The sequence below is a fragment of the Symphalangus syndactylus genome, chromosome 5 (assembly GCF_028878055.3).
Source record: "Symphalangus syndactylus isolate Jambi chromosome 5, NHGRI_mSymSyn1-v2.1_pri, whole genome shotgun sequence".
Taxonomy (NCBI): Eukaryota; Metazoa; Chordata; class Mammalia; order Primates; family Hylobatidae; genus Symphalangus; species Symphalangus syndactylus.
This window is the reverse complement of record NC_072427.2, coordinates 113913712-113978727: the sequence shown is the minus strand read 5'-3', so window position 1 is coordinate 113978727 and position 65016 is coordinate 113913712. Positions and strand designations below refer to the sequence as shown.

The 65016-nt window shown below is 38.0% G+C and overlaps 1 long non-coding RNA gene across 2 annotated transcripts; it reads right to left on the bottom strand.

Annotated features, from left to right (window-relative positions):
* Positions 1–33654: 33654 nt before the first annotated feature.
* On the bottom strand, positions 33655–56245 carry LOC129481807 (uncharacterized). 2 transcript variants are annotated; one of them, XR_008657514.2, is made up of 5 exons: positions 55441–56245; positions 50292–50413; positions 47291–47556; positions 36904–37102; positions 33655–33782 (listed from the first exon to the last, which is right to left on the bottom strand). It is a non-coding gene; the product is annotated as an uncharacterized lncRNA (long non-coding RNA). The 2 variants fall into 2 exon arrangements; XR_010121224.1 differs by lacking the exons at positions 33655–33782; positions 36904–37102 and adding an exon at positions 37467–37558.
* Between the last annotated feature and the right edge of the window lie 8771 nt (positions 56246–65016).

The window sequence follows — 65016 nt, the reverse complement described above, 5'->3', positions numbered from 1 at the left end:
CAAACAACAGCAAAAAGGTTTGCTGTAGATTTACCTATTTTGTCTTTTTTTTAGTTCAAATTGCAATATATAATTATATTTATATAACATATATTTTAAAATATTAATTTGATGTTACTCCAATGTAACCCCAGAATTTCCCAAATAAGGCAATGGGTTACCTTTGTAACATTTTTGAACTGCATTTTTTTTGTTTAAAATAATTGTTTCTGCTATGTTTCAATCCATGCTTATACATATCTTTTATTTAACACTTATAGGACATTTTATTTAATTTAGTCATTCTATCTTTCATTGACGATGAACTTACATGAAACCTTTGTAGTATTGGCCAAACTTTATTTTTAGGTGATATCAGGTTATAGCACTTTTTCTTCACCAAGAATGGAGGAAAGTAAGTAGTACCTACTTTTCAGAGGAAAGATAAATGTATGCAAAATATCAGTGCCATGGATGCAAGACCTCTGTTTATTAGCTCTCAGGTAACTTAAGAGGTTAGAGACTGAAGAGAAAACCATCCTTTACATATGACTTTGGGAATTTGGCAAGAGGTGAAAGGAACGTTGTAAGATTAAGGTCTGCAGAGTAACTTAACATGCTTTATGATATGTAGAAGAAAATGAAGAAAGGTAGGAACATGTGAATGATGTAGTCCAGCATTTGCCACAAGAAGCAGGAATCAACTGCTCACATGTCTGTCTCTTTAGTTGCCAGATATCTTAGTGTCTAACAGCAATTACATCCCAAAAGAACTACAGTGACATGTATTGGGTAACCACTATGCCAGGCCAGATATTTTTGCATATGTTACCTCATTTAAGGCTCATAAATCCTCAGGCATCACTATCCTTTTGTTCAGACACTGAAACTGTAGCTCAGAGCATTTAAGGGATTTCTGTACAGTCTGAAAAGTAAGGATCAGAGGTCAAATTCTAATCCAGGACAAACTGTTAACTATGCCTTCTTTGACTTTAAGATAAGAGAATAACTCAGAATTTTATACATTTAATAGGCAAAAAACCTCTAAATTCTCCAATTCTATACAGGTATTTTCTAAAAAGCAGCATAATCATTGTCATCATGGGGAAGAAATGTAGATCAATCATCTCAATGCACTTGGCTTAGTGCTAGAAGTAGCTTTAAAGGAATTAATAGATAAATTCCCTTGACTATGGTTTTAGAATCATTAAAAAAGCATTGAGAAAAGTTATTTTCTAGGTAACTTTCCCCATGATTTTGAAACTTAACCTTTATTGGAACCTTCCAAAACTTTCTGTTCAAATCCTTATGATTTAGATTATGAACTTAAGTTGGAAATAACTTTTTCTTATAAAATCATAATGGTTCTATCTATACACACATATGTATTTGACCTCAATTTAATTGTCTTTGAATGAGATTCTGCATTTATGTTAAGATATTTCATTTCTTTAAACTAGATTATTCCATTACCAAACATGCCTTCTGTTTAAACTGTTTGAATCACAGCCAAGTAGGAAGTGAATTCTATTCAACTGAACTGAGCCTCTCTGGCCAGCCTTGTGAGTAAGGAGAAAAGAAGTAAAGGTGGGAGGAGAAGAGTTTGATTATGGTGATTTGGTACCTGGAAAAGATGGGGTAAAATTGTCAGATTTAGTAAATAAAAATACAGAACACTTGAATAAATTTGAATTTCAGATAAAACAAAGCACAGTTTTTTAGTACAAAGATGTCTCAAATACTGCATGAGACATACTTATATTTTAAAATCACCCATTGTTTATTTAAATTCATATTTAACTGGGTGTCCTATATTTTATCTGGCAACCCTAGATGAAGGATCACACAGGACAAATATAACTAGCATTGGGTTCCAATTGCCACGTGTCTTTTATGCGCAGATTGGCAGGCTTCTCCTGGGGGAAAGTAGAGGCTTAAAATTGAGGCCGCTTTTGCTCACTGCTTAGTAGTGACAAGCTATTGATAGCCGGGCATTGCCAAATTCTCATTAGTTTCTAAAAGTCAGGAACTACATTTAGAAAAAAGCAGCTCGCTTATGGAGAGGTCATCTCTCCAATAACCTCAAGTACCAGGAACACAGCTGAAACCCAGGAAGCAAGGGAAAAAAAGGCCTCTGAGGATTCAAAATAGAAACCATGTGCTAAAGCTCATGCTCTTTTCTCTGAGAAGAGGCCCTCAGACTTGCACTCAGTGTAATTTGCTCTTCTTTTAGACACCATCCAAACAAGTTTGGTTGTCTGATTTCCCACCCAATAGAGATAGAAAGCAGGAAATTGCAAAGTGGGCAGGATGGCTATGGAGACTAGGGGTCAGCCTTGTGGCAGATGATCTGGTAAAAACACGTACACACACACACACACACACACACACACACACACACATGCACTCCACTATGTGCAACAATCCCCATAAAAATTCAGAAGAAATGTACCAAAATGGAATTTGTAGTTATTTTTTAGTAATGAGCTTACAAGTGGACTTATTTTCTTCTTACACTATTTAAATATTAGCTAAACTTTTTACATGCATGTTTATGATCTGAAGAGGTAATACAGATATTTTCAATAAAAGAAAATTTAAAAATTATTTCTTGATTCTCTCAGGAGAGCTCTGTTCACACCTCTATTAGAAGCATTTCCCAAATGGTAATTATATGCCAGACATTTATTTGTCTTTGTCCTCTGCTGACTTGTAAACTTTTTGAAAGCAGAGTTAGTGCCTTTGTAGCCTTGTAGCCTTAGTTATCAGCATAATCTCTAGCACACCAATGCCCAATAAATATTTGTTGAGTATGGAATGACATGGAATTCTCCACACCTCAGTCTCCCAGGAACAGTGCACCACTGTGGTCTGCTTTGCCCTTTGACTAGGATAAAAGTCTACTCTAAGTCCACAATACAAATTAGAATTAAGATTGCATTCTCTGTTTTTAAAAGCACAGAGGAATATGATTTATTCTGGAAAAGTTTCTTTTGAAATGATTAGCATCTTTTAAAGTTTGGGCTTAAAGGAATGAGTATAAGAAATTTTGAGAATTCTCTTACTTTTAATCATTTATTTGAAAATCTGGCTGTATCTGTTAATTGAGGATCATGGGCTAAAGATACGGGACACGGCTCTCAGAGTTGCACTATAGAGGTAAAATGCAATCTGTAAAATATTGGCTGCAGAATGAGACCATGTACAAGTTCTAGAAGAAGAAATGAGAGACCCCTATGTGTAATACTTTATATGGCATCTTTACAAAGCTATAAAGCATGTGTGTCTTTGCAAATAAATAAAAATGTGAAAAACACCAAAGCTCTACTTTCCTTGTAACCAATTTCCTTAAAGACCGCCCTTCTCAGTGCTACACAGAAGGATTGAGTATGGTCTTAAGTTCTACTCTTTTTCAACACAAACGAAAATTAAACCAATTCATTCAGAAGGATGAGAAATGACTGGATTCCATTTACAAGTAGAAAAAGAGTAGAATTTTAGGTCAGGTGCAGTGGCTCACGCCTGTAATCCCAGCACTTTAAGAGGCTGAGGCAGGTGGATCACGAGGTCAGGAGTTCGAGACCAGCCTGGCCAATATGGTGAAACCCCATCTCTACTAAAAGTATAAAAATTAGCTGGGCATGTTGGTGTGCACCTGTAATCACATCTACTCGGGAGGCTGAGGCAGGAGAATTGCTTGAACCCAGGAGGCAGAGGTTGCAGTGAGCTGAGATCATGCCACTGCACTCTAGCCTGAACAATAGAGCAAGACATTGTTAAAAAAAAAAAAAAAAAAAAAAAAGAAAGAAAGAAAAAGAAAAAACTATGACTATTTAATCAGAAAGAAATATATGAGTTGCTGAACAGTGGGTATCATGGCAGAGATATGTGACAATACTGAATAGGATGATTCACCATCTATTATTTATGTTTTATAAATGATTTCAAAGAACATTTTAGTAACTTGGAAGGGATTCTCAAAGTGGGAAAGCAGTGTTGACTTCCCACTGTCATTATTAGGAAAAGATTTCCCAGCTTGTCCACAAATGCCCCAGGGCCTGCCTGCAGAGCCCCTTAACCCTAAAAAGCAGCTACACAAAATTAAGATGCACATGAGGACATTTTTCACTACAGTCAACCTGGGTTTCAGTATTGACGAACAGGGCTAAGCATTGGTAACTTAATGCAGAGATAAATTTGTACTTTACCTATTGAATTTGGTTCCTTTTCCACATCTGTAAAAAGTTAAATAGAATGGTAACGTTACCTGATTTGTCTTTCATCTCTTTTATTTCTCTACTCCTTGAAGGTAATGCCGAGGAAACACACACACACACACACACACACACAGAGAGAGAGAGAGAGAGAGTGAGAAAAGTAAGTCCAAAGCAGGCAGCAGGAAAAAAAAAAGAAACAGTGACAAATAAATGATTAATCCCTGGAAAATTTAAATTTAATAGTGAATACGGACAACTTTCAACTTACAAAAGAAAAACATCCCTTGGGCAGCAAGCCTAAGATACTCAACTGTAAGAGGTGGTAAATCTGTAAGCCTAATAAATAACTTTAGGAAAAGTTTTAAAACTTTGTTTTGATTTTTTAAATATCTAGACCAATGTGTTTTTAAAAACTGGAAATAATGGAATAAATTCCTAATATTTGAAAGAAGACGTCAAGAAAGATAGTGAAGCATTCCTAAATCACAAACCTCTATGTCACTCCTCAGACATAATCATCTTTTTGTGTCCCACATGAAAATCTTTGGCTGTGAAGTGACTATACGGTGCTGTTCCTGCCCAAGTCACCACTAAACTGAGAAGGCTGATATGCCACTGCTCAGGAGACAGTTAATGAAGTTACACAGGAAACATGGCACACAAGTTTCTAACCAACAGTGAATCTGCTTGTTAATTACATTCTGAGCAGGGAGTGACTTTGCTACCAAAGGGAATTTAAAGAACCCTTTCCACACTGAGATGTGAATGCTGAGCCTACAGCCATGCAATGAAGTATATGTAGCACTGAGCGTCACACAGTCTCACACAGTACCCTAGGAAATAGTTAAGAAAAACAAATCCTCCATAAAAATCAAGTAAAACTATAAATAATTAAAAACTGCATTTGGAATAAATGCATATGAACACTAAGTCTAATTAGCAATAAGGTCTTTAAACACACACACACACACACACACACACTCCAAGGCAGACTTTGTAAGGCAATGAATAATTCTTAAAAATGCTGTTGTTGTTCCCTACAATAATGCTCATTAAAGATTGCTACCTGCTTCTTACCCCAGAGAAAGTGGAGAGTCAAACCCTGATGCCCATATTTGCCCATATCATGTCCAAGAAATTATGGTAAATTGTGAATCAGTCACTACTAACAAACCCATTTGTCCTCTTCATAAAGCCTGGAGCTGAAGAATCTGCTGTCAGTATTCGATGGACAGATATCTAGAACAACAGACCCAATGAATATTTGCTGAATGAATGAACCTTGGATTTAGAAAGCCTTCTATACCAGATTCATGTTTCTGATGTTCTGAATGGAGAAAAACAAGTAAAGAGTGATCCTGAGATCGAGACCATCCTGGCTAACACGGTGAAACCCCGTCTCTACTAAAAATACAAAAAATTAGCCAGGCATGGTGGCGGGCGCCTGTAGTCCCAGCTACTCGGGAGGCTGAGGCAGGAGAATGGCGTGAACCCGGGAGGCGGAGCTTGCAGTGAGCCAAGATCGCGCCACTGCACTCCAGCCTGGGCGACAGAGAAAGACTCCGTCTCAAAAAAAAAAAGAAAAAAGTTTTCTCTCGTGATAGGGCTTATTTCTGTTTAGGTGTGCTACATACTATACTGTGTTCTTCGCATTCAAGATGAAACGGGATAAACGTCCTAACAAACTTCACCTCTCTGGACTTGACCTTTTAGATATATTTTGGTTCTGGTCTTGGCTTTTGGGTAAGTCTCTATACAGAGTTCGTCTCTCACAGCCAGTTCAAGCTGGCTGAACATTATGTCCAGTAGAGGGCTCCCTGGAGACTGATTTGGCTTAGAACCCTTTGACCCATTCTGTTGGCAAAGTTAAAGGTTCAGACAGGCCCATCCTGATCCTTTCAACTATTTCAAACCTCCTATGCCCCTGAAGTGTTCTCTCACTTTTTTTTCTTTTTTTTTTTTTCCTGAGTTCTTTTGAGCAGGGATAATTAGCAGATGTATTAGTTTCCGAGGGCTGTCATAACAAATTACAAACTGGTGGCTCAAGATTACAGAAAATCATTCTTTTATAGTTGTGGAGGCGAGAATCTGAAATCAAGGTGTCAACAAGACCATGCACTTTTCAAAGACTCTGGGGGAGAATGCTTCCTTGTCTATTCCAGATTCTTGGCTTGTAGCTACGTAACTCCAATTTCTGCCTCTGTCTTTGTATGATCTCTCCCCTGTGTTTTCTCCCTTTCTATGTATCAGGACATTTTTCATTGAATTTAGGGCCAATCAGGATAAGTCCAGATGATCTCATCTTGAGATCCTTGACTTAATTATCTCTGCAAAGATCCCTTTTCCAAATAGGGTCACATTCCCAGGTACCAGGTGGACATATCTTATGTGGAAACCACCATTTCATTCACTACAGCGAGTGATTCATCTTCAGATTTGAAGAGGTAAATAATTTGTGGTATTACATTTGGTGCTCTAAACATTTATTTTAAATATTCTGCTTACCTTAACTTTGTGTCTATTTATTTTATCGCTTTAACTTATTATTATTGTCTTCATTGGTAGTTCTTCTAGACCAAAGTTTTTCAGTCACAGCATGACTGATATTTGGGGCTGGATAATTCTTTCTTGTGGGAGGATTTGCTGCTCATTGTATTGTGTTTCACAGCATCCCTGGCTCTACTCCCTAGGTGCCAGTAGCAGTCCGCCAGTTGTGTCAATAAAACATGCCTCTAGAAATTCCCGAATGTCCCTGGGATCAGGAAATTGTTCTTGGTTGGAAACCACTAGTCCACTTCAAACATTTCTAGATAAGACTATTGGAAGTTACACTGAAACACTAAAATTCATCTAAATCATAACTTTGATTTCTTTGGCTAAAACCTGTGCTCTGAAAATATTATAAAAATGTTTTATTTTATTTCAGTTCAGAATAATGAGTTAATGGAACATTTTCCCAGGGTCTACATAACTTTCAATGGCCCAGTCTCTATTCACGTAGCAAGTGATATGAAGGGCCAGGCTTAGTGCATGCTCTCCCACTTACTTATCTGTTATTCAAAAATGGCAGAAATCTGCTCATTTCAACCAGAAAGGCAAACTGAATTCCTTCATAACAGCATTTGACAGAGAAATACGTGCGATATCCATTAATGAAGTAAAATTGCAGAAAAACCACTTCTTTATACAAAGAGAAAGAATATCAACCATTCACCTTTATTGCCATTAGGATCAACATGGAACACTCAAACAATGGTTCTGTTATTAATTCAGAAACATCCAACCCACTTATGAGTTAAAGCAAGATATTAGGCACAGATCTATGAGCTATTAATATTGTCTGTTTTAATAAAACATATCAGAACTTACATTAACAAAAGTTGTTGCTTCAAGGTTGTAGACACCTTAGTAAGCTAGACAATTTAGTAAACTCCAAAATTGTCATTGCCCCATTCTCCAACCATTTTAAATGATTTAGACCTGAAATAAAGGCCATCCTGAGTCTCAACAAGAACTCATTTTTGTTTAGAATTACATCTAATCTTGGTTAACTTGATTTTTATCTACCAAACTTGTTTCCAACATTCAAATCCACATTTAAAAGTTTAATATGGCCAGGCACGGTGGCTCAAGCCTGTAATCCCAGCAATTTGAGAGGCTGAGGCGGGTGGATCACTTGAGGTCAGGAGTTCAAGACCAGCCTGGCCAATATGGTGAAACCCTCTCTCTATTAAAAATACAAAAATTAGCTGGGCGTGGTGGTGAGCACCTGTAATCCCAGCTACTCGGGAGGCTGAGGCACGAGAATTGCTTGAACCTGGGCGGCAGAGGTTGCAGTGAGTGGAGATCATGCCACTGCATTCTAGCCTGGGCAACAGAGTGAGACTCCATTTCAAAAATAAATAAATAAATTAAAAAAATAAAATAATAAAATAAAATAAAAGTTTAATGTTACTACCAACAGAAATATTTTTACGATCCCCAGTTTTCCAGACAATTTAAAAAGACAAAGCAAAAATATTTCAAGTAATGATAGCATCTTTGACATAAATATAAGGTCTCCCAAGGTAACCACTCTGAGAAGCACAATAAGCATTTGGATTTATAAATGTTGCTACTTTTAAGAAAATAAATTGCATTATTTTGCAGATCCAATCTATAGTTGACCCATTAGCTAAACATTCTTTGAAAACAGAAATCAGATTTTTTTCTAGTTATAGCTAACAATACTAATTTCAAATAACAATTATAATAACTTATTATGAGAGAAGATCTTTTTGAGCTATTAATTAACTTAATTGAGAGGTAGCATAGCATACTGAATAAAACCATGGGCTTAGTAGCTCAACTGCTAGGATGCAGTTGTGACTCTGTCAGTTAGCAACTGTGTGACCTTGGTTTTCCACTCTGTAAAATTGGTCTAATAATAGTAACAACCTCATTAAGTTGCTGTAAAGATTACGAGTTAATGCATATAAAGCATGAAGAATAGGGTCTTGTATGTAGTAGATGTTCAATAAATGATTATTTCTGTGATTGTTTCACTTTTCTCATGTCTCTTTTTATTTGATTTGATCCAATTCCCTAAAGACTTCATGTTAAGAAATAAAACATTTGACTCCAAAGACTTTTGGCGAGCTGCACTCTTTAGTCTCCTAGTCTGTCTCTATGGCCTTTGGGGTCCATATCTTTCTTCTGCATTTTACAAGTTCTGTTTCAATCATATTTACTTCCATTATATATTAAATCATATTGAGACTACATAATAATACATGACAATAGATAAAAATTTGGTTAGCCCAGAGTAAAGAATTTAAAGTTATCATTGGACAGATAATAGAAAGAGGAGGAGGATTATTTTATGTGACATAAACCAAGCATGGTGAAAAACAACGTAATGCTCCCTCATAGAAGCAGGTTTTCACTAAGGGGCTGATGATATTCAAATTGCATAAAATGAATACTTTCCCTGGGATAGTCTTGACCATACAGTATTTATTTTTTTAATTCACAATATTTTTTGAACCAATTTTTAAGTTGGTGCTTAAGTGATTAATTTCTTAATCATGACATACTTATCTACTCCAATGTAGGAAAAATCTTTTTATCTCTCAATATTCATAAATAATAGATGAAATGTAATTGAACTATTATAAATATTATTGATGACAGATGGAAACAAATTCTGAGTTCAGCTCTTCCTAACCCAAGAGAGATTGAGCAAAAATACGTATATTATGTGGGAAATCACAATTCAAGTATTAGAACTCCTTTGTTTAGTTAGTTATTTGCCTCAGGGAGGTGATAATTTTCAAACCTAGAAATGATTTATTTTAAATATTCAAAAATTAATATAGAAAATAAGGCTACTAAACTTTTCCAAACAAATTTACAAAGAATTCTTGAGAAGGAAAAACAAACTTGAATGATCTGCTTCCTCATTACCATAAAAAGTTGTTTTGTGATGAACCCCTTTGATTCTAAGGACAGTCAATGACAGTTACGATCACAGGCAAAATTTCCAGAATATAAGAAATTCTTCCTATTTCCTTAAGTGGTTTTAAAAAGATTCATCATGATCAAATATAATTTTAGTAAACTCTTTCATTTCAGAACAACATAAGATGTCATAGTGAGAGAATATGCTGAAATTTTTTAATCATACTTTTATGCAAAAGAGTATTTACAAAGCATCTTTAAGTCACTCTGAATTGGCAAAAGGTATTGAAGATTTGGGGCATGTGGCTGGACGCTACCTTAACATGGTGACAAAGATACAGAGAAGATAGAAAGGAAAGAAAATGGAAAAATGGAAAAATTCCACCACTGGTACATAAAAAGCATGAGGCTACATATGTTGCATGGTTCTTCTCTCCAACGCTCTGGCAAGGGAAAGGGATAAAATGATCCTTAATTCTTTCTCAGGCCTGTACTGTACCACTGCCTTTCAATATTCTCCCATTTGGCTGAGTTTATCTAGTTTAAAAAATGATGCAGTGTTTACTTTATACACATTAAAAGAGAGTTATGTTTAAAGCATATAAACTAAAATATCTACAATATCTATAACTGAATAATAAAAGAAGACACAAAACCAAATATGAAAAAATTAACAAAGAACTTGAATAAACAACTCACCAAGGAAGAAATCCAAGTGGTAAGTAAGCACATGAAAAGATACTCAATACCACAAGTCATTAGGGAAATCCCAATTAAAATCAACGTAAGATATTACCACACTTATACTAGAGTGGATAAAACTTTGAAAATACAAAGTACTGGTAAAAGTGTGGAACATCTAGAACTCATACATTTTTCTAGTAGTAATGCAAATGTTATCATCACTTTGAAACATAATTTTGAAAAATAAATAAGTATACACTTACCATACGATCAATCAATAGCTCCTCTAAGTATTTACCTAAGAGTAATGAAAACCCATGTCCTCACAAAAACCTCTATGTGAATGTTCACAGCATTTTTACTCATAATTGCCTCAAACTGAAAACAATACGAGTGTTCATCATTAGTGATGGAGTGAATGGATAAACAAATTGTGATAACTCCGTAAAACAAAGTGCTACTCAGAAGCAAAACTAGATGAACAATTGATGCAGCAACATGGATGAATCTCAAAAACATCATGCTAACTGAAGAAAGCCAGACACAAAAGCTTATATGCCGTGTGATTCCAGATTATCTGAGAAAAGCAAATTTAAAGGGACTTAGATCCAAGACGTGATTGTCAGGGAGTTGGGGTGGGGGAAGAGGATATGTTACAAAGAAGTATAGGGGAAATTTTTGGAGTGATGAAAATATTCTATGTGTATCTTGATGATAGTAGTGGTTATACAAATATCTACATTCATCAAGATTTATAAAGCTACATGTTTAAAAAAATGGTGAATTTTACTGTATGTGGATTATACCTCAATAAAATTGACTAAAAAATCAATGCAATATATTTGAGATCACCCTGACACATGCGATAGTTCATTCCAAACCTAAACTCATTGACACAGAACCAAGCCATGACCAGAGAACAGATGTTGTTTATCATCATTTATTCTGGCTTCCCATAAAGTCCTTAGTATAACCATCCAAAACCTGGTAGTGCTATTGCACTTGATTTAAAAAAATTGACAATTTCCCTAAGGTCACTGCATTAATCAGGATAGACCAGGTATACTATAGTAGTGTATTAGTTCATTCTCATGTGACTGTAAGGACATACCTGAAACTGGGTAGTTTATAAAGGAAAGGTTTAATTGACTCACAGTTCGGCAGGGCTGAGGAGGCCTCAGGAAACTTACAATCATGGCAGAAGGGGAAGCAAACACGTCTTCATTCACAAGGCAGCAGGAGAGAGAAGAATGAGAGGTTAGGGAAGGGGGAAGCCCCTTATAAAACCATCAGATCTTGTGAGAACTCACTCACTATCATGAGAACAGCAAGGGAAAAACCACCCTCATGATTCAATTATCTCAACCTGGTCCTACCCTTGACACATGGGAATTACTATAATTCAAGGTGAGATTTGGGTGGGGACATGAAGCACTATATCAAGTAGCAAACCCCAAACCTCAGTGGTTTAACATAGTCCATATTTATTTCTTGCTTATGTAAATTCTGCTGTGAGTTTCTGGTGACTCTTCAGGGTATCTGTTGCCCATGCATTCACTCAGTGGTCCCAGAAGAGCTAGTTTCCACAGTACTATAGCTGTGTCATCTGTAGCATGCACTTTCTCAGTCAATGCAGCAGGAAAAGAGAATGCTCACAGTAGCAACTAAATGCTCTAGTGTGCTTCTCACAAAATTTTACCAGGAACAGGTTGCATAGTCCAGCTTAATTTAAAAGTCAGAAAAGTATAATATCCCCTTTGTGCCAGGGAGATGAGGATAACCAGCTTGGGATAAGCACCAGAAGTTACTAACACAGTTCTTTTTATTTTATTTCGCAATATATTTTCTGCTGTTTCTTATTCAAATAAGTATTCATGCACACTTATTATTCTGGGCCATGAAGTAGCAATGTATTACTAGGCAAAAGCAGTATGGTACCATGTTCTTGTTGGGAATATCACCATTTAACCCTCAACATTGTTGCAGTGGGATAAATTAAGCCGCCAAGGGCTTAATGTTTTTCTCCTAGGATTTCCTGTTGAGTTTTGGTATCTAGAGACTGATGGGGATTAGCTTTGCATGCTCCCGCTTAGTCTTCCTGCATGTGGGAATTTGGGAGCAATTAATGTCATCTCTAATGACAGAGGAAATTAACTCTGCGTGTTAGCTATGTTGATAGAACATACTCAAAGGTTCAGATGGCAGTCTGAACTTCTGAACTTTTGGGAGCTAAATACACACTTAATTCTTTAAAGATCCCTGAAGACACAACTTAAAGAGGGTGAATTAAAAGAAAAAAATGTTTCCAGTTTTTATAGGAGGAGCTTTGAAGTCACCATGGAATGAGTCTGAGAATCTGTACAGAATCTATATACTGTAGGAAGAGAAGTTAAGGTCAAATCATTGGTGAAGTGGAAGGTTCTAACGTGAGAAGCAGGTACTAACTGAGATGGTGGAAAGAGCAAAGCTGCTGGAAATGGGGGCAGTGGATCAATAGTCGGGGATGGATGTGGGACAAGCAGACATGATCTCAATCATGAAATGTGCTTTTAGAGCATGGTATAGTTTTATGGGTCCTTAAATCTGTCCCAATTTATCCTTTTCTCATGAAAATAATGAGTGCACTATTTGTCTTTTGAATCCATTATACAGAGTGAGTGCAACATTTAAGGTGATCAAAAGAAGATCTGTTCCCATAGACTGAACTACCATGTTCTGTTTCCTAATGATAATTCTAGTGAAAACAAAACAACAGCAAAATGTGTGTGTATGAATGAATATGTGTGTGATCTGAACACATGCAACACAAATACAACTAGATATAAAATAGGTAAGCAGAAAAAACCTTCAGTGACAGTTTCCATTATGATGCAACATAGGAACTAGCTATAGTGTAATCTGTAGAAGCAGCAAAATGTGGCACTTATTTCATCCCTTCTATGCTGCATGCCAATGGCAGACAATGTTAAAGGAGCACAGCTCTCTGTTCTATGAAGCCCAGGCCAGGCCTCAGCACCCTTGTCAACCCAGCACTGGAAGTAGCCACTATATAAACAAATAAACAATCAAATTTTGCACTTGATTTGAGAGCTGCTTTCTATCAAACACCAGCAAAAGATTTCTGAATTTTGAATGGTGGTGAAAACTCTCCAGAGATTTTTTTCTTTTCACTACAACCTGGTAAGATTATGCGTTTCCTTTTTGCTTTCTTTTCTCACTGTCCTCTGTCTTTTCTCGAAAAAAAAAAATGTATTAAGCACTAACCACAACAACCTGCATGTGTCAGGTGCTGGAGATAAAATTGTGAACAAGGAACAGAGGGAAAATTCTAAGTAATGCCCAGCACTCATAACCAGTCACTTCTAGAAAGATTTTTTTCACTTTGCTGAAAGCTACATGAATCCAGTTTCATCCTACCACGTGGCAATTTCTACCCTTCTCTACCCCCACCATCCCAGTTTAAACTATATCATCTATTGCCTGGACTGCTGTAGGAACCACCTTGGTTAATCTCTACATTCACTCGGATCCTATCCAATCCATCTTCTGCACAGGAGTCAGAGCAATTTCATACAGGGTCTTGTGATTCTCCTGCTTAAAATGCTCCACTGGATTTCCCCGGCTCTTTAGATGGAAGCTAACACTCCTGACACGGCTGCCAAGGCCCTGTATAATTTGTTCCATACCTGTTTATCCAACTTCATCTATCACCCCTCTCTTCTTCACTGTCTGTTATCCAACCACGATGCTCTTCCATTTCTCCAACTTGCCCTTTCTGCCTTGCAGCTTTGTAACCTGCAATACTATTTTCCCACTTTGCCTTCTAGTTAACTCTGTCATCTTTGAAGTTTCAGTTAGGAAGTCACTTCACCTACTGCACACCCAGCTACATTTGTATTAATTTCATGGTATCATGTACCCCTCCTTCTTTCATCACATTTAATGATCATTCATGTTGTCTGTTTGATTATTTGATTAACCTCTGCCTGCCTCATTAGCCTATAAGCCCAGTGATGACATAATGATTGCAAGGAAAATGTCCGCTGTGCTCTTTAAGTGTGTTTGAGCATGTGTGTGTGTGCACGTACATCTAGCACATAGTAGATGCTCAACAAATACTAGTGGCATGGAGGCAGGAGGAAACAACTCACTGGTTGCATGAATGAACAAATAAAGACAGCACCATTCCTGTCCCCAGACCTTACAATCTAATGGGAAACAGATAATAAATAGACAATCTGAAGACAGTTTGATGAGTTCTGTGAGAAGACAAGTATAGTGTGCTACATGCAAACATAAGAGGGATACTGAATTCCAGTTTGAAGGGGCTACTATAGTAGAGACGAAGAGGAATTATATAATCAAGAGTTACAATAGACATATTTACAGAAATGGAGCAGTTTCACATATCCAGCCCGTGTGGGGCTATGTATAGTAGTAAATAAGAACAGAAATACAAGCTGTGGAAATTCTGCTGCAAAGGCTGTATTTTAAAGTCTGAACTCTAAATGGTTGCAAACAGAGAGAGACTGAGAATTCTTCCAATTAGCACATCTGTCTTGACTCAGGAAGTGACTACACTGAGGCAGATCCACATAAAAACAGAACACAGAGGGAAGTCAACCTATGATTTAAAAAAAAAAAATCAAATAATGACACAGTAAGAGGATCAGGGTCAAAACTGAAGATGCTTTCCCCCTGAACTGTGCATAGCTAGAAAAGATTAGTAGGTACTGGTAGCAGTGGCTCACACCTGTAATCTCAGCACTTTGGGAGGCCCAGGCGGGCAGATCACAAGGTCAAGATATCGAGACCATCCTGGCCAACATGGTGAAACCCCGTCTCTACTAAAAATAAAAAATTAGCTGGGTGTGTTGGCGGGCACCTGTAGTCCCAGCTACTCGGGAGGCCGAGGCAGCAGAATCGCTTGAATCCAGGTGGTGGAGGTTGCAGTGAGCCGAGATCGTGCCACTGCACTCCAGCCAGGCAACAGAGTGACACTCCATCTCAAAACAAAAAATAATGTAGAAAAGATTAGTAAGGGAACCCAGGGATCTCACTTTAGTTAAAGCTGAGCACTGTTTCTGGGCATTTCACACATGTATGCATAGATATGCTTTATATACATAATAGAATAAATTAAATATAGTTTATTGTAAATTACAGATGGGTCATTCTGAAGTAATCTTCTTTATTGCCGTTGCGAAGTCTCAATTAAAAAAAAATTAGTTACTGTTAAACATGTATTTGGACACAAACAAATCCAAACAGCACATGCACTTGAACTCCTGATAGCCAAGCCAAGCAGCTCACATTAGATGACTGTGCTTGAACAAGATTTGTTCCTGATGGTGAGCGGACCACATGTCATTCACAAGTACGTATACACTTCAAATAGCTTTGCTATAGATTTACCACGTAGCTTCCAAGGCCAGAGAAAGGTGTCCCCTGAGAGTCTTTCTTTTTTTTTTTTTTAATAATGGATCCCACGAACACTAGTGCAGAATGTAAATGTCAAGCACAGAACCCATTTTTCCTAACTGTGATCACCCAGATTTTGCTGTAGGGTAGCAAATGACTGCCGATTCCAGGGGGAGAAGCCAAACAGCTATCACTACCCTGAAAAAATGGAAGTCAGGAAAAGCATTCAACAACGTCACCCTGCTGCAAGCATGTTAGGAGCTGTCCCCAGAGACCTCATCTTCCTCTCCATCCTCAGCAAAAGAAATTAAATGTCACTGGTGAGCACAGAACCTCCCTCATTTCACCATTATCTTCTCATTTCTAAAGATTCTTTATGTCCTTTCTGAAAGTACTAAAGAAATCCTTAATAATGTCTAGAAACAGTGTTTCTTTCTTGCACCCAGAATTTTCCTGCTCTTTGGAAAGTAACACTTCACTCAATTTTTTTTTCTGAATTATTATTTACAGGCCAAGTTGACATTTTAGGACACAAATCAGATTATCAAGTTAGTCTTGGTGAAATCACCTTAATATTTGTAAGAAATACGTGCCTTCAGTTAAAAGCATGGGTAATCATTAATGACAAACATAATGTTATTTAATATGTGGTATGTAATTGGAGAGTGCCATAGGTGAGTGCAGACAGAAATAAACCTGTTTTCAGACTAACTGGCTCTACTCCATCTAGCTATGTGTCCTTAAATAAAGCACTTAACTGCTCTGTGCCACAAAAGTTTGGCACAAAACACAAAACTAGTAGATTCCTAAAGATCTCCAAAAGTCTGTATGTTTAAAAGAATGTCAGTGTAACTTTGGGAAACTTTAAGGCACTGAACATGTTCGATATCATCAGAAGCTAGAAAAAATGGTTCGGATTTTTCCTTTAAACTTTATATATTTGTGTTTTGTCTCGGTTTTGAGTTTTTTTTTTTTTTTTTTTTTTTTTTTTTTTTTTTTTTTTTTTTTAATGAGCTTTGTAGTTACTGCATTGGCCCTCAGGAATAATTTATTGTTTTTGTTTTATTTTAGGTTAAAGTAAAATTATGAGACTTCATATATTTGTGAGTGACTTAAGACTGTTCACCGGGAAACCACAGCTTGTGCACGATAGCATTGTGCTTGTATCAAGTGACCTCAGGGCTTTCCTGCGTGGAATAGTTCCCCACTGCTATTAGTTTTCTGCGCTTGCAGGCAGGCCTTAGGCGTCTTGCTGTCCATCCTCGCGCATCCCAGAGTGGGCCTTGGTCTTTGCAGAGGTGTACCACCGCCCTCTGCTGGACAGATTGCAGCAGGTAGCCTCAGAGTCCCTTCTCAAGTGTGGGTTTCCTGCAGCGCCTCTCCTACACCGTCAGACCTGAGTGGACATGTACAGTCTTCACAAAGGGTTAGGTGAAGTTGATAATTTTAGAGGTTTGGGTATGTTACTAAAGATGCTTTGAGTAACATGATAAACCAGCATCTGACTTTTGAATTTGGGATTTTCAATCATACTCATTACAAACTGACTAGCATTCACATTTTGGAACACTCATTCCTTTTGACTGATTCAGCACACTTCGCCAGGTATTCTCCAATCAGAGAACTATTTTTATCTCACATGAATTAGAAGAGACGGTTCCTAACAGATAAAGATGATATTCCAATGAGATGCACCTTCTCCTTCTGAGTTAATTAGACATTGACTGGTAGGCTATATTCTCAATCATTTTGCCATAAAATATTTTTTGAAAACCTACTGCACACCCAGAAATCTTTTAAGTGTCAGGGATGTAGCAAGAAATATAATACTTTTATAAAGATATATGCCAGTTACCTTGTATCTATTTCTGACCTGCTGAAATATAAGTTCTAATGGGAATACAACTAGAGTGACCAACCATCTTGGTTTTCTCAGGACTGAAAGGCTTCCTAGGATGAGATATTTTCAGTGCCAAAACAAGCACCAGGAAAATTGAAGGAGTTGGTCACGATAAATACATCTCCTACCATAGAAGATTGTAAACTACACTAGCATTTATTGAAAAACAGCCTGTCAACAGCATTAGGTTCATCCTTCATACTATTATTCTGAATAGTTTCTTCTCATTAAAAATGTGTTGCAATTTCTAAATTACATATAAATTAATCTATTGAATTGTTGTTTGCAGAGCATTTTCTTATGTACAAAAGAGCTGAGCAAACCCAAAATCATAAATTCAAATTTGCACTGTGAAAGCCAAGCAAAGTCAATACCGGAAAAGCCAACCTCAATCTTATAAGATGCAGAAAGAGCTTAGATTACCTATGCAGAGACACTTCAGAACAAAAGGGGAAATTAAAACCAGAAAAAGATATTTACTAATGAAATCCCTGAGAAAGACAAACTATCCAACAGGTGATAATAAATGATAAAATCTTAAAACTGGAAGTTCCTAAAATTCACCCATTTTCTAACCAAACAAAACATTTTCTCCAGGATTTTGATGTTATTTATTAAAGCTTGAATACATCTTCTGACATATTATTCCAAAAAAATTAGTCTTTATTTCTCACCAATAATTGTTTCCCATATTTTATTTAAATATGATCCTCTTAATTTTCATAATTTTGCTTTAGATACATTTTTTAAAAAATATGTAACCTCGTATATCCATGTGTCGTTAGAACTAAAACTAAAATTCAATATTATTTTCTGCTTGACGTCTGCTAAAAATGGAGGGTCTCAAATGGTCTAACCGCAAGTTCCCCTCCTCACTTTGCTTGTGTGAATAAAGCTCCCTAGCTGAATAACTCTCCTTAGTGAGGTGACCAGGCACAATTTCTGCCTGTTACTGGGGAGTAGGTTTCAGTTCCCAGCTAGCCTATGGATTTATTCAAACAAGCCAATCACACCGTCTTGTGGGAACCAGGACATCTTGCCCTCTTGATACTACAAAGCCTGCTCCCACAGCCCCTGATTGTTCACTCTGTTCCTGGTGATATACTCCCTGGCATGCAGTGTCCTCCTCTCCTGGGCTGTGAGTGCAGGTGACTAATAAATTGCTGTCTATCCCATCTGTCCAGTGCCAGGTATTGTGTATTTGGCCATCACCTTAGCCCTAGAGTGGAAATCCCTTCCTCACTAATGGGGTAGAGAGGAGTCCATTAAAACAACCCATACTTATGGTATCTTATACAATGCTACACGATTCTGCTCAGTCTTGTATTTTCCAGTGGTTTCCACTCTTATCCTGCAAAATCACTGCTGAGGTGAAGCTAGAAAATCATTGAAAGACATTGAAATAGGAATACTTTTTGATTGAGTGCAAACGAGGCTCTTCTAATCACTGTTGAGAGATGAGTAAACTCTAAGCTTTTAAGAAGCTAGTTGTTTCATAAGAACTGTAAGTGTTGATTGGGGGGGACTAGTATTCAGAAATTTTTGTAGACAAAGAAAAGTTGAAAGAAAAATATGCATTTGTTTAGCAAAGATGCTATTTTTTAAAAATCCAGTTCTAAACTTTATATGCTAAATGAGAAGATGCTGTTTATGTTCACAAATCTACAGATAATTTCCTTCTCTATTTTTATAAATGGTTTAATTCTCCTTTCAAACCTAAACTTACATGCCAGAAGTTGTAAGAACAACAACAAAAAAGCGACCGTCTGAATTTTAATACCCTTACTTTGCTCCTACTCCCTGTGAAATAAAGAAATTGATAAGCAATGGACTGGTTATAGGTGGACATTAAGAATTATTCATAGAAAGTTAACAGTGGAAAGGACATGAGGAACTCCCCAGCCGAACCATCCAGCTCTCACTGAATTAATGGATGTGAAAATGAGGTTCAGTAAATTGTCTGTGTAAGTGTCAGATGTCAGTGTCCGGCTCTCTAATTCTCAGCCCAATTCTCTTTAGGCACCCTTTGCACCTCCCCCTACTTAAAATTAATTGAAAATTGACTAAAGAGCTTGGCCAGGTTCCTAATGTGGTAGCTTAGCATATTCACTGAATTGCAATGTAATGCATTAAGAAAGTCGTTTCTTTCTTACCCTGGTTCAGACACATTTCTCTGAGAATCTGAAGGACCAATACAAGATATGCCAATTAAAGAGTTCAGAATTTATGACGTCCATGGATTAACTAATCAATAATGCTACTTGGCATCTTTCAAATTTAACAAAATTTGAAATGGCCTATGGTTACATATCAAGGAGGCATAATTACACAACATATCAAACATCTATAGGATCAGCCCAAACTAGAACTTACCTCTGCATATTTCCTGCATGCATGCGACAGTGTACACTACAAAGAATAAAGTGACCCAGTGGAAGCAAGAAATACAAATCAAAACTGAACTGAAAATAGAGCTCTAGGAAGCCTCAGAAGCAAGAAGCTATTGCACAAGATGGATCCTTGGTTGAGAAGGGGATTGTTGCAAGGTTAGACTAGATGAGACCAACCAACTCAAATAAGCTGAATTAAAGGATAGACCAAATAGCTAGGAGAACTTACACACACATGCACACACACACACGCATGCACACACACACATGCACGCATGCACACACACACATGCACACACCCACGTGCACACACACACACGCATACGCACGCACACATACACAAACACACACACGCATATGCATGCGCCCACACATTCTTTTTTAGAAATTATGCAACTCAGAAATGCATCTCTAAATTACAGGGAGAAGAGAGGAAAATAATATAGGTTTTGTGTATCCTACTTGGCATCTCCAGAAAATATTGAAAAATGAAGTCAGAAGTTCAGTTATTTTTTATCATATAGATGTTTTCCTTTTTCGAATCCCACATTAGGTTATGAAATTCTCTTCGGGATTAGAAGAGTAGAATCATGTAGATGTTTTCCTTGTTTGAATTCCACATTAGGTTATAAAATTCTACTCTTTGGGAAAATTGCAAAATAAAATGAGAGTAATTTCATGGACCTTCAACCGTGATGAAATCCTTACCTTGAAAAGCTAAGAACAGTGAAGTAAACGATTGAGCAGGTAGGGCCTCCACAAGTACAAGACTTTCCCAGCCAAATTTCAGCAACAGCCAAAAAGACTAGGCCATTTCCAAAAAAACTAACTCAACAATTAATAGTGATTTATTACTCAGGAACCTGACATTAATTAAAGCAAATTTAGCAGTATCCTTATCACTTGAAGTTGATGTTATTGCAGTTGGCTGGAAAGAGAATACAAATTACTTCGGCAAGGGCTGCCAGTCACTCACGTCCTCCTAAAATGCCTTTCTACCCCAGCAGAAAGGTTTCTGGAACTCTTGGACCCCTAAATTAAATTATGTTGGAGCGACCCTAGCCTGAATGTTCTCTTAATCTTGGCCATCTGCACTTACTCGAATGTATGACTTTGCTCTTTTCACAACTCCAAAGAAAATGTATGATTAAAAGAAAAAGGCAAATGGCCAGAAAAAAGATTTGAAGGTAAAAATTTACTTGGATTGTATAGTTTGATTTGCAAGAATACCAGACTTGGTTTAATAATTACTGGATGGTAATTGTAGACACAAATATGTAATAGGTAATATTTAATTAATGTGTTAGAGTAAGATGATAATCTGATAAATTCAATTAGTTTATTTCATTTACTTTTGTGACAAACATAAATCGTAATTCACAACTCTGGGATACTTAAATAGTCCAAAATGCAAAACTAACCAGCAGGCAATATTAAGTTCCTTTATATACATTTTCTAATTACCACAAATATTGACCTCTGACTTCAGCCTATATTCAAAATGAGATGCCAACATCTTAAGAGCTTAATATGTCTATCAGATGTCACAAATATACTTTAAATATTTTAGTGCTAAATATTTAAATATTTGGTTTTATAATTATTCTTCAAATCATTGGTGCAAAATAGATAACAGAGTACTCAATTTCAACGTATCTCTTTTTTCCCCCAAATTATCTGAATTAATCATTTGGATAATATCAGATCCAACTGATAGTCTCATTAGATGGCATCGTTGAAGAAGTGACTCTGTCTCAGCTAGGAAGACCCCATTGCCTGTCACCTTGCAAGTAGCAGTCACTGTAATTCCACACAGTTCCTGAGACAGTGTGAATGAAAATTAACATGCATTGTTCTTCTTCTATTTTGTCCTTCCAGGGATTAATCTATTTTACTGGTTCCTACAATATCCTTATAAGGTAGGTACTACTCTTTTCCCAAAGCTTACAAATAATTCAATGAAGGCATAAAAAGCTTAAATAACCTATAAACAATCATACTACTCCAAAGGAATGAAGCTGAGATTTAAGCCTAGATACATTATCTATTGCTGCATAACAGATTATTCCAAAACTTAGTGGCTTAACACAATAGCATTTACTATTTCACAATTCCTTGTAGCTTCTCTGGGTCTTCTGGCTCTGAGTTGCTTACTAGGAGAAAATCGCAGACGCCCCAGTGTTCAACTGAGAGTGGATCCGCTTCCAAGCCATATAGTTGTTGGCAGGATTCTGTTCCTCGCTGGCTATTGGAGTGAAGGCCTCAATTCCTTGCAGGCTGTTGCCTGGAGGCTGCCCTTGTGGGCTCTCTACGGGGTGGCTCAGAACATGGCAGCTGGCTTCCAGAATGAGCAAACAAGACAGCCCCAGAATGTGAGCAAAATAGAAGTCACTGACTTTTACAACCTCATCTCGAAGTGGCGTCTCTTAGAAGCAAGTCGTTAACTCCAGCTCACACTCAGTGGGAAGAAATCAAACGAAGGTGTGAATATCAGGAAACAGAGCTCATTGGAAGCCATCTTAGGAACTACCACACTAGGAATGTCTTTTTGTTTTTTAAAAATTAAAAAAAAATTTAACAAAAGCCTTATAATGACATCACTTACAAATCTGTGCTGATGGTATATCTCTACATTCTAATGAGTTTGTAAAACCCCCATTACTAATCACGCATATATGGCATTTCTGCAATTTTATTTATTTTTTAATAACTACGTAAGCATAAGCCTGAATTACAACATAGTGTAATAGTAAACAATTCAAAAATGAATTCTAACTTGCTACTACTTGTCATTTTGACCTTTAAAAGCATCAGATCTTGTAGATTATCTATAAAATGTAAAAAGTGTTAAATATTTTTTGATATTATACATAAACTATGTAAAAAACAACAATTTAGATGCAAGAAATTTTTGTGAAATTGATATAGAACATACCAAATAAAATAAAATAAAATAAAATAAAATGGGCATGGCAATCAAATCTTCACCCTCCGCATTTAGATGGACTGGTAAACACAAATTCAAATACAGGTGAGTCTTACTGTACTTTATAAGATAGTGAAGGAATTTCACTATCATATTAAAGTATATTCACATAACCAGTTATATAAATCTAAATAGAAGACCAATCTTCTCTAGTTATGAGATGGCAATCAGCAGGTTTATGAAAAGTTGGACCTAACTAATCCAGCTTAGCCTCAATTCCAATTATGCCTTTAGAAGAGGAAATTGTGATAATACTTGCTGGACCTGAATTACTATCAAAATTCAAAAAGTATGATCACATTCATTTAACCACCAGCCAATTTTATTTAAATCAGGACTGTTCAACAAGAATATTCTATCAGCCATTAATGATCTGAATTCTGGTTTATCAGATTAATTGAAATGTAGCACCTGCTTTTAAACAGTTATCGGGCATTTGTCTTTTGTAATAAGTACTATTATCATTAGTAGGTTTTATTGTTTGTTTGTTTTGAGATCTGCTATCAAGTTTGCACTCTCTCCCTTACAAGTACAAGCCGAAAAGTTCTGTAGTCCCTGTGACCATCCTTGCTTCTGATACCAACTGCAAATTCAGGAAGCTCCAAGATTATGCATATGCTTGCTAGTTTGATAGAGGTATTCACAGAAACTCAGAAAAGTCATTATATTCACAGTTGTAGGTTATGGTAGCAAAAGAATACAGACTAAAATTAATAGAAGGAAGAGTCACATAAGGCAGATCTGGGAGACATCAAAATATGCAACTTGTAGTTGTCCTCACCCAGTGAAGTGGTGCAGACTGTGCCTATTTCTCCCAGCAATGAGTGACAGTACACAAGGAGTCTCACCAACTACAGATGCTCACCTAAGTTTTAGTGTCCTGAGTTTTATGGGGGCTTGGTCACATTGACATGACTTACCACATGGCTGATCATAGTCTCCAGTCCCTCCAGAGGTCAAAACGATAACATGTCGCCCAAGAATAAATAACATGTTGTTCCACTGTTAGCATAGACAATCTGGTGTGGCCCAAGACCTCCAGGAAAACAAACTCATATAAGGCAAGGACGTTCCAAGGTCTTAGAGATTTACCTCCCAGGAGCCCAGGGAAAAGGCCAAATCTTTCTTTGGACAAAATTAATTCTTTACTGCACACCAGCGAAGATCATTTTTGTTGCAGGGATGTGTTTTTTTGGACACATCAAATATTCTATCAGTGTTCCCAGGCACTACCTTTGCTCTTCTTGGCACCCGTGTAAGAGAATCCAGGGCCTGAACCATTGTCCACTCAAACAGGCCATACACACCTGGTCCAGGTTTGTGCATGGCTCCCTTTTCCACAGTGTGCCACTTGCTATAGTTCTGACCAAAAACTCCCTTGCCCTTCGGAGCTTCATTTATTTTTAATTTGCTCTGTCATTGCATTGCATGCAATAGAAGCTTCCTGGTGGAAGCTCAGTGTTCTGCTCAGTCCCAGACATGTTTTCAGCCACTGTATCATTGCCTTAGGTTGTGGTTTCCCCAAAGCAGCACCGGAGGTAAGGGCTTGTGTGCAGGAGTTCACTTGGGAGGTGGCTCTAGGAAATAGGAGTGAGTTTCCAGGAAGTGTGGGATGAATACGGGGGGGTGGGGCGCGGGGAGCAATCCAATATGAATATATAATCTCATATTGAGTATAAAAATCCAATACGAGTATGTTTTCGAGACTGCTGCTAAGGAGAGTGGTGAATTATTCTACTGCGATCTTTTGAGGGTCCACACAATGCCTCCCAAAACTATCTACAAGAGGGTGGATAGGAAGCATTGATCCACTGGCTTATATTCCCCATTGGTCAAACATTGTTCTGCTGAAGGTCACTCCGGCCACAGTCTTTGGTATCAAAAGAGAACTAGGGCAGAAGTCAAAGACATTGCTGTCAAAAAACTGGAGAGTGCACTTGAACTCTCTACTCCAGGTGTGGCTGGAGCCAGAGAAGGGACCTCAGCCGTGTCTGCTGCAACTATATTACCTACGCCAGTTGTTTACAAATGCAGAAGAATATCAGAATCATCTGGAGAACTATTAAAGAACACAGATTGAACTGTAGAAGAGGGATAGGATATGGGCCTTTGTATTCTTACCAAGCTCCCTGGGTGATTCTGATACTTACACTAGTGTTTGAGTAGCACAAATTGGTACTTCATGCAGACCCTAGAAGGACAAGGCAGGCTCAACAGGAAGTAATTTGACATGAATTTCATTGCTGTTAACCTGAACTCATGGTAGGTCTAGAGTGGGTTACAGGCTGCCCCATGCCAGTTCTGCCATGGACTTTACCATCCCCAGTTGTGTTGGTTCGGTCCACGTAATTGTTGTTCCTGCCGGCTCAGCTAGCACCTTGACACCCTACCTTGCTCTTGCCAACTCACTCCCTCAAAGAAAAGGAAAAGAACATTTAATCTGTTAAAGATATGTAATGAACACCTGCTATAAACTAGCCAATTTGATACACACTTTACAAACATGATTTCATTTGATGCTCATGACAAATCTGTGAAGTAGGCAGTGTTATTCAGATTTTTCAGATGAGAGATCTGAATCTCAGGGAGACCTGAAGCCACGTATCTCTTGTGGCCTGGATTAGAAAACAGATGTTTTGGCCTACATAACTGCAAAGTCCTCTCCATTCTTGTCTTTGGAGACAAGGTGTAACCACCACCTGCATTAGCTTCACCACAGCATTTCTGTGCTCTCTTAAACTTTGAAAAGGCAGATACCTACCGAAGCGAACATCTTATTTTGTAGCTGTCAAACCAGTCGCCAAGTATTAAAACAGTATCTGATCACACTTGGGCTGAATAGGTTTATTTAATGGAAAAGGCATTTATTGAGCACTTACTATGTGCCAAGCCCAGTGTTAAGTGCTTCGTATACAACATCTCTTTCCTTTACTGTTCATAGAAACAGGGCATCATCAGCTTCTTCTTGACCTCACAGAAGAACATATTTATCTGCCTGTAACAAACATGCAGTCAGGTGTGGTGGTTCATGCCTGTATTCAGGCCCATTATCCCAACACTTTGGGAGGCCGAAGCAGGAGGATCACTTGAGGCCAGGGGTTCCAGCCCAGCTTGGGCAACATAGTGAGACTCCACCTCCTCCCTAAATAAATAAATAAAAATATTAGCTGGGTGTGGTGGTGTATGCTTTTGGTTCTAGCTACTTGGGAGGCTGAGGCAGGAGGATCACTCAAGCCCAGGAGCTCAAAACCACAGTGACCCATGATCGTGCCACTGCACTTCAACCTAGGCAACACAGAGAGACCCTGTCTCTAAAAAATAAAAATGAAAAGAAACCCTAGCAGCTTGGTTACTCAGAAAATAGATCCTCACGGATCATGAAGGTGATAAGATGTGGTAAGTTTTATTCAGATATCTTGCTGGTTTTATTAGATCTGCTTAAATATTTTTGGAGCCTGGAATAAGAGGGCAGTTATTTCTGAAGTTTGAAATTGATGACTGAACTTCACTTATTATTCATAGATCTTTGAAAGAATTTTTAATTATAAGTATAAATGTGTTTTAAAATGTTAAGAAGGATTTCAAACACATCTTATTGTTTAATGGCAGTTTAGCCCCTATCTTCTAATGTTTCTTTTCATTCCATATATTCTATCAATAATTGGTTCTTTCCCATTTTCGATCAGCTTTTATTAGCAAAGAGCAACCTTATAAGCATAATATAGCACATCCACATTTAGTGCTTCTTGTCCCCAAAATGGCAATTCAATTCGCCTCAGCACTCATATGTCCATACTAAGTTGCTAATCTTTTTCAAAGCTGGTCCAGACAGCTTCAAAGCAAATATACTTAGTATATTACTTTGTATTCTTTGAACAGACAGCAACATAGTTTTTGACAGCTTATTTTCAAGAGCTAAGCACGAAGACATTGTAAAACAGTCTAAAGGCATTTAGACTGGTGTTAATGATCTGTTTTGACTCTTTCTTGTCTTGTCTGCAGTGTCTGATGTTTCTGCATCAGCTGCTGCTGCTAAAGATAAGATGACATTTGATAGTTCGGTTCATCCTATGAAAAGTTTAATTTAATTACAAAAGGGTCTGATTTGCTAGATTAAAAGGTCAAGTATTATAAAATTCATTTCTGGTGCAGAGATTTGAGAAAGCTGCACCGTGCAAAGTTCAAACAGTCAGAGAAGAGCAAGACACTTTAGAAAATGAGGAAAAATTAAAAACTATTGGCTAATTTCATTGGGGAAGGAGAGACTAGAGACATTCTAATATATACAAGGAGTTGAACATACCATTTACAATAATTTATTGTCAGTATTTTTTTTTTTAGCCTTTTGAAAGTTTTGCATCGGGGTGATTTGCTAAAAAAGGGGTGGGGGCAAAATTTAGGGAGTTATGCTAAAATTGTCTCTGTTTGAAAATAGCACGAGACTCTACAGAAGTATTAAGATAAGAGTGCTCCTACACAGCACAGGCAGGACTTCACCACCTCTTCCCCTGCTCACCGTTTTACGTCAACCACACAAGCTCTGCTGACTTCTTACTGGGGACTAAATGTCTCCAGACTTAAAAAAGAAAAAAAAAATGCAATGAAATCCAGATAGCTGTGTTTGCTCTCAGTCCACTGAAGATGAGAGACACTATAAGCCAACGCTTTAGGGCGACTTCATTTAAGAACATGAAGTGCCTGAGTAATAAGAAGGACTGTGCCCACGGTGCCAGGGTCAACTTGACCAGCTGAATAAAACAGCCTGCAACAGATAAGTGACTACCTTAAGCCAAAGAATAAAGCTTTACAGAGGTACAGCTGGTTAGAAATGAGTTCGGTTAGAAGTGAGTGTTAATAACCGGGTGCATAAAAGAGAGAGGGAAACAGCACAAGTGAGGGAAGCTGATGGACTCACAATTTGGCTTCATCCCATAGATCAAACGTTGATCAAAGGATAAAAGTGGATCTAAAATGACTCAACGATTCCTGGCTAGAGCTGATGAAAAAGTGGCTGCTTCACTGGACAATATGACATGAGGAATGTGGGAGCAGCTGGCATTTCAGTTCCATTAAAAACCCCTCCAGCTTACCGTGGGTAATCAACTCGTGCCGGCAAAGATACTTCCACACAGGAGTTTTCGCCAGGTGGTGCGACAGCACAGGCAGGTTGCGCCAGTGAAACTTGATCTCCCCTCACTCATGCCACCCCTACTTTTAAAAGAATCTAATTAGAAAATGACTGGAGAAAGAGAATGTGTAGATGTCATATACCCGGACCTCCCGTAATACATTTGATCCAATGCCTTGTGAAATCCGAACTGAAAAAGTCATACAAATGGATTTGGACAGAAATGCTGTTGCATGGATTCAAAACCGGCTCAAAGACTGTAAACAAGGATAATGACAAATGCCAGTGCAATCAAGGGCCAGTAGATGAGTTTTCCACCAGAAGACAGTGTCCAGAGATGCTCCATGAGTCAGGATTCGAGTTCATTTTTGGTCAGTAGGTGTATTACCCACAAAGGAATGAAGAGTATATGAACAAAATCACAGCCGACTCTCAATGTGAAGGAGGGTAAAATTAATAAAAGGAAAATTACATTGAGTCAAAAGAATGCTACAAATATAGAAGTGGAAAATCGCCTAAATAGTTACTGATATGAAAATAACTGAGATTCTTCCCAAATTTCAAAGATTTAGAACACACCTGTAGATCAATGTAAACAATCCAGTTTGCCTGCCATTTTATCATCTTTCAAGTTTTCGATTTATGCTCCAATATTTATTTGAACAAAATGATGATATAACTTATGGCAGTGAATATTCTTAAATTTGAAAATCTCTAAAAAATGATATTTATTCATCCCCAACCTCCTACTTTTGGGACCCAGATTTTTGGATGCAGGTTAATTTGCATGCTGATTTGCCAGCTGAAAATCTCAAAGAGTAAAAGCTTGGAAGCATTTGTAGTCAGTCAACTGAAGTAAAATGTAAGGAGAAAAACTATAATGAAAATACAATTTCTAATATTTGCACATGGAACTTATAATGACTGGTTAACTTTTAATGTGAAGAATAAAAATTTCCTGTCATGATGAAATGACTCAATTAATTACTTATTAATTGTACTCCTATTATGTGGCTAGCACTTTACTAAAAAGTCGGGGTTTTTTTTTATTTTTATTTTTTTTTTTGTTTTGAGAAGGGTTGTACCAAAGCAAAATTAGAAAAATAAAAACAAGGAAAGCATATTTCTTTGTCTGAATAAATCATGCTCACAAGTAGATTCTTAGAATTTCAGAGCTAAAAAGGACCTAAGTCTTCACTGATTCTGACCTTTTTTATTTTGGATGAGAACTGGACTCCTCAGGGAAGTGAGACTCCCTGGCTCGCGATGATGTGGCCTGCCAGAGTCCTTTGGGAATGCCTGTCTAGATGCCTCCCCAAAGCTGTGTATCCACGAGACTCAGTGGAACTTTTCACTTCCCATAGGCTTCCATCAGGCCTTTGATCTCACTTCACATCTGTCCTTCCAGCCATGCTGGGCCTAGCCCAAGAGAGCCACAGACTACTTTGCCCAGGCATTTATTCTGGAACCCTGACCAAGCCTGCTGACTGGGCTGGGCTGCAGACTGTAGCGTTCATCAGTGATTTTCTTTGCGCCAGAGTGAGCACCACTCTAAGTCAGAGTCTTTCAGAACTTTGGAGCTACTTAATCCTACAGAACTTTTCATTCCTGCCATCATTGGCCTCCACCCAAAATGCACACTCCCATTGTCATCTGGTCTCTTACATCCTCATCCTCACACTACTCGGTTTCCTATCCTATGACTCATCCTTCCATTCCTACTCAATTTCCCTGCCAACCTCCTGGCTTTTGCTCTCATTGCTCCTTCTGCCTGCCATGACTACATGCTCCACCTGGTGAAAACCCACTGTCCTTTCAAGACTCATCACAATCACCTCTACAAAGGAGAACCATCACCTGCCTCACCCTAGCTGCAGCACCTCATAGAATTGACAATCCCCTCTATTTTTGCATTCCATATAGGGTGTAAAAATGGAGACAATTGCCAGTTTGTGAGATGTAGCAGCTATGATATAAATGGTTAAAGAATTTCTTTGCATGTCTGCTGCCACTAGAATCTAATCCCTCTAAGGGCCTAGATAGTTCTCTACCCACAACTGTATCCTCAGTGCCTAGAACAGTATCTTCCAGCACACAGTAGATTCTTACTAAATGTTTGTTAATGAGAGATAAGCATCTCTATTGGACCATTAGCTCCTTGGAGGCAAGAATAATGTCTTCCTTCCCCACTACCCCATAGCTCCTGGCACCCAGTTGGTTATCACATATGGCTGGATAATTACATTAAATTCTTTCTGTAGTGACTCTCTGGAAATCTTCATTCCTTGTAAATAAATTCCTCTGTTCATTCAAGCAGTTCACCCAGCTCTCCCTCTATATAGTCACCTCTTTAACGTGATTCCTCCTTAAGATGAGACCTCCTATTTTGTCCTCGCCAAACAAGGTTGCTCAGTCTCACAACTCCTTTTATCTGCAACCTAAGGTCAGTCTATTAATACTTCTAGATCCCCATTTCAGCTCAATTTCTTTCCTTCATAGACAAGAATATGGAAAGAGCAGTCTACATTCCAGTCCTCATCAGCTTTCAGTCCCTATTTCTATTGAAATAACTCTTAATAGGGTCAAATGCAATGGACTATTCTTGGAAATATTTCCGGCTACTTCCAGGCTCAGTTCACGTGTTTCTCAACTTCTCTGTAATATTAGGCATTGCTGCATGAAGTATCTTCCTCCTCCACTTCCTTACTTTCTTCCCACTTCTCTTTTCTAATTTTTGCAGACTTTTGGAAGTGCCTTGCCTTCTATTTCATTCTTTACCTGGCATTCTGTCCTGACACCTCTAAACCTTATTCTCTGGTTCAACTAACACCTTTACAATGATGAACGTTACGTTCATTCCTCTTCTAAGGTCTAGTTTTATTTATCCCTCTCTCTCTGGAAAGCTCCACTTGGGTAATCTAAAACACTTCAAAATCAGTCTTTATAAGGTAGAATGCATTATGTATTTCCCCTAACTCTTCTCTTCCTGTTGTAGTATCTTACTTAATCAGTAGTATCCCCAATTATCCTCTTTTCTGAGCCACAAACCTGGCAGATATTTCTAGACAACCTTCATTTTTTTCCTCTATTTCCAATTTCTGCCATTCCACATCTAAGGCCCAATGTCTGCCATTCTGCTTCCAATATTACTTTCACATCCATGCCTTCTTCTTCATCCTTATGACTACTGTGTGAAAATTGGCTCTAATCACCTTTTTCCTGTTTAACAAAGATAAAAATGACTTCTGCATGAGTATTTGCTATGTGTCCTTCTCCCCTTTGCAGGATTTACTTAAGAACCATCTGCTGTGCCCATAGTCATAATGGTTTAAAAGAATTGAAAGTTGGAAATAACTAGAAATAGGGCCAAGAAAGAGAGAAAAAAGGTAGTGGGGAGGAGGAACACATCCAGGAAACAATGAGAAGAGTTTTTTAAAAAAAGTTTACACTGGAACTGAGGACGGAAAAAAGTTTTCAGTGTAGTGCTAGGATTTGATAGAAATAGAAATGTGAGTGAAGAACGATGATCTAATACTGTTCCTGAAATTCTAATAAAGGCTTATGTTGCATTTAAATATTTTCAGGGGCAAAAGTTGTGTTTATCTGATTATGGCATCACAAAGAGACCGGTCCACATGAAGACCAAGGTTTACATGATTCACGGTTGAATATTGCAGTAGCCTTCTCTCTAATGTCCTCGATATTCCCTTCATACTTCCACTTGGATATTAGAGTGGCATTTTAAAGATGCAGACCTGATCATGACAATGCCTTGTTTAGAATTTTTTTTTTTTTTTTTTTTTTTTTTTTGAGACGGAGTCTCGCTCTGTCGCCCAGGCTGGAGTGCAGTGGCGCGATCTCGGCTCACTGCAAGCTCCGCCTCCCGGGTTCACGCCATAGAATTTTTAAGCCATTTATCCAAACTGTTACAAAAAGTTCAAGCTCCTGATTTAGGTATAATTGCTGTTTATAATATGACTCTTGCCCAAACATGTCACCAAATCTTCAGACACTCCCCAGAACTAAAACCATTCTGAATAGTTAGCAGTCAGTCCTCTGAAGACATAGCACTTTACATATGATTTTCTCCTCTATTTTAAATGTTCTCCTTTCCTTCTTCACATCAACCAATTTCTATTTGTATTCAAATCCCATACAAATGACTACTCTTAGAAGCCGAATGCACTGTCCATTGCCACAAATGACTACTCTTAAAAAGCCTTCTTTGACACCTGAGTCTGAGTCAGATGATTAGCCCCATTCTCACAGTAAACAGGTCCCATAAACTTCATGACCCTCCTTTCCTTCCTCCTCCTTGAGACAGCCAACTTTACCAGTTTAATTTTTGCCTGCAATAATTTTTTTCAGAGTATTTATAAACATTGTGTGCAATGTGTACATTTTACAAAACTGGATGACATATATTATAAAGCAGATCAGCAAGAATATAGATAGAACAGTAGCCTGAATTCTTTCAAACAAAAAGATGAATAAAGACCTGCCATAACAAATAGTAACAATATACTATCTCTTAAGGTGAACTGAGTGTTAGAGGCATATGAAGATTTATACAGTCCAGTAGGTCTATGTAGACTCCATGAATGACAAAGGGAATTAGAGATGCTCTGAAGACAGTATTTAAAAATCAGTGAATAAGGATGAAGTCTTCAGCAAAGGGGTCAGAAAAGCCACATACATACTTGGTAAAAGAAGACTCAGCTTCCTATCTCAAAACAAAAATATAATAAATCTCATATGGATTAAATGCTAGAATGTAAATATAAAACCATAAAAGTACTTGAATAAAATATAGAAAATTATTTTTATATTTGCATAAAGAAACCCCTTCTTAGTGCAACTTGAAGATCAAATGCCTTAAAGAAGAAGACTACCTCGAGTAGCTAAAAAAAAGTACAATTTTATGCTTTAAAACTATATTTTTTCATGATAGTTGTTTCTTTTAAATGTTATAAAACATGACTTTTCTGCTTTGTCTCTGGCCATGTCTTCATAAAAATGACAGAACAGCTATTGCTTCAGTCAGTTAGAAGACATATTTATAGATGATCAATATTGGCCTCTGAATGTAAACTGCAATATCTACCTGACTAACCAAAGAAATTGCTATCTATCTTGTTTATGGAATTTTTCTATCCTGGAAATTTTGTGATTCCTGGCACGTATTGTTCTATTGTTTTATCACACACTTCACGTTTATCAGGCTTTTTCATATTTGTGTATCCATGGATATACAAATCAATGATTTTCTTCCTCCCTATGAAATATAATTGTGGGATTTAAGAATTTAGCAGCCATAATTTTCTATTCACCTTCTCTCCTTAAGACTAAGTAATTATAGTTCCTACTATTTTTTGCAGATGACTCGTTGAATATTTCAAAATGCTATCTAAATTCTTTATCAATCACTGTCTCTTGTTTGATTAGGGAGCAGAAGATGAAGAGTAGCCTGAGACGGAAATCTAAGAATCAGAAGTTGGAAATTTTTACCTGTGTTTAAGGCTTGACAGTCAAGACCAAGAGGCAGAACTGGGGCATGCAGCAGCTGAGGACAAAGTAGCTCCCAGAGCTGTAGAATGCATTGAGGCCAAATCAGTGGACACGTGCAACCAGCCACAATCTAAAGTGAGAAGATCGATAGAGAAAAGAAGGTAAGGCAAGGTCATGATGGAAAACTTAAACACTTCTGTTAAAAGTAAGCATCTCAAGGGAGACTCGTGTGCCTCAGGCACTTAGTGAGAGGACTTGGAAGAAAATTGAAGGATTATAGGAAGCCATGAGTGTGGCCAGCCTGAGAGACTCCTGTGAGCCAGTAGTTCGTTCTGTCTTTTCCTAATCAATTCCAGCTATCTTTCCAGACTCAGAAACTCAGAAATGTCTCCAAGTTCTCCTTCCCTCTTAAATGAAAGAAGTGAACATGGAGATTAAACTTCTGTGAGATGAAACATAAGGAACTGCACCAATGTTTTATTTTTCTAGGACTGGAGTCCGCAATTTTTTTTCTGTAATGGGCCAGGTAGTACACATTTTTGTTTTGTAGGCCATCCAATCTCTGCACAGCTATTCAACTCTGCTTCTGTAGCACAAAAGCAGCCACAGACAACACATAAAAGAATGGACACAGATGTGTTCCAATAAAACTTTATTTACAGAAAAAGGTAATGAATTTCCTAACTCCTGTTCTAGAATTTGGTTGTATTGGATGTGTTTACTTAAAATTGTTAGCTCTCAAGCTAGGTTTGGGAAATATCTTTATTTAGATACATAAATCTTCGTTATAACAATATTTTAGGAATGAATTGAGCTATGATGTTTTAATCATCTTTTAACTAATATTAAGTGCAAAGGAATTTGATTTTGATTTTCATAATTTACTTTCTCATTTAAAATCAGAGACCTAATGTGACTTTCCACTTCAAATCTGTGATTTGATATTAACGCTAATATGAACAGCAACAGGAAGGGTGAGTTGGAAAGCATTTTTTTTCCTTTGAGACAAAGATGAGTGAAATATATACTCTTTAAAGTGATGTTGGAAAGTGCCTTTTGCTTGTTCTCTGTTTCATCTTGCACTGTGGCCAAAATAAGCAGCGCTGACTCTTTTCTTTTTTTCGTGGTTTCCAGTAAGAAATCCCTCTCTAATTCCATCACCAGCTCAGGATGCTTAGTGAACCTGTAGAGACATACTGTCCATGAAGGAGTTCAAGAGGCCAAGTGATCAATTATTTGCCAAAGGAGCCGAATTTTGCTTACTTGCCTGTAGTCTTTTAAAGAAAACAAGAAAAATTAGCAAGGAAAGAACAGCGAAGAAATTGAAGAGGTCTCTGAGTGTATCAAGCATCTACAAAACAATTTTTTCAGTCAAGATGTTGCAAACGGTGATGAATAAATCATGTCCCTATTTGTTAATATACTCCATCAGGTTATTTTGAGAGAAAACAAGGATTCTGCTGCCAGAATGTTTTCCATTACTATAACTTTTTCAGCATTTCTACTTACTTATCATTAATACTTTGTTACTTCTTTTCACATTTTGAGAGCTAAAAGGGCACATCCATTCAACTCAGTTCACAATTCAGTTCAATGAATATTTATTGAGTACCTACTATGTGCCTGGCAATGGTCTAGGTGGTTGAGATACCACAGTAAACAAAACAAAGATTCGTCTTATCATGGCACTTATCGTCTTGTGGAAGGAAACAGTTAATAAGCCATAAATGCAATAAATAATAAGCATATTATTTAATATGTTAGAAGTTAATAGTGGTGAATTCTGAAGGCTGGAGCAGGGGATGAGGAGTTACTATATTTGTTAGGGGTCAAGGTAAGTCCCTGTAAATAGAAATTGTAAATAAAGGCTAGAAAGAGGAGTAATAAGTTAGCCAACAACATATTTGGGGAAACAAGATTCCAGGAGTGGAAATATCTAAAGCAAGCGCCCAAAAGTGACAGCGTCCTTGGAAAGTGGGAGACTAGCAATGAGCACAGCCTGGCTGTAATGAAGTGAGCTCTTGTGGTGTAGGGAAGGAGTTCATGGAGTATAGGATTACAAAATTGGGGCTAGAAGACACTTTGAGGACCTCTAATGTCTTTATTCTTAATGCAATGAGAAGCTGCAGCAGAGTTTTGAACAGAAGAGAAATATAACTTGACCTTTGTTTTAACAGCATCATTCTGGCTTCTGTGTTGAGAACAGACTGAAGGAAAGTGTCTTAGTTCATTTGGTGCTGCTATAACAAAATACCTGAGACTGGGTAATTTATGAAGAACAGAAATGTACTTCTTACAGTTCTGGAGGATGGTAAGTCCAAAATCAAGACAGGTTTGTTTCTCTGCTGAGGGCTGCATTCTCCAGAGGGGAGAAATGTTGTGTCCTCACATGGCAGAAGATGGAAGGGAGAGAACCCACTCTCAAAGCCCTTTTTAAAAGGACCCTAATTCATTCATGAGAGAGGAGCCCTTATGATCTAATCACTCCCAGAAGCACAACCTTCTAATACCAGCACCTTGTTGACTGGGTTTTAACATGAATTTTTGAGGGAACATCATATTCAGGTCATAACAAAAAGTAAGAGCAGAAGGAAGAAGAACAATACAGAAGCTATTGGTATAATACTGTTGACTGGTGGTGGATTTTCTGGGTGATGAGAAATCATCAGATTCTGAATAGGAACCAAAGGATCACTCTGTTGCTGATTGAAGCATTTGAGGACCTCGCCAACAATTAGAATTGTCCTTTTAAACTTCATCACTTACTCAAGCACACCTATAGCTCATAAATATATACTATTCTTCTTTCTAATATTTCTAAAGATTTAGAGGCAGACTGGAAAAAAGTATATTGTAATTCACATTGAGAAGAGAAAAAAGACAGGGGTTGTTAAGAACATTGAAGAGATGATAGACAAGACTAGAAAAATGTGTTGATCAAGTCAGGCTGAATACATGTGATCCACACATCAAAGCTAGACTATGGTAATAGGATGAGACTAGGGACAAGCTAGGAGCACAGAAACTAGAGTAAAGAGAATTCTAGTATGTAGCCCTACCTAAAAATGTATAAAAATTGTATATAAAATGTTACTATTAAAAGGTCATTATATTTCATACTTTTGGGAATGTATTAGGTATCCAGCAGTGTCTAACATATTACCCCGAAAACTCACCAGCTTTAAAAAAGAAACACTTATAATTGCATAGCTTCTGTGAACTGGAAATCTAGACACAGCTTAGCTGGGTACCTCTGGGTTGATGTCTCTCAAAAGGTTTCAGTAAAGATGTCGGCCTGCGGTATAATCTTCTCAAATCAGGGAGGATCCACTTCCGAGCTCACTTATGTCGCTTTGGCAGCCCTCAAATGCTCAAGGTTATCTCCGGATTTTACTGCCGTGTTATATGGTTCCTCCGTAGGGCTATTCACAACTTGATAGCTTGTTTCTCCTAAGAAACAGAAGACAGAAGGAAAACGAGAAAGACAGAGAGAGACAAAGACAGGAAAAAAGGCATCCAAGATGGAAGACACAATCTTCTTATAACTTAATCAGGGAAGTGACATACCATCATTTCTGATACATTCTATTCATTATAAGCCCCATAATCAAGAGAAGGAAGGGGATTGATTATACAAGGACATGAATCTTAGAAGGTTATCACTGGGGCCATCTTTGAGATTCCCTGCCACGGTACACTCAATAGCACAAGAATTAAGATAATGGGCCCCTAAATAGTAGCTACATGAGACTTATGAAACTCTCAGAAAATTAGTGTTCTCTGACAACTAAATGAACTTAAAATTTTTACTCTACCTGTATTGTTGGCTAATCAATACCTAGTAATTTTTCTTAGTGCACACATTCATTCATTCTGAAGTTTGATTACAATAAAGTTCCATATTTTCTAGAAAACAAAAAATTGAGGTAACTATGACTATACCGCAGGAAAGATTTTACACAATACACCCCAAATAACATTCCACATTTATTTTCTAAATATCCTAATGGGGGGGTGGAGCCAAGATGGCCGAATAGGAACAGCTCCGGTCTCCAGCTCCCAGCCCCAGCGACACAGAAGACGGGTGATTTCTGCATTTCTGCTTGAGGTACCGGTTTCATCTCACTAGGGAGTGCCTAACAGTGGGTTCAGGACAGTCGGTGAAGCGCACTGTGCGCGAGCGGAAGCAGGGCGAGGCATTGCCTCACTCGGGAAGCGCAAGGGGTCAGGGAGTTCCCTTTCCTAGTCAAAGAAAGGGAAAACAGACGGCACCTGGAATATCGGGTCAGTCCCGTCCTAATACTGCGCTTTTCCAACGGGCCTGGAAAACGGCACACTAGGAGATTGTGTCCCGCACCTGGCTCGGAGGGTCCTATGCCCACAGAGTCTTGCTGATTGCTAGCACAGCAGTCTGAGATCACGCTGCAAGGCGGCAACGAGGCTGGGGGAGGGGCGCCCGCCATTGCCCAGGCTTGCTTAGGTAAACAAAGCAGCCAGGAAGCTCGAACTGGGTGGAGCCCACCACAGCTCAAGGAGGCCTGCCTGCCTCTGTAGGCTCCACCTCTGGGGGCAGGGCACAGACAACCAAAAACTCAGCGAGAACCCCCACAGCCTTAAATGTCCCTGTCTGACTGACAGCTTTGAAGAGAGTAGTGGTTCTCCCAGCACGCAGCTGGAGATCTGAGAACGGACAGACTGCCTCCTAAAGTGGGTCCCTCACCCCTGAGCAGCCTAACTGGGAGGCACCCCCCCAGTGGGACAGACTGACACCTCATTCAACCGGGTACTCCTCTGAGACAAAACTTTCAGAGGAACTATCAGACAGCTGAATTTGTGGTCTCACGAAAATCCGCTGTTCTGCAGCCACCGGTGCTGACACCCAGCCAAACAGGGTCTGGAGTGGACCTCTAGTAAACTCCAACAGACCTGCAGCTGAGGGTCTTGTCTGGTAGAAGGAAAATTAACAAACAGAAAGGACATCCACACCAAAAACCCATCTGTACATCACCATCATCGAAGACAAAAAGTAGACAAAACCACAAAGATGGGGAAAAAACAGACCAAAAAAACTGGAAACTCTAAAAAACAGAGCACCTCTCCTCCTCCAAAGGAACGCAGTTCCTCACCAGCAATGGAACAAAGCTGGATGGAGGATGACTTTGATGAGTTGAGAGAAGAAGGCTTCAGACGATCAAACTACTCTGAGCTACGAGAGGAAATTCAAAACAATAGCAAAGAAGTTAAAAACTTTGAAAAAAAATTAGAAGAATGGATAACTAGAATAACCAATGGAGAGAAGGGCTTAAAGGAGATGATGGAGCTGAAAGCCAAGTTTCGAGAACTACGCGAAGAATGCAGAAGCCTCAGTAGCAGATGCGATCAACTGGAAGAAAGGGTATCGCTGATAGAAGATGAAATGAATGAAATGAAGAGAGAAGGGAAGTTTAGAGAAAAAAGAATAAAAAGAAATGAACAAAGCCTCCAAGAAATTTGGGACTATGTGAAAAGACCAAACCTACGTCTGATTGGTGTACCTGAAAATGATGGGGAGAATGGAACCAAGTTGGAAAACACTCTGCAAGATATTATCCAGGAGAACTTCCCCAATCTAGCAAGGCAGGCCAGCATTCAGATTCAGGAAATACAGAGAACGCCACAAAGATACTCCTCGAGAAGGGCAACTCCAAGACACATAATTGTCAGATTCACCAAAGTGGAAATGAAGGAAAAAATGTTAAGGGCAGCCAGAGAGAAAGGTCGGGTTACCCACAAAGGGAAGCCCATCAGACTAACAGCTGATCTCTCAGCAGAAACTCTACAAGCCAGAAGAGAGTGGGGGCCGATATTCAACATTCTTAAAGAAAAGAATTTTCAACCCAGAATTTCCTATCCCGCCAAACTAAGCTTCATAAGTGAAGGAGAAATAAAATACTTTACAGACAAGCAAACGCTGAGTGATTTTGTCACCACCAGGCCTGCCCTAAAAGAGCTCCTGAAGGAAGCACTAAACATGGAAAGGAACAACCGGTACCAGCCACTGCAAAAACATGCCAAATTGTAAAGACCACCGAGGCTAGGAAGAAACTATAGCAACTAACGAGCAAAATAACCAACTAACATCATAATGACAGAATCAGATTCACACATAACAATATTCACGTTAAATGTAAATGAGCTAAATGCTCCAATCAAAAGACACCGACTGGCAAACTGGATAAGGAGTCAGGACCCATCAGTGTGCTGTATTCAGGAAACCCATCTCACATGCAGAGACACACATAGACTCAAAATAAAGGGATGGAGGAAGATCTATCAAGCAACTGGAAAACAAAAAAAGGCAGGGGTTGCAATCCTAGTCTCTGATAAAATAGACTTTAAACCAACAAAGATCAAAAGAGACAAAGAAGGCCATTACATAATGGTAAAGGGATCAATTCAACAAGAAGAGCTAACTATGCTAAATACATATGCACCCAACACAGGAGCACCCAGATTCATAAAGCAAGTCCTCAGTGACCTACAAAGGGACTTAAACTCCCACACAATAATAATGGGAGATTTTAACACCCCACTGTCAGCATTAGACAGATCAACGAGACAGAAAGTTAACAAGGATATCCAGGAATTGAACTCAGCTCTACATAAAGTGGATCTAATAGACATCTACAGAACTCTCCACCCCAAATCAACAGAATATACATTTTTTTCAGCACCACACCACACCTATTCCAAAATTGACCACATAGTTGGAAGTAAAGCTCTTCTCAGCAAATGTAAAAGAACAGAGATTATAACAAACTGTGTCTCAGACCACAGTGCAATCAAACTAGAACTCAGGATTAAGAAACTCAGTCAAAACCGCTCAACTACATGGAAACTGAACAACCTGCTCCTGAATGACTATTGGGTACATAATGAAATGAAGGCAGAAATAAAGATGTTCTTTGAAACCAACGAGAACAAAGACACAACATACCAGAATCTCTGGGACACGTTCAAAGCAGTGTGTAGAGGGAAATTTATAGCACTAAATGCCCACAAGAGAAAGCAGGAAAGATCCAAAATTGACACCCTAACATCACAATTAAAAGAACTAGAAAAGCAAGAGCAAACACATTCAAAAGCTAGCAGAAGGCTAGAAATAACTAAAATCAGAGAAGAACTGAAGGAAATAGAGACACAAAAAACCCTTCAAAAAATTAATGAATCTAGGAGCTGGTTTTTTGAAAAGATCAACAAAATTGATGGACCGCTAGCAAGACTAATAAAGAAGAAAAGAGAGAAGAATCAAATAGATGCAATAAAAAACAAAAAAGGGGATATCACCACCGATCCCACAGAAATACAATCTACCATCAGAGAATACTACAAACACCTCTATGCAAATAAACTAGAAAATCTGGAAGAAATGGATAAATTCCTCGACAAATACACCCTCCCAAGACTAAACCAGGAAGAAGTTGAATCTCTGAATAGACCAATAACAGGTTCTGAAATTGTGGCAATAATCAATAGCTTACCAACCAAAAAGAGTCCAGGACCTGATGGATTCACAGCTGAATTCTACCAGAGGTACAAGGAGGAACTGGTACCATTCCTTCTGAAACTATTCCAATCGATAGAAAAAGAGGGAATCCTCCCTAACACATTTTACGAAGCCAGCATCATCCTGATACCAAAACCTGGCAGGGACATAACCAAAAAGGAGAATTTCAGACCAATATCCTTGATGAACATTGATGCAAAAATCCTCAATAAAATACTGGCAAACCGAATCCAGCAGCACATCAAAAAGCTTATCCACCATGATCAAGTGGGCTTCATCCCTGGGATGCAAGGCTGGTTCAACATGGTGGGAGGTGATTGGATCTTGGGGGTGGATTTACCCCTTGCTCTTCTTGTGATAGTGAGTGAGTTCTCATAAGATCCAGTCGTTTGAAAATGTGTATCACTTCTCCCTTTGCTCTCTCTCTTCCCATTCTCCAGTCCTATAGAATGTGCAGGTTTCCGCTTCACTTTCTTCCATAACTGTAAGTTTCCTGAGGCCTCCCCAGCCATGCTTCCTGTACAGCCCGCAGAACCATGAGCCAATTAAACTTCTCTTTTTGAAATATAACTTACCCAATCTCAGGTAGTTCTTTATAGCAATGTGAAAATGAACTAAAACAAGGGGGTACAAGTGCAGCTTTGTTCCATGGATATTTTGCATAATGGCAAAGTCTGCTTTGCCCACTTTTAAATCAGGTTATTTGTTTTTTGTTGTTGCTGTTGTTGTTTAACTGCAGGAGTTCTTTATATGATCCTTTCATCTTCTGAGTGCTCCTTGCTATTCTTTTTACCTTTTAATGTTTCAAACACACTACACTTCACTTAGGTTTTCAAATATCTCATCTGATTTCTATTACCCCATCTTTCTCTCTCCCTCCGGTCTTTGCATAGCCTCTTCCTTTTGTTTTGAATTTTACACACACGTGCACACACACACACACTACACTACATGCTTTCCCTGGCTAAATTATACATACCATATATACCTGACCCTTTATCAGGTATATAATTTGCAAATACTTTCTCTGATTCCATGGGCTGCATTTTCACTCTGTTGATTATGACCTTTGAAGCAGTTTTTAATTTTGATGTTTCAGAAATACTTTTATTAGTTCTAACAATTGCAAAGCAAGTGGTTGTTCTATCTACAACTTAGAACTTAGCAGTGTTGTGGGTGTATAAGTTTGAGTCTAAATTAGAATTTAGAAATTCCTTTGCACATGTTGATGACTCAGGTGACAGGATCCTGACAAGTTAGTTTACCTAAGGAATTTTGATTTGCTTTAGCATGTATGTGGTATCATAAATGATGGTTGAGGAAGGAACGATTTGGGAAACAAGAGAAGGCTAGTAGATTCATGTGAGTCACGTAGTACTTTGAGAGGAGTGGGTTAAATCATGCAACACCTGTGATTCCTTCTTACTTGTCACTTGGTACAACATATTTGCCTTGTATATATTTATTAAGTAAATTTTGTTTAGTCTTTTCATTTTATTTTTTCTCAACTAGATGTACCTGCTTTGCATTTGACTGAATACAGGCTTCAAGTGAGCAGGGAGCATGCCTAGGTAATAATCCCAGACAAACCAGTGAATGCTCAGATATTGTCAATAATAGGAAAAATGAAATTTTGAAGAACTATAGACTTGTACATTGTGAAATGACCCCTTGGGGAAGCATGTAGACAGGACTTATGGGGCCAAACCCAATGAAAAAGATATGCTCAAATGCAGAGAAGTATTTGATACAGGGATTTTGCCTTTTTTTCCTGATCCTGTTATAACCTGAGAGCCTAAAGAGGTACATCTCCTAACTATTCCAACTCTAACTTGCTAAGTTTCTGACCTTGGCTTATATATCTAGTTTTGATCTCTTTAGTTTCTTGCCTCTATTAGCTTGATTCTGCCTCCATCATCCTTTTCTTTTCCTCCTGCATTCATGAATTGGAAAACTGTTAGAACTTACTATGTGCCAAGAACATTATAGTCAAAACAAACAAACAGTTCTTGCTCTAATGGAGCTGACAAGCTAATGAGGGATAAAAAGGCAAAAATAGAAAAGTATAATAGAATATGGCAAGTATTATGTAAATGAAATATTAATTGCTGTGGAAGCACAAAGGAGGATCCCCAAAACAGTGTTATAGTATCAGGAAAGTCTTCCCAGAGGAAATTATCTCTAAGTGAGACTTGGATAGTATGTATAATTTAGCCAGGGAAAGCATGTAGCATAGTGTGTGTGTGTGTGTGTGTGTGCACGTGTGTGTAAAATTCAAAACAAAAGGAAGAGTCTATGCAAAGACCTGAGGGAGAGAGAATGATGGGGTAATAGAAATCAGATGAGATATTTGAAAACCTAAGTGAAGCGTAGTGTGTTTGAAACATTAAAAGGTAAAAAGAATAGCAAGGAGCACTCAGAAGATGAAAGGACCATGAGAGGCTTGCTACAGAATTTGGACTTTACCCTCAGTACAACGAAGAGTGATTGAACACATTTAAGCACATCAGCAACACAGACATAACACTAATGTTTTAGAAAAGTCACGATCTACAATGTAAAGAATAAGTTGAAGAGAGAACAGGCACTGTCGTTTGAATGTTTGTCCCCTCCAAAATCCATGTGTTGGAAACCTAACCCTCAATGCAACAGTGTTGGGAGGTGAGGCCTAATGGGAGATGTTTAGGTCGTGACGGATCCACCATCATGAATGGACTAATGCCATTGTTGTGAGAGTGGTTATCACAGAGTGTGTTCCTGGTAAAAAGGATGAATTTGTCCCAATTTGTCTCTTGCTCTGTCCTACCCTCTCTTGCTCTCATGTGTGCTGTCTTGCCATGTGATGCCTTCCACCATCTTACGATGCAGCAAGAAGTTTCTCACCAGATGTGGCCCCTGGATCTTGGACTTTCCAGCCTCCAGAACTGTGAGTCAAATAAGCTTCTAGCTTTTGTAAGTTACTCTGTCTGTAGTAGTCTGTTGTACCAGCAGGAAGCCAACTAAGACACCTAGATAGAGAAAGAAAGGCCCCTTATGAAGCTGTTGAAAATAACGTGATGGACTGAATTAGGTGAGTAACAGAGGGAAAAAAGAAAAAGGTGACGGATGAGTCCATATCTAGGAATCTTAACATAGAAGAGAGGGAGCAGTCAAGACTGATACTTAGAGTTCCAGTTTTTGCCAGTGGGCAAGAGGTGAAATGGAGCAGGTTAATAAAAAAGAGGATCTCAGTTGTGTGACTGTTGACTTTGATGAATCTATTGAACATGCAAGAGACATCTTGTGGGAAGAGAGATTTCCAGTTCTAATATTTAGAGGAGATGACAAATTGGGGGAGTCTTCACCAGATGGATAGAGGGTTTTTGAAACCACAACAGGAATGGAGGGAGACAATTCTTAGAAATTATGCAAATGGAAATAAGACTATTTAAGATAGAAACCTGGGAAATACGAAAATTTCAGGATTCTGCAAAGGAATCTGTGATTTCAATGCAATTAGATGGGATGGAGAGAGAGTGTAGCATTAGGGAACAAAAAGGGTACTCAGCAATGGAAAGAGGAGCAGGGAGATCAAAAAGGAAATGCCTCACTTACTTAGCAGCAAGACAATCGTTGATGCCTTTGGCAAGATCAGTTTCCATGGGTGTTTTGAGCAAAAGCCAAATTGAAAGGGGTTGAAGAGTGAGTAGAATTGAGAACTAGAGAGAGTGAATATAGACAACTCTTTCTAACGGTTTAGTTGTGAAGGAGTGGTCAGAAAGTAGAGAAGCTGGCAGAAGGTGTGAAGATGGGGGACACATTATTATAATGTGAGAACATTGAGTATGTTTATGGGCTGATGAAAAGGAGAAGAAGGAAAATAAAGTGTGGAGACAAAGGAAAGGGTCTCCTGGGAAAGCAGGAGATGTCAGTGTGAGTACAGATGCAGGGTTTAACCTTCAGCCTGGGAAATAACTTCTCTTTCCTGGGGCTTCTGTTTGTGGATTCAGTGGCAGGAAGTTGGAGTTCTATTTTGTCTCTGAACAAACAGGCAAGTGTATCAGGCAATAGTGATGAAAACAGTAAAGATTTGAAAAGAGAAAGCCGAATAAGGAAATATGAAAAGTGTTAAGGCCAGAAATTAATAGTGTTATTAATGTGTACAATTGTGTAAACCTCTTCAATAACAGAAACTGTCTAAGTTAGACACACAGAAACAGGGTACTTGGATGGAGGATTTGCCAGGAGGATGGATAAAACAGAAATGGAGCTAGGTTATTTAAAAGTTGCCAAAAGAATGATTGAAGTGAGGGTCCATGATATCAAAGCAAGACAAGAAAGAAAAAGACAAGATGGAACTAATAGAGGGATCACAGGACGCCCGCCCCACAGAGTCAAGGAGAGAAATGGTGAGAATAACTGGGAGAGAGGGCTTGCAGAGGAGAACTGTGGTCAGAGCAGGGCATTCAGAGTTAATGTTTCAGAGGTAGGACAGTTTCAGATGATGACAACATCTGGGTGTGCACGTAGTATTGGGTTACTAAAGACAGCAACGTTGCTGGAAATGAAGTATTCAAGCAAGAGAGTGGCTAAAGGAGTAGGATGTGAAGTTAAGAGTATTAAAAAATGAGTTAGACGCTAACTTATTGAAGCCATGAGAGTGAGTGGCCAGATCAGTAGGTGACAGTAAAAATGAAGGCTAGAGAATAGTATAACCTGATGAAATAATCTCACATTAGTGGGGATTTTTACATAAGGCTAACGCAGTAACGCTGTGAAAGCAGCCTTGGGGATAAAGGAGGATGGCTGACATATTGGACATGTGGAAAAAACTAATTCCTACATGCAAAGATAGGTTCTTATGGAAGAGTCTGGTTCCTGTCATATCAAGAAGAGGTTCAATAAAGTGTCAAAGGGTGAAAAAAGGGATTTTTTTTGTATGCCTTCAAATGGGGATTTGAGGCAGTATATAGGTAGTCAGGGGGAAAATCAGCCAAAAATAAGAAGAGGGGAAATGTGGCTAGAAGGAAAATGAGAACAATATGTTACATGATTTCAAATAGCTAGAAGAAAGACACTGAGTATTCCCAATGTAAAGAAATAATAAATGTTTGAGATGCTGAATATGCTAATTACACTGATCTGATCGCTATACATTATACGTATTGAAATATCACCATGTACTCCATAAATAAGTACAATTACTGTATGTCAATTATAAAAAATTAAATTAAAAAATTATAAAGCTAACAAGGGTGGCAGGTAATATGCAAAGTTTTCAAAAAACATATTCTAGCAGTTCCTGGTGGCCTGCTGCCCAGTCTCTGGAGACTGAATGTAGCTCAGGCAGAGGACATGGGCCTTGGCAGTTGATCTGTAGATACTGAAGGTGTCTCACATTTGTTGATAACCTGTGTCCATTCCCACACCTCCATCTTATGATTGTAAGCTATCGAAAGGTTCCTTCAGCTCACATACTCCTGTGTCCAACTTCAATTTGACAAAATGATCTTGGTTCACAATTATTTGCAGTTTTATTTGCTTCTCTTAACATGATCCCTCTAATGACTTAGTGTGCAGAAATTTTTCCTGGCATACTCAGTCGATATTTGTCAATGACCTAATTTATAACCTAGTAGTTTACTAAGAGTAGTACAGACAGACTCTGTTCTTCTACTACTATCTCCATCCACAATCACCTATAAATGTTTATTGATACAAAAGTAAAATGTTCCTTATAGGCATGGTTTCAATTCTAAATTTCGTAAGACTGAATTTTTAAAAGTCCTTCCAAAATATATAAAGGCATTCCAGATTTAAGATATATTTACTTTGTAAAATAGCAGAGAAAACATAAACAGAAGTTTATAATATGCAAAGTTGTAGATATTTGGAAGTATTCAAAAGAAGGTCATTGGCAAGATATTTTTTGTATTTCTAATCAAAAGAAGGTAAGTGCTAATCTAGTACTTATGCAAGAGAAAATTCCCTGAAAAAATGAAAAAAGACATTCATAAAATGCCTCAACTCTTGGTGATTAAGTTCAATAGACAAAAAACTTTGCCAAATTACTGTGAAAATTTCTAAATGTTTATTCTCATTTCTATACTTACCTTATTGCAATCCAGTAACTGTTGTTCAGAGGCAGGTATCAGGCTATGAATCACATTTTGAGTAGCACTGGCTTAGTGGTCTTCATCCAGTGTATTTCTAGTGGTTCACTACTAATTCCTATGGAGATCTTTGTTTTCCAGAACAAAAATTAAATCAAGATGCAGATGAAAGTCAATACCTCCCTCTTAAAAATAGAAATCTTCTTTGTATTCATCATGCCTTAATATTGTATTCTCTTCTTACACCAAATAGTTTCTCTGGGTGTCTGGGAGAAGAAAGCATCAGTAAGAACAGAATGAAAAAGGAGACCTAGGAGATATGCTGTATTGTTGATTTCTGGTCGTATGTAACATTTACATGCCAGTTTTCATCTGTTTCTTCCAAATGAGCACAGCTCTTACTAATGATCAGTGTCCTGATAGTCAAGGTGTTGGCAAAGTTTCCTTGGGAGCAGGACTATTGTTTTTTCTCCTATATCAAATGACAGACCATTGATTTTCTAAGGAATGTCAAAAAACTATTACAGATTTTAAGACTAAACTGATAGTGTGTATAATAAATTTAAGATTATTTTAGTGACTCATTCCAAAATTTGAGATAATCTGCTTTTCTTCTGACAATAAAAAGAGGGTAAATTGGCTTAATACTATGTGTCAGGGTGGAGGCCCAGCATGGCCCTGTGGTATTCGAACACTCGTGGGTGTGAGTTCTCATTGAGGATGCTGTCCTTGCCTTCCATTCCTTGCTATTGCAGTGTCATGCAGCTTACTTGCTCTCTGCCCTGTGCCACAGGCCTTCTCTCACTCGGCAGCTGACGCTTCATGTGTTTAGCTCCAATGGTTTGGAATCCTTGCTTTCTTTTCTCACCCTCTGAATCACTTATTATCTTCCTAACTAAAGCACCTCTTCATTAACATATGACGAAATGCATGGAGTAGTGTGGGACGCCTTGTTTTAAAAGGCCTACTAATGACACAGAAGCAAGATTCTCCCTCCCAGTACCAATGTCTCGGCCTCTGTGACTCATGACCTAGCTGTCTAGTCCTCTCTATCTCTATTTCTTTTTTTTTTTTGAGATGGAGTCTCGCTCTGTCGCCCAGGCTGGAGTGCAGTGGCGCAATCTCGGCTCACTGCAAGCTCCGCCTCCCGGGTTCACGCCATTCTCCTGCCTCAGCCTCTCCGAGTAGCTGGGACTACAGGCGCCCGCCACCACGCCCGGCTAATTTTTTGTATTTTTAGTAGAGACGGGGTTTCACCATGGTCTCGATCTCCTGACCTCGTGATCCGCCCGCCTCAGCCTCCCAAAGTGCTGGGATTACAGGCGTGAGCCACCGCGCCCGGCCTCTCTATCTCTATTTCTATTGTGTTTATTTATTTATTAGAATCCATAGCTTTTTCCGTATTTACCATCACCTTGAACTAGGAAAATGAAGTATGGAAAATAATTAAACCATTAAAATGTTAATATTTTTTCTATACTAGCCTTCCTGCAGCTGGAATATAATGAGCTAATGAAGCCAAAATTTTTTTCAATTTTATTTTTTAATCCTATGCTATATAGTTTGAAATAGCAAAGAACAAAATCAAGGTTGTAAGAAGATGTACAATGGGTGATTGAGAAGATATTCTAATGGAAATATGGGTTATAGTTAATGCTGTGTTTGTTCATTTTTAAAATATCAATTTAGCACTTACTATGTTCTAAGTCTTTGGGATACAACAGTGAATGAAACAGATAAACATATTCTAGAGAATTAATGCAGAGAGTATTGTTAAATAATTCAGCATAACATTTAAATTATGTTTAATAACATAATTTCAGACCCAACATATAAAAACAAACTGATTTTGTAAAATAACATTAAACATTATTTGGGTACTCAATAAATTGGAGTGCATCTGCTTGAACTATAAGAGACTTATGACATCCTGGAGAATGTTAGCTAGCTTCCTATTGGGGGAAAAGTATAATTTGATAACAGTGTTCTTAATATTTTTAGGAATTCATATTCTCTTTAATTCTGTCAACATGCTTCTAAGTACTGAAAATCATATTAGGAAAAAGCTGGCATTCAAACATGCCATAATCATTATTTTTAGTCTAAATGTTTCTGTATTTGAAAGACTTACTCCTTGAGCAAGTGCTTATTACGGAATACTTTTTATAAAGTAAAATACAACCACATATTAAGACACAGTTGTTCTAATCATGCATGTGGCTATTTTATTGTGCCTGTTATATAAACACTACACCATATTTTGCCAACAGAAATGCAAAAACATTATGAAAGTGTTACTTCTGATCAGATATGTATCTGAAGCCGTTGAGTTTTTATATCAGGGATTGTATTATTCTGGCCACCTGGGGAAATAAGCAGCCAGGAAAATGTGGCTTGGACTGGAACAAGACTAATGCACTAATACTTATTTATGAAAGCATCGTATATTCTGCTCTTCCATGAATTATTGCAGTAAGAGTTTCACTGCAGTGAAGTAAGGTGAAAATAAAAGCTGGAATGCTTCACTACGTGAATGTGCCACAACCTACCACTGAAGAAAGATTAAGGATTTTTCTTTGATTTTTAAAACAATTAAAACAAATTTATTTAGAGTCTCACTTATTGCTCAGTTAGGATAGAGACCTTTCAGCAGGGTAATATGTTGTTGCATAAGCAGATTTTTTAAACAGGAAAAAAGAGTATTCACTGAGGTTTTATGAAGATTAATCAATACTCTAGATAGACATTAGATTAACAGTCTTCAGATCCATTAGAAAAAGATGTGCTCAGATAGTTTAATTTAATATTTTTCATCTTCCAAAGATTATTCATATGAATATCCTTGATGAGTTCATTGTTGTCTTCAAGAAAAAGCCTGCACTTCCTTTTAGAGCTATATAATCAAATGACCCATCAAATTAATTAATAGAATTTTAATCTAGTGCAGCTAGCATGCTAATTAACTTGTCAAGTATGTACACAAAGTCTCCATGCAAGTTACTTTTGAAAGTCTTTGCAAGTGTGTTATGTGTGATTGCAAGTGCATGGAGTACCTTTGAAGCAATACACAAGAACCTTGGAAGGAACAATGGCTGGTTCCACTGAAGGAGGAGAACTGGGCAGCTGAGAAGCAAGAGAAAAGGAAGACAGACATTTTAAATTATGTGTCTTTTGTATTTTGAGTTCTGTTCCATTAGCACATATTACTATTTTTAAAATTGTTTTAATTAAATATTTGCACACGGTGCAACAAAAGAAAGAGAAATGTTAAGAGAGGGACAAGAAAAGGGGAACAAAGGGGATGTGAGAGGGGAGGAAGAGAGAAGCAGGGAACGCTTAACATTCTGTTGTAACCCACTATTACAAAAATACCCCAATCTGAGATCCTCTTTCCTTCCTACTCTTCTCCCCATGAAAGTCTGAATCTAGTTCAAGTCCTCATCATCTCTTGCCTGGTTGACTGCCACAGACTTCTGTCTTCCCTGACTCTGATGTTATCTGAACCATCCGCAGAATAAAGATCCCTGCCTGCCCCGCCTCCATCAGTCGCATTTCCTCCTACCTTGTGCTTGAAACTCTAGCAACACTCAACTGCTTGTTTCTTTTTCAGCAATGCATGTATTTCCTGTTCTTCATGCTATTGCTCCTGTGGTTATCACCACTTCAAACACGCTATGGCCTTCCATTGCATTTATGACATTGTATTGTAATTATCTGTTTGTGTGAATATTTTCCTCCCTGGACTGCAATAGACTTTCTTTACATTAGCAGGATCAGGGTCCACTCTTCTGTCAACATGTAAGGCTGCTCAACACGTATTGATCAACATTGGGAAAGACAGCGCCCTCAACCTAACTCTGTGAGATCTTAAGAAAGGCACTTTAGCTGCTACTTCCCTATTTCATAAATGTAAACAGCACAATATACCAAAATAAGTTATCTCTTGTGAGATTATCCACTAGTTAATGTTTCCATTCTATCTAGAACCCAAATGTGCTAGTATCCATATCATCACCGTTGACTTCCTCACATTTTTATTATGGAATTTGTCTAACATATTCAAAAGTAGGGACAATAAGTAATGAGCCCCATGTGCCAATATCTTGACAGTTTTACTTCATGTATTCCCCAAACACCGATGTTTAAAGCAAGTCTCAATCACTGGAACGTTTTACCTGTAAACACTTAATTATACTTCTCTATCACAATAAGGATTTTTTAAACATAATGACCATGACAGTGATTGATATTCTATCTATGACATCATAATCTATTTTAACATTTTAAATAATTATATTAGCAAGTCTAAATTCCAAAATCATTTTCAATCTGTTTAAATAATTGGGGCATCACTCTACTTTTTGGACGTTTCTCTTCAGTAACTGGAAAGGGTTCGGCAAAGATTAACAATCTGCGTTTTTGCAGATGGACAAGGACTGTGTGTTCGGGTCAGGCCTGAAGAGTATTAAAAGAACTCTGAGGAGGATGTTTCAAATATCCTGGCTATGCCACTCAAACTAATGCTATTAGTCTGCTCCTACCTCTCCCTCAAGTCTCATATATACTAAATTCCTATCTATAACTTTTCAGAAAATATTAGTCTCTTATTAAAGATAGCCCCAAAGCAATGAAACTATTCAGTTCCAAAACCATCACATTTACTATGATTGTCACAACAATAATCCTTTCCTAAATGTATACATTGTTTTAAATGTCTCAGGACACTCAGAGTCAATATTACTTTAATTTTTACTTTAAAAAACGAAAGTTGAAGTCAATAAATCTCACCATGGGCAACCTGTTTCCTAGCTTGGGCTGCAGACACAACAATTTATCTCTTGGAGTTACTTACCCATAACTCTCTGGAGCTATATTTATGACTGTCCTAGGAATATCAGCTAAAGCCCAACAAAGAGGTGAAAGTTCTGTTGCAGTCAAAGTGATACTTGTCCTTACAGAGAGTTAAAATAATAGATCATAATAATAGAAATATAAAAAATATAGTAGGCACGTATATTTATATATATGAAAGACTGAATACATATGAGTAGAAAATTAATGCCAATAATCCAACTAAATCCATCAATCATTGAAAAAATTGTACAGTTTTCTATTGTTTCAAATCTGCTGATTTTTCTGGTTATGTATGTACTCTTTAGAGAATGTTAAAAAAATGTGTTAATGCTGACAATTAACTTTTAGGAAAAATAAAACCAGAAACAAAAAATCCTGTTGTAATATCCTAGTAACGCCTAAAGAATCAACAATTACTTTGTTTTGCTTTGTTTTGTTTTGTTTCTCTTTTAAACTGAATAAGCCATACGATCCTATTGCTTGGTTTGTCACCAGTAGATGCCGATCATATTACATAGTTTGGCAATGGTTTTTAATACAGATACAAACATACATACAATTTGGCATGAGTAAAGGAGAAGCAGTAATTACATAATTTAAACTACTTACACTTAAGTAAGTATAGATGAAACATTAATGAACCATGTCATGGCAATACTTTTGACTGCTTAAACATCATTTTCAAATTTGCTTTTGAAAAACTAACTTTGAAATATTTAATCTGCTGAGAGCTAAGCCATCAGTTTTTGCGAGTTTATATACAATAGGAAGCACAAAGTATGACGGAATGATCTCCAGGTTAAGGGAAATCTTACATAACTATTACTACTACTGCTGCTAAGCTGTCTCTTTGGGTAGGAATTTATAGTTTCCCAATGGCATTTTAATTTACTTCATTTTACTTCACAATGCTTAGGAGTTGGGCAAAGCCCATTATTACCCATTATTCTCTGAAGTTCAGAAAAATTACAAAATGCATAACTTCTGGTATGCTGGAAATATATACACCTTCATCAGGGTGTTGGCTACATTAGTGTAAATATATGTAAATTTCCATCAAACTATACAATTACAATTAATGTAATCTATACTTTAATAAAAATATTAAGAAGAAATACACTCAAAGTGACAAACTGAGTAAACTAGAAAGGCTTTCATATACTGTGTAACAATATTTAAGTCCTATTAAGGAGATAGCCTCTAGAAACTTCTTCCTGAAATAATATGACTATTTAGTTAGACAGAAAAACAAATGAACTTCCACTAAAGTGGTAGGAAATTTTACTGACCGCACCTTGCTAAACAAAATGCAAGACAATTTTCTTTTCTAGTAGTCAATGTCCACAGACCTCATAGAATAAGATAATGCAAAAGGTGATTTTATTGACTATTCACTGCAATACCTAATTTCATAAGTAGCTGCTCATTTAGCAAAAATAACCAAACTAGTCATTCCCTTTTTTTCTGTGGGATTCGGCTATTCTAATTCTTGGCCCAACGGACCACGAAGGTGGTCACGAATTAACAAATTATTTTGCCTGCTTAAATTGCATGAATTTACAAATTGGTTATTCAGAATTAACATGAAAAAATTTGGAGAGTGAGTTGGGTCAGTGTATAATGAGACATCCGTAGCTTTACGGTAGTGGGGGCAGAGTGGAGTGGGTTGATGGGCCTTTCTATAGCCTTATGAGGCAGAGGTTATAGAGCATTCAAATACATTCTCTAGTGAAAATGTATGGTGCCCAAGTTTAATATTTCCTACTGCTCTATTTTGGTAAACACTGCATGAGTCACTAGACCATAGAGAAAGATTTCAGAGAGGTTACATGGGTAGTGGCTATAGCTGACATAGGTTATCATGTCAAAGGATATTTCGGCCACGGCTAACATATAGAAGAGTCACACAAAAATATGCCTCTATAAATGAATGTTTGCAGATCTGGTAGGACTTGGGCACTGGAACTAACATATTCTAAACTGGGATAGCAATACTCTAACAGTAAGATGAAAAAAGTACAAACCTTTATCAAATTGCACATCCTTTTATATAGCTTCACTTAAAGAATATTAGTTATATACTCAGGATGTTCCAAGAAAATGAATTGAGAAGGGGCTATCTTGGGAATTTAAGAATAACCTTAATCCAAGTGACTTCTAGACCTATAAATAGTAAAAAACGCATCTCAACATAATATGCATCTGGAATTACCTATTGACTCTTCATGGATATTTCTGTGGGGTCGGGGGAGAGGGGAGGGATAGCATTAGGAGATATACCTAATGTAAATGACGAGTTAATAGGTGCAGCACACCAACATGGCACATGTATACATATGTAACAAACCTACACATTGTGCACATGTACCCTAGAACTTAAAGTATTTTATATATATATATAAGGAAACTTGGTTCCTCAGGCATCAGAGATCAATGGAGACTTTCAGCATGGAAGTGGCCTATCAGGTCTGTCTTTTGAGAAGAACACTGTAATAAAAGAGTGCAGGTTACTCATTTCCTTCTTTGTAAATCCAAACCATGGTTCTTCAAGTTCAAGTGCAATAACTTTGGAATAACAAGGTATCAGTCATCTCAATTACCACCCATAGTACTATAAATGAGTGCCATTTTTCTGAAAAGCAGTTTGGTGCCTTAGATGTCTTCAAATATGCATGCCCTATCATCCTGGAAATTCCACTTCTAGGACTCTATCCTGAGGAAATTATGAAAAAGGTACAAAATATTTACGTACAAGACAGCTCATTTTTAGCATTGTTTGTAAGAGTGAAAAGTTGAAAACCTAAAATGTTCAATAAAAATTAACTGGTTAAGTAAATTAAAAAAAAGAAAAGAAATTTCTCATAAGCTGAATTATAGTGTCTAGACTTATTAGGCTTCCTGATTTTTCTTATTAATAATTCTAGATATGAACAAATGAGGATAGAATAAAATTATGATCTTTTTATAGTTTACGCTTACTGTCAGTTTAATGTATGTTGATGTGGTTATAAATTTTAATGAAATAAATTAGACTTACCTTTAGTACTTTTGCTTCTTGGAACAAGAAAAATAAGTTAAAGATATTTTTTATTAGTCACTCCTTTATAGAACTGATGACATATTAGAATACATAGGAATTGTTTTGTGCTAGAGATAGGAATCAGGGCAGGATGACAGTCACTTATGGAGCTATAAGCCATTGCTGTATTACAGTGTGTTAGTCTGTTCTCATGTTGCTAATTAAGACATACTCAAGACTGGCTAATTTACAAAGGAAAGAGGTTTAATTGACTCACAGTTCAGGATGGCTGGAGAGGCCTCAGGAAACTTACAATCATGGCAGAAGGGGGAGCAAACATGTACTTATTCACATGGCAGCAAGAAGGAGAAGTGCCAAGCAAAAGAGGAAAAAGCCCCTTATAAAACTTATGAAACCATCAGCTCTCCTGGGAACTTACTGCCACAAGAGGAGCAGCATGGGGTAACCTCAACCATGATTCAATTACCTTTCACTGGGTCCTTCCCGCGACACATTGGGTATTATGGAAACTACAATTCAAGATGAGATTTGGGTGGGGACGAAGCCAAACCATATCATACAGTCACCTGAATACCTTGTTTTAAAGTAGTTGGTTAATGTTCTAGGACACTGTGGCATCTAACTTACTCTGTGTGTGTGTGTGTGTGTGTGTGTGTGTTGTGTACATTTGTGTGCACTCTCTAGTTTTGTCTCATGATCCCATCAAATATTCTCTCGAGTCCTACTGAATTTTTCTTGAAATATCTATACATTTCAAGAATTTGTCAACTATAAGCAGATTATATGGCAACTCTGAGGAGAATTAAATATGGGTTATATGCAGTGTTGGCATCTGAATTAATTCTCTTGAGCATTTATTTTTCATATAATACTGTGATCATAGCTTATTTACTTAGTTTTTTTATTTCACATATGCTTATGTAAAGTTTAACAAGAATAGACAACAATTGCTAACTTAGAACATCAGGTTATTAAAAACTGGAGTGTACAGTTAGAAATATTTTTTTTCTTCAAGGCAGAAAAAGCTTTCTGGCGTAAACTCAAAAGCTGCATTTCCTTGCTTTTTATCTTAAAGTAAAACTGACAGCTGGAGTTCAAGACCAGCCTAACCAAATGGTGAAATCCCATCCCAACTAAAAAATACAAAAATTAGCTGAGTACAGTGGCAGGTGCCTGTAATCCCAGCTACTCGGGAGGCTGAGGCAGGAGAATCGCTTGAACCTGGGAGGCGGAGGTTGCAGTGGGCCAAGATTGTGCCATTGCACTCCAGCCTGGGTGACAGAGTAAGACTTTGTCTTAAAAAAATAAAAATAGAAAAAAGAACTAACAGCCATGAGTTAAGGAAATAATTATGGGAAAAGATGCAGTGAAAAATGAACCAAGAGAGAAGAGACATGTAATACCTATGAAGTACCACTTTATATGGTCAGCATTTTTATTTGTGGATATACTCTATGTCTTTTCTGTACATAAATAAGTATGGTCATAGCACACGCAAAATATTTATAAATTACTTGTCAGGTGCAAGTACTTATTTATATTTGATGTTTATTGCTCCTATCACCACACAATCGAGGCATTTTAAGGATATTAAAAACACAAGTTAGGTCTCGCCATATGTATAATAAATTTCACTTCATCAAAATAATTAATCCTATATCTGAAATATAGTTTTGATAGATTGAGTTTCTTTTCTAAGTAATGAATAAAGGTGGCCAGTAAAATATTGTCTACAAGCTTCCATGTTAAGACGGTGGGTTCAGAAATTTAATTTCTCTCCCATAAAATTTCACAAAACGAGCAAAAAAGAACAATGACAGCAATAAAACCCAATAAGAAAATGTTCAACAGCAACCACCAAACCAGAACAAGAGAATAACATATTGTAATTTAATAAGCCAGTCCAAAGAAAGCAACAAATGTTTCCAGAAGAAAAGGAAGAAGCTCCCAACTATGCCCTCATCCTGGAAAAGAGCCAGTCGATCCTCCCTAATGCCATATAAATGTTGGCATCTTTTTATTTTGATTGAACACGAGTGGAAAGTGCTCCAGGGGTGAAGTGGGTGAAGTTAGGGGAAATAAACTACAAGACATCTCTGATAGAAATAAAGGCTCCAGGGTTACACAGAGAAAGAATCCTTCCCCAGAGTATCTGCCACTAGGTGGAGTGAACCCTGGAATAGGGCAGAGGAGACAGGAGAGCTCAGAGTTCTAATAAAGATTTCATGCCACTTCCTCTCAGCTCTCCTATGTGCATGACTTCCTCCTCACCTCCAAAGTGGCTGAAATTTCCTCAAGCTACAGAAAATTGTCTACAGTATAAAACATTCAGCTTTTAGACTCTAGTTTGGAGGTGCAAAAGATGGGTTTCAGAAAATGCAAGAAAGCGTCACCACAATGTCACAGGATCTTTGGGGTGTCACATTTCCAGCCAGTAACCTCTGTGGCCAGTGGCACCTTTGCCTGAGTTTTGCTCAGGCCCACTGTGCTACTTCCGCCCACTTGGCCTGGCAGGCTGCACTTGGATCATGCTACCAACCTGGATCCTCCGCCTGCCAAGTGTGAGCCAGTCATGGAGTGGTGAGGGGTGTGTGAGAGAGTGTGGGGTCTGGCCACTGTGCACAACCAGACATTCTGGCTGCAGCAGGGCAGGCAGCTCCAGGTACTGGCACAAGCGCCTGCTCACTGCAAGGCTATGGCTGGACCAGGTGTACTGCAAATAGCTGCAATGGCTGACACCAGGAAACACAGTGGTGCCTGGAAGCTTGGAGACACCAGGAACTACAGAGCCCCAAAGAGGGTGTCACTGCCCTGGCTCGTGGAGCTTCTAGGTCTGGGCTTCCCAGGGGCCACAGCTCTTCTCTCCTTCTCCCTTCTCTCCTTCTTGTCACCCGCAATGTGGCGAGCAAGGTGCATGTTTCAGCGCTGTTTGTGTTACAGCTCTTTCAGCCCCACCATTTGGCAGGTCTCGACTTCTTGTCCCGCATCCAGGAAAGATGAGGTGTGCGGACAAGTGAGCAAGGCAGAGAGGTGCTTTATTGAGCAACAGAACATTTCAGTAGTTGGTAGCTTCTCTCCTCAGGCAGGTCGTCGTGATGAATCTGCAGCTCTCAGCAGAGAGGAGAGCCTGGAGTGGGTACCTCCTCTACGCAGGCAGGTCATCCCGTCTGCTGCTGAGCTCTCAGTAGAGAGGAGACCCACAGTGGGTAGCTTCTCTCCAGAAGCAGGTTTGTCCTGTCGTCTGCCTGAGTCTGGCCGAATCCAGGATTTTTATGGGCTTCAGAGGAGAGGAAGTGTGTGCTGATTGGTCCACGAGTGATTATGGGCAGGCCCTGAAAAAGTGCCGTTAGTTCTCACTCTGGTCCATGGAACTGACAGCCCGACCCACAGGCCCCTCAGGTCATCCCTGGCCTGAAGCTGGTGTTCCAGCCGGGAGCCTGTCTGCCTCCTGCTGCCATTAACCTGCCATCCGCAGTACCCACAGTGCCCAGGCTGCTTGTGCTGAGGGGCACCTGCAGGCCTGTGCCAAGCCGCCCTTATCCCCACCTCGACCTCCCTTCCATGCTTGTCGGTGCCCAAAGTCCAGAGGGGGCTGAAGCGGCAGGGGGCTGGCATGTCAGCGCCACCCTGAATCCCTGCAGTATAGCCATTTAAATATTGATTCTTCCTATCCATGAGCTTAGGATATTTTTCTATTTGTTTGTGTCTTCTCTGGAGTAGTTTTTAAACAACAGAAATTTATTGCTCACAGTTTCGGAAGCTAAAAATTCTAAGACAAAGGCACTGGCAGATTCAGAGTCTTGTGATGGCCCTGCTTTCTAGTTCACTGAGGGCACATTCTAGATGAGTCCTCATGTGGCAGAAGTGGCAAAGAAACCCCCTTGGGCCTCTTTTTTTAAGGGACCTCATCTCATTTATGAGGGCTCTGAATTCATGATATGATTGCCTCCCAAAGGCCCAATATCTGAATATCATCATATTGGGGGTTAGGATTTCAATATATAAATTTGTGGATATTCAGACCATAACAGACCTTCCAACCCGCATAGCTATACTTTAATTAATGTTCACAGTCATCAAAAAAATAATACTGCAGACACAACCACAGTCTTATAAGAAGGCTTGCTGGAAACTTCAATTTCCTATCTCCCGTCAGCTTTATGAATAACTGAATAACTGAAAAATAAAAACCAAAAACCTTATTTATTATATATTTTATTGAAAACTGCTTAGCAATAGATAAATTACAAATAGAGCCTGGAAATAAAAATGAGAGAAGAATGTAGACTTAAAAACTTATAGAGAAAGTAAAAAAGGAGCAGGTTTTTGAAATCAGGTTTTATGATATGGAAAAAAATGTCCTTTTTTTGCCAACAGGATTATTTCGAATAATAAATCTGCCAGTGCCAATCAGAAACACCATTTACACAATATTTGCATGCCCCTAGTTGCCTAGTTTATACCTATCAACTCCTTGAGCTAGGGGTATCCGTGTCTCTAAATGGAAAACGAGTGTATTCTATAGGTTAATATGTTTTCTGTTTATGGGCACAATTCATTCTCAACTTCTATAATGTCTCAGGTATAATTCATAATATTGAGCAGCTGGTGACAAGTAACATACAAAAATTATATCCTACAATTTCCGTGTGTTATGAACGCAGTCTTATCAATAGCTGTTAGAACATTTAGCAGCTAGCCAGCTATGGGACTTTCCAACCTAGAAGGCCTCTTCCTCCCTATCATTCAATATTGTATATCTCAGGGCCTTTTAATCATTTCCCTACATCTTGGTACCTGAAGAATACAGTGAACATATATTCATTGAAAATGTGAAACTACTTGAACTTGATGGTGATCTAGAGTTTTCTTCTCTCTTCCTGCTGATACGGGAGTGCTGGGAAGGGAAGAGTGTCCCTTTAAATGATACGGAAGGAGGTAAGGGAAGTGCTGTGTAGAGGAAGGCATGGTCCCTAGCTAGGGCTTTACCCCCACGGACCTAGGTGAGAACAGGCACTCCTGACTTCATGCCCAAATGCTGCATTTCCCAAGACCACCCTGGCCCACCACCTCCCCATCCAAGGCCTATAAAAAGCCCAAGATCCTAGCAAGGCAGAGACAGAAGCGTCTGGACATTGAGAGGACACATCAGTGGAAGAACACACAAGCGGCTGGTTGTGGAGAGCACACTGGTGGAAGAGCAGCAGAGAGCTACCTCCACTCAGTGAAACTTTGCACTCATTCTCCAAGACCATGTGTGATTGATTCTTCTGGTACACCAAGGCAAGAACCTGGAGATACAGAAAGCCTTCTGTCCTCGCAACAAAGTAGAGGGTCCAACTGAGCTGGTTAACACAAGCCGCCTAGAGAGGGCAAACTAAAAGAGCACCCTGTAACACACGCCCATTGGCACTTCAGGAGCTGTAAACATTCACCTCTAGACACTGCCGTGCGGTTAAAGCCCCACAGCCTTCCCATCTGCATGCTCCCCTAGAAGTTTGAGCAGCAGGGCACTGAAAAAGCAAGCCACACCGCCACCACACACCCTGCGAGGGGGACAAGGGGACCTTTCCCATTTCATTACCTACTAAACTCATTAAGAACTCAACAAAATGGCCATTATGTCATTGTTATAAGTCTGGTCAAACTCTTTTTATTCTCTAGTTGGGCAGCAATATTTTACTCTACGATCCACTGCAGCTCCCCATTGATGAATTTTGTTCTTTGAACTGGAGAAACTGTAAGCACAGGAGTACCCGTTGTTTTCAATTTCTACCTTGCATGAACATTTGAAGAAGTTTGACTAAAGACAATAATGTTACACTTTTTTTGGCTTTACAAATTAGAATTAATCAATGATGTCTTTACTTGATTAAATCTTAAAGCCAATTAATGGCAGTTACCGTGAAATTAGTCAGATTCTATAATTTGAAAGAAACTTACACATGTGATCACACAATTTAATATTTATGAATAATTTTCTCATGACTAAAGAGATACCTGTTAATGGGCTTCTAAAAATGAGATTCAGTAATTATCACTTAAACAACTCATTATCTGTTTCAGAATTTTACCAGTCAAGCTTTTTTTTCATTTCTAATGCAGAATGAGAGGAGGGTGGAGAGAACCCGTAGTCACTATTCTTTCCATTATAGTTGTCCACTACCTTATGTCAGTTTCCCAAAGGTATGATGGAGTAATCATTGAGGTCGCCTTTGCTTCTGGAAAAAGAAAAAAGCTTCATTTAAATTACCTTAGCTAGTACCAATTTTTTTTTCAATTCTATTTTAGTCCTTTCCCCCCGCTGCCACCTCATTGTTTTACAAGTAATGATAAATGTGATAATGAGTAATGACATCTATTCATGGAAAATGTGAAAGGCCTGAAGTTACAGTATTTTTCATTAGGAAAATGTGTCTTTAGCAGAGTCAGGCACCTTGACTTAATCAGCCTAGCTCCAATTCTATAAAAAAAAAAAATGAATTTTCCTTAAATTTCAGAGTCCCCTTCTTCCTCCTCCTCCCCATCTTCACTCCTAATAGCTACATAAGCTTGTTCATAGTAGTTTAAGTGTAAATAAATGTTTCAACTCTTATTTTTATGCAAATGATGTAGGGTTTTCTGATTGTTTAATCCCTGGGAGTTTTTGGATATGAAACATTGAGTACATGTTTTCAAAGTGAATTCTCAGTATCCTTCATCTGCTTCCTTCCAATATGCAGAATACAATGAATGATTAGTGTTAAACCGGGAAAGCAAGATGTATGTAGAGATTAAAAATGACCTTGCTTTCTTGATCTCCATTTGGGACTAGCCATATGGTGCAGAGAGGCTATCTTAAAAACATGAGGTCACCCATGTTATTTCTATAGCTCTTCCATATCAGGATTTCAAAGCAATTTATCTCTAAATTGTCATCGATAGTATGTTATTTGACCTCCAACTAAAATAATACTACCTATGTAATTAATGTAAGAAAAATGATCCACCATAAAAGTCTGTCAGTTTTATATAAATACAGCCTTTTGTCAGAGGGTTACTTGAGAAAAAATGGAGAGTTGTTAAACATTTGAATACCATGCATTTATGCTTACAAATATATCTGTATGGTAACAATATAATACCAACAATACCGGCAAATTTGTAATATGAATATTACCAAGATAAAGTTTAAATGCAACAAAAAAGGATGAAATTAATTTTGTTATAGCAGAGAGGTAGGTAAGAATTTTTTTAAAAAAACAAACATGTGCATATATATACATATACGTAGACACACATAGTTTTCTTGGCTTCTTAACTTTCACTGAGTAATATCAACTGCCTTTTTTAAGGTAACATCATAATCCAAATATCTCTTTCTGCAAATTCAAGGCGAAACAATATGATATCCGTCTTCATTATCTTTCCTTTCTCCTTTCTCATCACCAAGGCCACAGTGTGTTATCCAGATTTGTCCTTTCTTGGCTCATTTCAAGCTTCATCAAACATTGCCTATTTTGTGTATCATGTCCTCAAGTCACCAGTCAATATAATATCTACCTCCTACTTTAATATATATGTGGATACGTATATTACTCTATGTAACATCTGGGGAAAAGAGGTTTAAAACCACAACTCTTACCATGGCAATTCGCTGTCATGGTAAGAATGCCAGGCAGGCTAGTATATAAGGTACTAATAACTAGTACCTTTCTCAGTCCTTGTATAACTTCTCAAATTAACTAATGTAACGAGCTTTCCACTATTCCAAAAAGTAAGATCTACTTTGAAGTGTGGATATTCAGGAACCATGTTCCCAACCAACATCCAAAGCCAAAGCAATAAGCATGTTGTCAATTTCGACTCTTTCTGTGAAGACTCTATCAAACATAGATTCTTGGATCTACCAAAATATATCTCCTTTTCCGTGATCTTGTTTTCACCTTAACTGCTCGCTGCAAAAAAAGAAAAAAGAAAAAAAAAGTCTTAGCTAAATTACTTTTAACCATAATAGTTGCTTTTTGATCCTTACAAATAATACCTGGGTATAAACACCATCAACAAACTTCTCATTTCCAGTTTCTGGCCCAGGATACAGAAAGCCTTTATCATTTCAGACTCATGCAAGCATTTTGCAATCACTTTATGTCCCAGGCAATAAATATTAATTCCAGTAAGTGTTTACTTAAATAAGTTTGTGGCCACCTGCAGAACCCATTATGTAACACCCCCTATAACTCTCTGCCTGCCAAAATATCACACTTTGAACAAGGCTTTTGGTTCAATCAGTGTATCAGCCCAATACATTGCTGCTTCTAGCCTCAACATCCTTCCCTTCTTTCCAGAGGAAGAAGGTGGTAAAGCTGTTTCCTTCCATTGCTGTGAATCAAAAGACATTTGACCGTTTGACAAGGGCAACAGAATGCTGCCTGCCTGCTGTCTATCCAAAAACAAGGAGGAATTTTGCAAGTGTTGCAAAGTAAAATTCTTCATTCAGAAAGATTTTTATTCAGACAAACAAATTGGTTAACGAATGCAGCTTTAATTGCTCCTAGAGTCTGAAAGGGATTGTTTTTATAATAAGCTATTACTTTCACCCAATTCATATTATAAACCATTCCAAGGCTTTAAACAAAAACTAAATGGAGCGTATCTGTAAAAGTAACAACTGGCCTTGAATATAAACTTGGAATTAAATAAAATCATGTTATATGCTAAAAATCAATCAAAAATTAAATATTTATATCATCATTATTTAATTTATTCACTTCTTGATTAATTCATCAATTCATATGTTTTAGAACCACAATTTAACTCTATGCTTATGTCACTTCATTATAAAAAGGCTACATAGAACAAATAATTAGAAAAAGTTTCTATTCTTCATACACATATGAGAGCTTGCGTGATACAGTGAATACTCTAGATAAAGTTATGCCTTTCCAATTAATAGATGTAAAGATGCAGGGATGAAGAAACTGAAAGTTCCTAAAAATTAGTCCTTATATCTCATATGCCTGGAAATGTAACCCAACATTCTATCAAAAGAGATTTGTAGTGGATTCATATTACAGACAGACACTGAATTCCAAGCACTTAAAACAAATTTAATTTGCCAAAATTTCAAAGTGGAAAAATTTCAGAAGCCTTCTGATACTTACCAGTGCATAGGAATTATGCATTTACTGGCATCATGCATTTGTAGTCTGAAGAAATACAGTAATACTACATGGATTTCTGATGTATTAAAATATCTTCTTTCCTAGGGCACTAAGGCAAATGCACTCTAGGTTGGTTGCGTGAGCTTGTAGTCTTATCACTCTTAAGTTTGTATTTAGTTAGTGTTATATTATTTTGAACTAGAAGTGAAGTTGGTTTTGTAGTTGTTAACGATTTGCTTTCTTGTGTACATTTGATCTCTCTAAAAACGATACAAGTGTACTGAGGACTGGGATGGTATCTTTCATATCTTTTGCACTATCCAATTGCATTAGAACCATACAGTGCTCCCGGTGCCGGCATCACAGCTATTTATCAGAACTGAATTAGGAATCCAACCCATTAACTGGCTCTGTGAGCCTGGACAACTCATTTTACCTTTTGAGACTCCTGGTGCTTCCCATATAAAATGAGGTGACTACATTCTTTCTAAGATGCTTTCCAGTTATAAAATTCTATGATGCTTAATTAAGGAAGCAAGAAAAGGAAGGAAGTTATATGAATGTGTGGGGAGCCGTGATACCCAAATTCACAGCATAGACTGCCAAAATCCTTGGCAAAACTATTGATGTGCTGGAAAACCAGAGGGGAGCATTATGAAAAAGCAGGCAGAGACCAGAGAGAAATCTGC